This window comes from Canis lupus, chromosome 1 (genome assembly GCF_011100685.1).
Source record: "Canis lupus familiaris isolate Mischka breed German Shepherd chromosome 1, alternate assembly UU_Cfam_GSD_1.0, whole genome shotgun sequence".
In the NCBI taxonomy this organism is placed as follows: domain Eukaryota; kingdom Metazoa; phylum Chordata; class Mammalia; order Carnivora; family Canidae; genus Canis; species Canis lupus.
This window is the reverse complement of record NC_049222.1, coordinates 30,170,454-30,242,542: the sequence shown is the minus strand read 5'-3', so window position 1 is coordinate 30,242,542 and position 72,089 is coordinate 30,170,454. Positions and strand designations below refer to the sequence as shown.

Below are 72,089 nucleotides of genomic sequence, written 5' to 3'. Positions count from 1 at the left end.
CTGGGTGGCGCAGCGGTTTGGCGCCTGCCTTTGGCCCAGGGCGCGATCCTGGAGAGCCTGGATCAAATCCCACGTCGGGCTCCCAGTGCATGGAGCCTGCTTCTCCCTCTGCCTCTCTCTCTCTCTCTCTCTCTCTCTGACTATCATAAGTAAATAAAAAATTTAAAAAAAAGAAAGAAATCTCTTTGATTTTAACCGCAGTTAATTTAATTCTCAAAAACTTAGTGAGTTTGCTAGGAGTGTCCTCATTGTACAAATGAATGAGCCAGAGTTAAAGCTCTTTCTAACATGCAGCATGGCCAAGACAGTTCCAAGACTCCACAAACTTCACAGAAATGATTTAACAAAAAGATAATTATTTTATGCATTGTCCAAACTGAGAACAGGTTCAAAGGATGTGGGTCTTTTCTGCTTGTTTTGATATGGGTGCTGAGTTTAGGTTAAAAAAAAATATATATATATATACACACACACACATTTATATATTACCTGTACTTTTCTTCTTTGCAAAAGTGATACGAAGTTATCCAGTGCCAATCCATTTTTGATAATGCAAATAGCACACTATAAGCTCTAGAACATTGTGCATCATGGTTAAAAATCTAAGTTTAAGTGAGAAGCCTGGATATTGCTAGGCTTTTTCTGTTTTTTTATTTTTTTATAATTGCATAAAGGTCCTGGTATGTTAATGGGAAACAGGAAGCCATTACAATAAAAAGAAAGTGAAGAAATCAGGAACCAACTGATCCCATGTTTTTAGTTTTCTCAATCTGCTGGAGTCTTCATTTAAAAGTTTAGTGGAAAAATTAATTTCTCTTTCACAAGTTCCACTCACATTTTGTTGCTAATAAAACCAAGGATGTAAATACTATTAAGTACAAAACAGCCTGCTGCATAATTGTTTCAAAGCAATTACAGATTATATCGAGCCATTCGTGGAGCAGAAACAGTTTTTTCCAAGACACCAGCTCCCTGTACCTTGAAATTTTATTAGTCTAAGAATTTCATGCACCATATGTTAGAATATGAGACTAGCTGCAATTGAACAAACAACTTTCTGATATATAAGTGAATGATAACCTGATTTTAAATGTGTTTATCTAATGAGATAGTAACTGTAATTTACAACACATATAAAAACCCCCACTGTTACTCCTGGTGCACCTTTTGGCTAAAAAGGGTGATGTAGGGAGATATGCTAATGACGATCGTCTTGGTTTTTACCAAGTCAGTAATAAAATTTGCATTTGATATTGTGCACAGTAAACTGGGTTATTAGCCTTGAAAATGAGTCTCATAAAATTTAAATATAGGCTTAAATCATATTAACTGTCCTGTAGGTTTTCTGAGAGGCTTTAAAGCATTGTGTTGCCTCAGTAGTGTAGGGAATGCAGATGTTTGTGTGCCTTTGAGGGGGCCCCCAAAAGGATACAAATGAGAGCTTGAGAGACCCACTAGAAAAGCATCCACTGTTCTGCTTCCAGCTTTGAGAACCTGTTCCAGGTCAAGCACCTGTAGATCAATGAGGCTGAGGAAGGAGGGTCTTTCCAGAAAAGCCTTCTAAAGAGTTTCTTTTAGGCAAGCTGGCCATTCAATCCCTCCCCAAGGACTGCTCGGGCTGTCAATCCAGGACTTTGAAACTCCCGTGGCTTCACAAAGCAGGAAGGTTGACAGCTGTGAAGTGCCGTTTGTTGTTCCCAAGAGACTCTGAAATTGCAGACGAAATGCTGAAGGACCTAGTGGTTTCAATTTCTCCAGTAACTTCCCATTGCAGTGACCTGCTTCTCAGTCCACACTAAATCATAACTATTTACTATTATAAGGAAGAAATACATTTGAGGGTGCAGATGCTTCATTGGTGATCGGGTGGTTGAACTGGGCGTCCTGACCTGTCACCCTGGGCATACAGGGCTAATTGGGCCAACAGGGCCCATCAGCAACCCAGGGACAGTCCTTCACCTCACCCAAGCCTCAGCCCTGCCCATCCTGACTCCTCCTACCCAGCAGAGGTGAGAGGAGTCCCTTACATATATCACTCACCAGGCCAAGTCCGCTCCCAGGAGACATGGGTGGCCTTACACTTCCAACTCCAAGATTTTCATCAGGATACTGCCAACTATCTGAATTTTCTTCCCAAATTCACCATATGTGAATGTATCTCCATTTTCCTTAATCACCATCCACAATCTGAGTTCCTCAGATGTCAATCCCCTCCTGCATAAATCCCCTTCTCTTCTCCTGAACCAACTTCCTTTTCCACTCTTCTGGCCCCAAATCTTCCATTCTCCCTCGGGAGTCACAGGTTCATATTCATCATCAAGTTCTTGACTGGAAAGCTTGTTTCTCCTGTTACCCTCTCACAGAGAAGATGCACATTTCTCTCCATTTAATATGCTGCAGGGATGATGAGAAGTTGTCCATCTTTCTTACTCAGCACTGCCCATCAATCCATGAATCTTCCATCTTGATGGGAAAATCCTTGCTCAAAGGAGCTATCTAGACTACTCTTTCTTACCCAGCCTTTTTGCTAACATCTACTCTTCCTCTCCTTTTCATTAAAGACCTTATTTAGCACCTGGTTCATGCCTTTCTTCTCCACTGCTTTGTTTATGAAGAAGACTCACCCCAAACCTTAACCTCTTAGTATTTTGTCCTTCTAAGCTGTAGTGACTCACACCCTCCATTCACAAACTTCACACTCAACCTTCCTATGGGCACAACATAGACCTTGCACTCTCCCAGAGTTTCTCAATCTTTGAATTAGGAATGCCGAAAGTCCACTCTGACCACACCCTTCTAACCTAGTTCCTGGTTTCCACCTCATTAGGACCCCTAGTCATCTACCCCTTCTCATTTCTCCCATCTAACTGCACTTACCGTCTTCACTTTTTTCTTAACAGTCTTTAGTGCCCTATCCTAATCACCTTGAGTGAAATTTCTTTGCCTAGGGCCATTAGTAAACTGCATGTGGCTGACTCCTCACGTATTCCTAACTTACCTACTTAGCAGCATGTGTCTCTGCTTGACCTTCCCCCTTCTCCATATCCCTCTGTCATGGTGCCTGCAGTACCTACTGACTCTAGCTGGTCAGTCTTAGACTTGGGGTTCCACTTTCCCTTCTTTCCCCTGGGTGTTGGTGTTCCCCAAGACTTGGTCCCAGGACATCTCATCTTTTCTGACTCCCTACACTGCCCAAGTGTTCTCACTAACTCCCATAAGCTTTGAGCCAAATCTATATGCTGATATCTTTCAAATATCCCCTCAATTACAATTTTCCAACTTGGGTAAGTTACTTCCCTCTTTGTGCCTCAGTTCTCTCATCTATAAAATGAGGATAGTAGTAATTCCTACTTCTAGGTTTGTTGTGATGAAAAAATGAGTTAACTCAAGTAAGCAATTAAGAACAGTGCTTGCTACTTGATAAGCCCTTAGTAAATATTTCTTACCATTATAATGATTATTATCACTATTATAGGGCAGCTTTTCTTGAATGCTTCATAAAAACCTTAAACCTAGTACACTGAAAAAAAAAGGAAATTATCACTATTTGGCTTTTCCCTCTAAGCTTTGCCCTACTTGCTCTCCTAGCTCTGTGAGCATTGATATCATTTACTCAAACCAGAAGGAATTCAATTTCCTTTCCTCTTTAGCCTATATGTCTGATGAGTCACCAAATATTATGAATTATACTTCATTTCAAATCAATTCTCTATCTCCTAAACTAACTGCTAGTTCCCTAAATCAAGTCTTTATCATGCCTGGATCCTGGCAATAGTCTCCTGATCTCTTGACCTGTCCAAGACATTGTCCACAAGGCCCATTCCCTGAGTGATCTTCCAAAGCGCCTCTCTCTCATAAGTCCTCTAATGGTCCCCCATTGCCCTCAAGATAGAGTTTAAACTCTTTAGCTTTGTTTATAAAACAATGTGTGCCTACCTTATCCTCCCATATCCACTATAAGCCCAGAATCTCAAAACTCCTTTCACTTTGTACTAGAGGATCAAGAAATATGACCCAAAGACCAAAAACAAACAAATCAACAAAAGGCAAGATTATTAGCCCTTTAGCAAGAACAGTTGCTTAAAGAGTTTAGGACATTGCCTCTTGGCCCACAAACCCAAAATATTAACCATCTGGTCCTTAACAAAAAAAGTTTGTCAATGCTTGTTCTATGCTCTATTAACTAAATTTCTCTCAATTCCTTGACTATCTATGCTTTAGGATCTTTGTATATACTCCTTTCTCTACCCTCCTTCCCCAGACCTACCTCATTCATGCTTCAAATATTAGTTCACAGCCAGACTTCCAGATTCTATAAATCAAGATTAAGTACCCAGATCCCTAGTTAACTTTATTCCTAAGTATTTTACTTCTTTTTGGTGCTCTTGTAAATGGCATTTGTTTTCCTAATTTCTTTTTCAGAAAGTTTTTTGTTAGTATATAGATACACAACTGATTTTTGTATGTTGATTTTCTATCCTAAAACTTTACTTAATCTGTTTATCAGTTCTAGTAGATTTCTTATGGAGTCTTTAGGGTTTTCTACATATAAGGTCATGTCCTCTGCAAACAGGAGCCATTTTATTTATTTCTTTTCTAGTTGGATACCTTTTATTTCTTTTTTTCATGCCAAATTGTTCTGTCTAGGAATTTCAGTGGTATGTTAAATAGGAGTGGTGAGAGTAGGCATCCTTGCCTTGTTCCTGATCGTAAACAAAAAGTTTTCAGATTTTTTAGCACTTTATGTTGTCAGCTGTGAGCTTGTCACATATGGTTTTTATTATGTTAATAAAAATAAAATAAAAATAAAAAGTTATTTTCTCCTATTCCTATTTTGTTAAGAGTTATTATAATGAAAGGGTGTTGCATTTTATCAAAAATGTTTTTCTGCAGTATGAAAAACAGTACAGCATTGCCTCCAAGAATTGAAAGTAGAACTACCACATGATCCAATAATTTCACCTCTGGGTATTTATCTAAAAAAAAAAAAGAAAGAAAATCAAGATTTTGAAGAGATATTAGCACTTCTACATTCACTGTAGCACTTTTCACAATAGCCAACCTATGGAAACAATCTAAATATCCATCAACAGATGAATGGGTTAGAAAAAAATTAAAAACATGACATATGCAAAATGGAAGAAACCTGAGGATATTGTGCTAAGGGAAATAAACCTGGCATAGAGAGACAAGTGTTACATAACTCTATTTACATGACATGCTTAAAAGCCAAATTCATAGACTCAAAGAGTGGAAGGGTGGTTGTCTGGGGCTTAAGGGAGAGGGATATGGGGAGTTACTAATCAACATACATAAAGCTTCAGTTAAGCAAGATGAATAAGTTCTAGAAATCTGCTGTACCTGTTCTAAATGCTCACCATTAAGGTTTTCCTTTCCCAGGACTTATTACATATAAGAGCTCTTTGTTCATTCCACAGTTCCCAGAGTAGCACAAGGCACAAACAGGTGTTTAGTTAGCCTTTGCTCATTGAATCAATGTAAATAATCGGCTCATAACTTCATCATAATGAAGAACACACTGCTGTAATAGTGTATTTGTCTTCTGCCCCAGAGAATTAATTCCTTGATTGTGTGCTTTATCTCTACAACCCTGGCATCTAATACAGTCGTGGCGCACACTAAATACTAACAAATATTGAAAACCACCAGTTACATGTCTTTAATAACAACAGAGGCACTGCTCAGATAATATTGAATGCTGTGGAATGAAAAGAACTTACCATGGTTGTGCTCATTGAAGTGGATTAGAATTTGCAAGTCATGTCTTCCAGCAGTTCCTTTCTCTTAGCCTTTCTTTCTGCAATTCCAAAGACTACCAGCAGGTGTCAGTGGAGACTTTTCAGATCACTGTAGGTCCCGGTGTGATTGAGAGATCACACCAGACAAGTTATTTTCAACTTTGTTGACAAAATCATAGCCATTTACAGGGCAGTATAAATATTGACCAAATACTAGTTAACTTCGTTTAAATATTATCTGTACTTAAAGCATCTTAGAATAATATAAAGAAAAAGAATAGTTGCACAAAGATTTATGGCCTGTCCTCTATAATCAGTTCTTATCAATCAACATGTCCTTTATCTCTGGTTATTTTTCCCAACTATAAGAGACATCTGGTTTTTAGATCCTCTGAGCAGTTCTCTTTCCTAATTCTGTCAAATAACTTTTAGGTCTTTCCTCCTATATGTCAGAATAGAAAAGAAGCAAGATTATGACTGCAGTTTTTCTCCCTTTTATGCATAAATCTAATCAAAACTGTGTAACAGATTCTCCCATTCAGGCTACAGTCTCTATAAGATTGGGATGGAGAAGACAGGAGAAAAAAGAACTCAGGAAGCCTCCCAGGGGACCATAGCAAATGTGTTATTAGAGACTCCTACAATCCCTAAGGACAGCATAGTGTCTCCTTAATCTGAACTCCCTAAATTTATTCTAAGAAGGAATTGTCTTGTTTAAAATTATTGGCTCTTCTTACTGGGAGTTAATTTTTTGTGGGCCTCTGCTCTGCATAACCAGCAGTCAACTGTAATGGATAAAAGACTGAAGTCAGCCCCTGTCAGATATCAACTTTGCACACCTACACCAAGCAAGTACTGCCACTAGCCCCTGTTTGTGTGCTGTGTGCTGTGCATGTGTGTGTGTGTATGTAGAGTGGGGGTAGAAAGAAGCAGTTATTCATTTTTGGTGGTTTTTTTTTTTAAAGATTTTATTTATTTATTCATCAGAGACACAGAAACATAGGCAGAGGAGAAGCAAGCTCCCTTTGGGGAGCCCGATACAGGACTCGATCCCAGGACCCTGAGATCAGGTCCTGAGCTGAAGGCAGACATTCAACCACTAAGCCACTCAGGCATCCCTCATTTTTTAATTAATACAACATGAAGTATCCTAATTTTATTTTTTTTAAAAGAACAAAAATATGAGTGAAAAACATCAAAATTGTTCATAAGGTATCTTTCTGAGCTTTTGAAACAATGATTGTATATTACTTAATCAGGGAAAATTTTATTTCTATAAGGTAGAAAGAGGAGAATGCTTTCTAAAATTATAACCTAGAGGAAGTTTGCCCAGATGACTCAGTCGGTTAAGCATCTGCCTTCGGTTCAGGTCATGATCTCGGGGTCCTGGGGAGGAGCCCCATGTCCCAACTTAGCTTCTTCCTCTCTCCAGACTCATGTTCTCACTCTTTCGCTAGCTCTCTCTCTCTCAAATAAATAAATAAAATCTTTTTTAAAAATAAAAATAAAATTGTAACCTGGGAATCTGTTTCTATTCTTTCATCAAATTATCCCTACCAGAAAAAAAATGTAAAAATTATTAGGAGAAATCAAATAAAGACTGCAATTGGTCTTAGATAGCAAATGGTCTTACCCCCATCTTCTGCATCAGGGGACTCTACACAGTGGCAGCCAACATATACGAGCATTTATCATGTGCAATTTCCCCAGACACCTTAGTATTGGAGGTGTGCTGGGTGCAGTTTTCCACTCAGTGTAGCATTTTACTTAAGGGTATTTTAAAGAGTCCAATATGTATGTAACAGAAAGCAAACATTTTGTGTCAACATCTTCCTTGGCAGCTGCTCTGAAAAAGGCATTGCTACATATATTTATTTGGTTCTGATCTGACACTAATCGAGTACTATAAACATCAGTGCACTGAGAGGCTTCATTTAGTTAGGCTGCTTGCCAGACCGAGGGTAAAAAATCCATACCAAATACGCCCGTGATTGCCATCTTAAAAACTAGGAAAGCTGTTAAATGCTTTGTCCTGAAGTTACTGGAAGGTCCTTGGCTCCTGTGCCACACCTTTATACACACATTTTTTTTTTTCCATTCCCAGAACACACTCTGAGAAAATTGCTCCCTTTGGCACTGATTCTAGTTTCATTAACATATGCTAGGATAGAAGCCTGAGCTTTTGGAGTTTGTGGAATCTTTGCTGGTCAACATAAAAGGAAAGCTCATCTTCATCCACAATTTTTCCCTACTCTTAAAAAAAAAAAAAAAAAACCAACACAATAAAGGAGTTTTCAAAAGGCTATATATCAAAAAATCATAGTCCATTGCTCAATGAAAATGTCCTAACTACCAAATACAGCCATGGTTCCCATTTCAATGTTTTACTTATAGACTGATGACAGTTTGAAGATTTTCAAGCCAAAGCAATGAGTGGTTTTTTTCTACTTCTCTTGCTTCTGTCCTTATTGTATGACCTTTTATTTGGGAACATTGATTGCTTTCTGCCATTTGCTTAATGATTTTGACTTCATCCCTTTGGGCATCAGATTGGAGTCATAAAGGAACAAAAAGTCACATTGTCCTGTTTCTAGTGATATAAACAAAATTGCATGAAAACGAAGGCCAAAAATAAGTATTCAAAAATGCAAATGTATTTTCGGATGCATAATGAATTTCAGAAAAGCTGCTATGTTGCTTTCAATTTGTGTGGACATTAAATTTTGACTCTATAGGAAAAGAGTAGAAATTGAGGTTGACAACATCACACAACTGCTTTATGGTCTTAAATAGCCTCAGTACTTACAGGCTGAGTATCCTTGTTCCCAAAAACAGGCATTAATTAGCATAGGGTGTGTGGCAAATAGAAGGGATCCTTTGACAAAAGAATTAAATTTGGGTATAGAAGAGCCAAACCCCTTAATCATTACAAGACAGTTTCTCCAACTATCAATCTTATTCATCACATGACTCACAGGAGATTTTCTGTTGTTTATTCTGCCAATAATTTGGTGAGTGAAAATTTATTTAAACTATCACCATGTCCAAAGCTTTGGTGCCTGTTACCATATGGATTTGCTTGTTGTCATGTCCTGCTTCTTTTCTCTGAACTTCTAACCTTAAAGTAAAAGAGAGAGGGTGTGTAAAACGTTTCTTTACACATTCCAAATTGCGGTTATTATATGTGCAATGAAAATCACTCATAATGATAAATGATATTTTTGCATGACACCTTGGTCAAAGACATTGTTCCCCTATTTCCCACCATCCTGCCAAGGGCAGTAGGTCTTAGTATATGACATACAAAATACTATTGTCCTTGCCAGGAGTGTGGGGAACGAGAGATCAATTTCTTTGCCCAATTTGCCCATGGGATATTACAGTATTCCTTTTTGTTTTCTTAAACCTTACCCACACTTTTGCTCATTGCCCCTTTACTAAATGCCTTTCAAAATATTTTATTTGGGTGTGCTTCCTCTTTCCTGCCAGATTCCATTTGATGCAGCTAATGTAGAAGTCAATGTAAAGTTTTGCATTGATATACAAAACTATCATAAATCAGAAGCAGAAAAACTGCTCTGTAATAGAGTCCAATTCCACTTTTTCTGTATGTGGACAACTGTCAAGCCCTAATCCTCCCTCTTCCTCTCTTGACCCTTGACTAGACAAGCTGATGAGCAAGCCTGGGTGCTCTCTCCTTTGGCCCCAGGAAGTTCAAATTACACAAGCCCTGGCTGAGACCAAGAACCCTCACCCAGCCTCACCCCCTAACCACAGTAGGAGCCAAGTCAGTGTCACTTTCACTGCCCTCTTAAGCCATTTCTGGACCTGCTTGGAGGCATGCCCTCCCCAGAAAGCCTTACTATGTGAGTCATAAACCTTTGCAGACCCCCTTGGTACATGTGTGTCATTATCAATCTTGACATCTGAACCAAATTTGGATGTGTATGGGGGTCCATTCTGTTTCCATGGTGATTACAATAATCATCGACTATCACTGAATCCTCATTCAACTTACACAAATACCTCCAACACAAATTCAGCAATAGACAATTAGCTAATGGAAGGAGCAAGAATGAGAGCTGCTAGTCACCTGCCACTCTGGTCACAGAGCTCAAGCCCTGGGACCTGCAGGAGGAAAGCAGTGCCTTTCCTCTCTTGATCTGGCTCCCTCTTGAATGTTTCTTGATATAAGTCTTGGTGGGCAATCTAAGAGATTTTTTAAAGGAAACTTCAGCAGTATGAGATTTTCTCATCATAAATCAACTATATAACTATTCTACCCCACCCCCAAAAAAAGAAAGATCAGAATCTCCACTTAGGTTCACTCCTTTAGGATTTACTAAGTGTTTAGTTGTTTTAATTAAGCCTATTATTATAAATAATTAAAATGCATTCAAGCTAGCTTAAGTGAAAGGAGGAGATGTCTGGGAAAATAGGGTGATAATTCAGGAACCTGGGACTGGAAGTGCATCTGAGCCTCATGAGGAATTCTCCTCTCATTTCTCTCATATCTGAGTCTATGTGAATTACTAAATTATGCAGCAGTCTGACAAATTCTTCAAGCTGGTTTCTGCCTCCATCTTTTCCAACAGGCTGATCCCTCTGCCTGAAGCACTTTCCTAATCAGAGTACCTGCTGAGTTAAGTCCTCTTCATCCTTCACAACTCAATTTAGATGCCACTTTCTCTGGTCTACCTTTCTGCACCTGGACTTTCTCACAGCTTCCCCCACACTTGTGTGGTGATCATCTGAGGAACTCTTGACACTCTGTGAAAAACTATTTGAAAACGAGCACCATAACTGAGAGTTAGCAGATAAGAAGCAGAGCCCGAGTAGATTTGATTTTCAAATATATAACAAGTTATTTTTAAATACAATTATGTCCCATACAATATTTTTATGTGTCAAGTCTGGTAACCATCCCATGATTTCAGTACCTAACAGAGCCAGCACATAATGAGCACTCAGTAAATATTTACCAAATAAAGTAGATCTAGTGAGTCACATGCTAATACAGAAGGAATAAAATTCAAGCAGAGGATAAATATTATACCCGTAAAAGAACAGAGCACACACTATTCATATACTATATCTACTCAGAACACATCTGAGAGTTTCTAATTGAGTACCTATTTTACAAATGAACAAATTTTACAAACAATCTAAAATCAATTATGGAGTCAATTATGTAGATTTTCAAAGACAAAACCTAATCACTTAATGATAATGAGGGAAATCTTATCCAGAGAGAGCATGTGATGACCCAGAAAGTCGCATATTCCCTCCTCAAAAGAGATTGAATAAATGCACCCTTAAGAGAAGTCATAATCAGAAAAAGAGAAGTATTAATTCTGCACTTTTAGTTTCTACAATTTTCAAGACTTCATGCTGAGTCCTAGGTAGATAGCAATGAACCTAAAATTGGTGGAGTTTGGAACTGTGCTAAAATATGTGCATGTGCCAGTGTCTGAGTGGCTTAGTCGGTCAAGTGTCCCACTCTTGATTTCAGCTCAGGTCATGATCTCAGGGTCATGAGATGGAGCCCCATGTCAGGCTCTGTGCTCAATGAGGAGTCTGCTTGAGATTCTCTCTCTCTCTCTCCCCCTCTCCCCTTCCGTCTGCTCACACACACATGCTCTCTTCCTCTCTCTCTCAAAATAAATAAATAAAATCCTTTTTTAAATGTGCATTACCACTTGATCTAATTCTCTCAACACCCTATAGATTAGCAGCCAAAGTTGAGGTTTCAATGAATGGCATTGAATTCAATACATAGCAATATAACCATGAGCACATTGTTGGAAGCATCAAAGCAGATTAGCTGATCCTAGGACCTGTGCTCATAACAGCCAAATTATATGTCCTATCTGAATTCTTAACTTTTGAGGACATAAGAAATCAAACATAAATGAATGTTCATTCAAATTTTTTTTTATTCAAACGTCAGTAAGAAAACACTATTAGGGCCATACTGTCGAATACAATTTCACACGTTGAATGTAAATACTTTCTGCATGATTAATGAGAAAATGTATTTGGCTGGGAGAAATGGCTATTTGAATAGCCTGTTGAAGGTCTTCAGTTTGGTACAAAAATATATGAGACACAGAAAAATGATGTTGCTTCAGGAAAGGTGTTGTCAAACTCCTTCTGGATCTCATGCCTTGGTTATTCCAATTAAAATGGTTATTCTGAGACAAGACCAAGTCTCAGCCTACCTCGTCCATGCAACTACCTTCCCAACACCACAAGATTCATACTGCACACCAAGGGTTCTATTCTCCTGAACACTATTTTCTCAAGAACTGGGTCTCTCCATGAGGTTAGTCCAGGTGCAACACGTGGCTACTTGATCTGCCATTCATTCACCTGCTTTCTTCTGTATTTCTTAGACCTGATTTTTTCTCACAAGGAGTAGGGAAACCAGTTATCATTGGCTTAGCACTTGCAGTAAAAAACAATCCTGTATCAAACATTGCTCCAAGTCCTTACCAGGAGTCAGAGCCAGGGCTTCCCTCAATCCCACCACAAACTGGAGAGTAGAGGTGAACAGCAATTCTAAATGGAGAAATCTGGTGGAATGAAATCTGTAGAAGCAGGAAAATAATGCTTACTCAGTAAATAAATTTTATGCTTTTTTTTTTTTTTTACTTTAATAATCAGGTTGGGTGAGCATTCTGTGTTCTCTCAGAAGAGAAATTAAAAAAATTGTTTTTAACTTTTTTTTGTTTTTGTTTTTAACTTTTTATTACAAATGTTATATGTAGCTGCTTTTATGATGGATTAGTAGATCTCAAGTTTCCTGGGAGCAGGCTGAACAGGCTGAGTCCCAAGATCCATTCCCACAGAAGCTCATGAAGTAGAATAATTCTAGCAAAAGAGAAATATGAGCCAGTAAATATTATATTATAGTTTGAATTTTAAACCCCTTTCCCTGTTATTAGGAGCCTGACCTTCCAGTGTGGACCTTCCATGGGCCCTGAGCTTCCTCCCCAACTCACCCACCCAGCCACTTGTCCAGTGTGGGTTCTCTTTTTTGAACAGCTCCAGGGGAAGGAGTCAACAAAAGTGACGGATTTCCATGCTTAGTTTTGTTCTAAGTAACTTGGTAGCTTGCCAGGTAAGGGAGAGACAGTGATAAAGAGGGTGTACTTTTCCTACATTCCTCAGGTATAGTCTACAAGACATTGAGGAGAATGGCAGCCTGGAGCAGCAGAGGTTATCAGAAACCTGACAGGAATCTCTTCTGGTCACTTGCAAGGTTAAGATGTGCCTCACAGAACCTCAGTTTTCCTCATACAGGGATTGATTCTGGTAACACCTGCTATGGTCTGCATATTTGTGTCCCCCAAAGCCATCTGTTGAATTCTGAATTCCCAAAGTGATGGCATTCGGAGGTGGGGTCTTTGGGAGGTGATTAGGTCTTTAGGGTAGGACCCTCATGATTAGGATTAATACCTTTACATAAGAGACTTCAGAGGGCTAGCTTGCCCTTTCCCTCACATGAGGATACAGCTAGACAACCATGACCCAGAAGAAGACCCTCATCCAACCATGTTGGCACCCTGATCTCAGACTTCCAGCCTCCAGAACTGTGACCAATATATTTCTACTGTTCATAAGCCACTCGATCTGTAGTATTTTGTTACAGTAGCCTGAACAAACTAAGACAACTCCTAACAAGATCATCATAAGAAATTTAGAAAATGTATTTAATGCCAGAGCAGACTCTCACCAAGAGTTGCTGCTATTCCTGATTAATCCAGACCCTCCACTCCTTGGACCTCATGAGAGCTCCTCTAAGGCAAGTAGGATCCCAATCCTAATGTCTTGAGATCTCCTTGCATGGTACCTGGTCTCGTACCAAATCCCAGGAGACCTCCTGCAAGTAAAAAAACAAAAAACAAAACAAAACAAAACACCATCATAGTGGCCAGAAGTTGAACATTCACTCCTTTACTTAGCAACAACAACAACACCTTTAAAAAAAAAAAAAAAACAGTGCTGAGAGTGCTTACAGAGAACATAGTCTTAGACTCAAAGACGGTTCATAAGCAACCAACCAGGAAGCCATGTTGAACATAGGGTCAGAGTAGAGATTTTATATCAAATTAAAACCTGGATCAGATTCCAAGCTTTGCCAGTCAGTAATCATGCAACCTTGAGCAAGTTGTTCTTTCCAAGTTTGTTTCCTCTTTCACTAAATGAGAAGAGTGGTAGTTATTATATGAGTTGTTGTGAGGATTAAATAAGATGCTTTATTTAAAATTATTTCCAGGGGCACCTGGGTGGCTCAGTGATGGAGCATCTGCCTTCTGCTCAGGTCGTGATCCCAGTGTCCTGGGATCGAGTCCTGTATCAGCACGGGGAGCCTGCTTCTCCTTCTGCCTATGTCTCTGCCTCTCTCTCTGTGTCTCTCACGAATAAATAAATAAAATCTTTTTAAAAATTAAATAAAATGATTTCCATAGTGACAGATACCAATATCTAATGGAGGAGAACCATTACATGTGTTCTAGGTCCCCTCTGTTCCAGTTGTAGTCCCTTTCTTTCCAGTGTTGTCATTTACACACAAGGTTTTAGCTGTATCCTGATTGTGGATAATTCTAGTGTGTATCCACAGTTCCCTGGAAGTTGCAAAAATATCTCAAACTTCATGTGCCAAACATTGAATTTAGGATGCATTCACATCCAAACCTTCAGAACTGGCTTCCCCCAAATCCCAATCTCATTGAGTGACATTACCAAGAGAGAAGTCTCATCACGTGTCTCCCCAACTTGTCCCACTCCAAATTTCAAACCATCATTGGTCTTAACAGTCTTACCTCTTAAGCTTCTCTTAAATTGTTATATTTCTCTTTATCCCCACTGATACCACTGCCTGGATTACAGAAGAGCCGCCTTACTGGATTCCCTTCAAATCTGGCTCCAATTTATCCTCCACAAGGCAGGACATGAGTCTTTTCAAAACAAAATAGCTTCATGATAGCACCATCACTTCAATTTGTCAACCCCACTTAAACCACCACCTGGCTTTCCATGACTTTTTAATATAAAGAGAACACCCCTTAACAAGGTTTATAGCATTTTGTATAGTCAGCCCCCTGCCAACTGCTCTGTCTTCATCCCACTCCCACCCCCTACCAGCTCCAATCTGTTCCTCTGTTCTAGCCACACTGGTCTTCTTTCATGACCAGATACGTACTATGCTCATTCTGCCACAGGACCTTTGCTTATTCCATTTCCCATTGTCTGGATGTTCTCTGTTCCCTTCTTTCCTACTTGGTTCTAATTCTTCCTCCAGATCTCAGTAGAGCATTCTTTCCTCAGAGAAGTGTTGCTTCCTGTGATCTATTAAACCATTCCAATTATCACAAGCAACATTTTAAATGTATTTGATTCTTTGATTAACATTTTTCTCTTTGATTATGTGGTCATCTCCTTGAGGGCAGAGCCAATGTTTTGCTGCATCTCTAATAAGTAGCATAAGCCTGGCAACGTGAGTGGGCTCAGTAACTGTTTAGCGAATGGAACCATGTGACAGAATGACTAAAAACCTGGTCTATGAGATCAGGAAGATCTAGGTTCAAAACTGTCCCCGTACACTGGTGCACTGGACCTGATTTATACTGGCTTATGTGAACCAATTATTACATTTTCAGGAACTTGGAAGCCAGTTGCTAAACATGGACTCAATTACAAAATATATTCTATAAACTTGTTAGTAAATGCATTGTGTTAAGAACAAAGGCAACATGGGGCACCTGGGTGGCCCAGTCAGTTAAGCATCCAACTATTGATCTCAGCTCAGGTCTTGATCTTAGGGTTGTGAGTTTAAGCCCCACATTGGGCTTCATGCTGGATGTGGAGCTTTCTTTAAAATAAAATTAAAAAAAAAAAAAAACAGGTAGCCTGGGTGGCTCAGCAGTTTAGCGCCACCTTCAGCCCAGGGCCTGATCCTGGAGACCCAGGATCCAGTCCCATGTCAGGCTCCCTGCATGGAGCCTGCTTCTCCCTCTGCCTGTGTCTCTGCCTCTCTCTCTCTCTCTCTTTCTCTCTCTGTGTCTCTCATGAATAAATAAAATAAAATAAAATAAAATAAAATAAAATAAAATAAACCACAAAGGCAATATAAACTCAAAAGTTATCACTTCCCAGTTATAGTACTATTATCTGTGATATTGAGGTTGTTTACATCTTGTACTGCTGGAACAGAAATACTGTATCGTGGTATGTTATTGTGCATGTCTTTTCAACTCCACACTCTGAGTCAGTGGCTTGAAATCAGCCATGGAGGAAGTATTTACACTGTGGAAATATGGAAATAAGCAAACATTATGAACTGGGCGTTGATTTATATTGCCTATTAGTTGCTAGACTTCTAAAAATGTGATAAAGAAAACATTAATAGTGGAGATCATACCCAAAAGCATGCCATGTCTGTAGCCAATACATTATGTATAGCACAAAAAATTAAGAACACATACTGTCAGTATTCAAAAAATATCATCCACTTCAACAAAAAGATGGATGATGGGACTAATGTAACAAGTGAAGTTCCTACACTTGTCTATGATGTTTCACTTTTGTCTGGGTTTTTACTATAAACAAATATTAATCAACTGTCATGACGGAACTATACTCTGTTTTGGTTATAAAAAGTTTACTGGGATATCATGGCCTCCCTCTCATATTAGCTGTAGGTCCTTGAGAAATTCACTTAATCCCCGTCATGGTACTGTGTGTGGAATAAACATAATAATAACATACATGGAGCACTTAGCTCAGTATCTTCCACACAGTGAGCACTTTATATGTATACCTTATCTCCTCCTGCTTCCAGCACTAGTACTACCATTAATTCTTTTCAATAATCTTTACTTAATTTTTGGAGCAGATTATACATGTTCATGGTAAAAACTCAAAAAACAAAAAGTGGTATGGAATGAAAAATAAATCTCCCCACCAAATTGTCCTCATACATCCAGTTCCCTACCTGAGAGGAAAACACTGTTAGATTTTCTCATTTTCCAGAGACAATCTATCAATCTATTAATTTGCAAAACATATGTGCATATATGTATCATATGTTTCAGGGCTTTGCAGAATAACGCAGATTTAGTCTTCTAATGAATAGATGAACATAATCTATATTACCGGTCCCCTATTGATGGGCATTTAGGTATTTCTTTCTTTTTTTTTTAAAGATTTATTTATTTATTTGACAGAGAGAGAGCATTAGCAGGAGGAGGGTCAGAGGGAGAGAGAAAATCTCAAGTAGACTCTGTGCTGAGTATGGAGCCCCAATCAGGGCTCAATCTCATGACCCTAAGATCATGACCTGAGCTGAAACCAAGAGTCAGATGTTTAACCGACTAAGCCACCCAGGCATCCCCATTTAGGCTATTTCTAGCCTTTTGTTGTAACAATACTGCAATAAGTAACTGTGCATGTATAATTTTGTATACTTCTTCATTTTTGGTGCTTTGTTTAAAAATATATTTTTGAGGGGATTCATTCAGTGTGATGGTTGCTCATAATCATAGCTAGCTCAGCAAATGCACTAAAATACTTACGTTTACTACATGACCAGTAGCAACATTTTATTTAAAGATGTCAAATACTGGGGCACCTGGCTGGCTCAGTAGAAAGAGCATGCAGCTCTTGGTCTCAGGTTGTGAGTTAGAGCCCCACATAAGGTGTAGAGATACTTAAAAATAAAATCTTTAAAAAATAAAATTTAAAAAAATTAAAAAATAAAGATGTTAATTATTAACTATATATGTGGGGGAGGGAATGGAGTGTTGATTACATTTGAAAAGAGCATTAATAACCTGGAAAAAGTTTTTCTTTCCTCGCATGAAATAAGAACAGTTATGCTACATGACAAAAAAATTTAAGAAACAAAAATAAGGAACTTGAAACAATTCTGTGTTTTGACCATGTATGTGACAGAACTTCTAGTCTCTGAATAAAAACATCCCTAAAGCAATATTGCAATATGTAATTCTTACAATGGTAACAGCATAGCAATTATTTCATAAAGAATGTTTGCACTTTATTTTCCTTTCTTTTTTCTTTTTTTTTTTTTTAAAGATTTTATTTATTTATTTGACAGCAAGAGTGAGAGAGAGCATGAGAGAGCACAAGCAGGGGGAGGGGCAGAGGCAGAGGGAGAAGCAGGCTCCCTGCTCAGCAGGGCCTCAGTCCTAGGACCCAGAGATCACGACATGAGCCACCTGAGCCAAAAGCAGATGCCTAACTGACTGAGTGACCCAGGTCCCCCATTTTCCTTTCTTCCAGTGACTAATTTTCTCAATTGCTCTTACACATCTGTACAACATTCCATAGAAAACAATCTCACTTCTTCACACAAGGAATTTACTGTAACATTTATGTAGAAAATTTAGACCACCATAATCTATGGAAAGGCCCTTGTTGATAGATTGGGACAACCTTCCAGGTGCCCTCTTTTTTAAATTCTTGAAAAGAAAAGCAATGTCCTTGGTGGTTGCAGGCAATCACTTCTGCAAGGGTTATAAGAGGTTTTCTTGAAATAAGTTATCTTTAAAACTGAGATTGCCAAGTTTTGTTGTTGTTGTTGTTTGTTGTTTGTTTTGTTTAGGTTTTCTCAAGGGTGTTAAGCTGCCTCAGGTGTCAAAAGGGGGTGTCAACACCCCCTTTGTAAGGTTGCCACAGGTTGCCAGGTGAGAATACCCACTTCTGGCCAATGCAGCATCTTCTAGTTGGCAAAGCACTTCCTGAGAAAGGTGCTTCATTGGGTCTCAACAAGCCAAGAGGTAGGCAGGATAAGTGGATGAGTGTCATCACCCCTTCTTACTCCTGGGAAGCATGAGCCCCGGGGAATGTTCATGATTAGCCCAACCCTGCACACTAAGTAGCAGAACACCAGCTTTTCATTCTACAAATTACAAACAAGCCTTGAAATTTACTGTTTGCATCTTTCATTCTATCTCTGCTTTTTTTTTTTTAATTAGTGTTGAAAACTCTATCCAGTAAAGTTGAATATAAACTCAAAATACTTTACATTCTAAAAGAGGAAACAATCACATACTCAAAGACAGAAAATTGAAATTTCATGCAAAAACAGATGGGGTACAAGAGAGGGACAAATACAATGTCTGAGGCTTTAATGGAATCACGGAAGGCCTTGAGAAAAAAGTGGCATTAGAGGGCCAGTGAAGTTTTTAATGGAACAGAAAAATGTTCTCAGAGGTTGAATTTGTGTCAGTAGATTGCTTGGAAGGCACTAGGCAGGCTAGGAGAATGGTCTAACTTAGCAGCAGCAAGAGTTTCAAGCTGAAAAAAAAAAAAGATGAAAAATATCTTTGGCTAAGATAGACTGGGCTAGCTTCTTTAAAGGTACTGAATGCCAAACTCAGGAAGATAGAGTCAGTTCCCTGAGCAGTGGGGAGCCTTCGAAGGTTTCCGAGTAGCTAGCCTGTGCTCCCTCAATGCAGAGGACCAGTCAGCTGGACAGTCCATGAACACACATAAGCGTTTCCTGCCTATAGTTGAACACCGAGCTAGCAGTTGTAATTATGAACTCCATTATTTCCGATCATTATACCCTCTATCATTTGGTCAAAAAATGTAACAGAAGATTTTCAATGAACAAAATTTTGGCACAATAGGAGGTTTTGGCAGGAAGGTGGTGGTGATCAGTTTGGCAGTAATACCAAGGATAGAAAAAGAGGAAACAGGAAATTATGGGTTTATGGGATTAAAAACCCTTTGAAGTGAAGCAAGAGAAAATAAAATTTAGGGAGGTAGCTGTAGAGCTAGAGAAGCTGTAGGGCTAGATAGGGGAGGTGCTGCAAAGCAGACCAGTAAGAACCAGTAAGAATGGATAAGAGTTGGGAACATCAGATGACTCAGAGGATGGTGGGTCTAGAAAGATTCGTTTGGTAATTGATCCAACAAATGTTACTGAGCAACAACCAGGTGCCAGGTGCTGTGCTAGACTCTGTAGAGTCAGGCTTGTGGTTTCCCGTCCTGCCTCACCCATCCCCCAGCTTTCAGCCTCTGTACACCACCCTGCCCACATGACGCTGGCAGGAGACACCATTGGCTACATGTTGACAAATGCATGGGCCACCTGCAGGTTTTTCACTTAAATTCTGGAGAACACTTGACGTTGTTGGCTATTACTTGTCTCTTAAAATTCTCTGTGCCTTTGCCTCTAGGAAACTCTTTCTTCTGATCTTCCTGGGGTCACTCTTGCTGTTCTGTCTGATTCTCTCTGGTGATCTCTTCATTCGCCCCTTACTCCATCACCATGAGTATTCACTGTGGCGGCCAAGAAAAATTAAGGCCATTCCACCTCAAGTTTAGCATTAGCACAAGTACAGCCATCTTAGACCCCTGGGAATAAGGGCTGAACTTTACGGGAAAAACTGCAGAATGTCCTAGGCAGGGAATCCCATATCGGAAAGACAATAAAGTTCAGAATGCCCTCTGCAGAGAATCCCATATCAGATCTTAAGAAACTCTCCCACCCTCTCCCCCATATTGGAATGGAAAAAATTACCCCACCCCTTCTGAAAATCCCCTAGACCAGCCCATAAAAAACCCAGCTGTAACCCACTTCGGGGTCCAAGCCCCTGCTCTGCTGTGTGGAGTATACTTGGACCCAAGCTCGAGCTTGCTAATAAACGCTCGTGCGCTTGCATCGGTGTCGGCTCCTTGGTGGCTTCTCCCATACATAATCTTGGGCACAACATTCACCAGAGCTGTCTTTGGCCCACAGTGCACCTCAGGCCACACACAAGGCACACCCTGTTTGCAATGGCTTTGATCACCCCCATTCCAGGGAATTCCCAGGCCAGGCCACCCTGCTTACATGATAGTCATTTTTCTGAACAGATTCACACACACGTCATTCAGGCTCAGTGCTGGCCAAAGGGAACTAAATGCCTTTCCCTTAATATTTGCCCTGCCTCCTGTAGTCTGGAAACGCTAGCACCATCCACCCAGCGACTCAAGTCAGGAACACAGGGGTTGCCTTAGCCTCTTCCTTCCTTCTCTCCCCACTGTCCTGTCGCCAAAGCCTGGCAAGTGCACTACTGTATAGTGGTTTTCTTCTCTTCTCCTGCAGCCAAACTTTTCAAAACTTCTGGACACTGCAATGACTCATTCCCTAACTATAGCCTTGCTCCCTCGTCACCCTCCACATTGCTACCACTTTGTTTCCCTACTTAAAATTCTTCCATGACTCCATAGCATAAGGGGAAATTCAAATCCATTGATTTATTGCATGTGCCTCTTCCTGATTGGCCTTTGTAACCTCTCTTTATGTCTACTCTAATTCTGCTTCCCCTCCCTCACAGGCTTTCGTATCTGCCACCAAACCGCGGTGCTCTCAGATCCTGGCACAGGTAAAATCTTTTCATACATGCTATTTCATCTGTTTGAAATGTTCATCTCTCCTTTTTTTAAAAAAAATAATTTACCTCAAGTTGTTCAGGACTTAACCCAAATCTCACCTTCTTCAGGAACTCTTCCCTGACCCACAGTCTGATTATGCAATCATCTCCTGTGTTCCTCTGATGCTGGATGTGGCACATGTCAGACAACTCTAATTGCTAATGTACTTATGTTTTTTGTCAATTTTTGAGGAAACATGATTTATCAAACCCATATTTTCTCAAGTGTGCTTATATCCACCCTTGGGCTGACCTGTCTTGAGGTGGAAACCTACTTGTGCTTTTTATATGCATGGATGTGTGTGGGGGGGGGGGGGCAGGAGTAGGAGAAAGAAGAGAGGAAAAGGTGGGGGGGAAGAAAAGAAAGGCGAGATTGGGGAGAAGAAGAAGAAGAAGAAGAAGAAGAAGAAGAAGAAGAAGAAGAAGAAGAAGAAGAAGAAAAAGAAAAAGAAGAAGAAGAAGAAAGTGATTTTTTTTTTTTACTAAGATTGAAAGACTGACATACAAATCACTGTGGATGTAGATAAGCTGGTTGGTGTCACTTGGAGCCACAAGTTGGGAGAGTTTTACTCTGGTACCCTGTTTTCTCTGTAAAATTCGAAATGGAGTTGTCTTTTGAGTGGAGGAATGGTAGGAAAATGATAAAAACTTGTACAGCTCTGATGAGGAACAGGAAAAGGTATCAACTTGGGACATGCAGAAGGACTTCTGGGCAGCATCAATGCCTGGCTGAGATTGCAGACTCTGAGTTTATAGGGGCTCCCCCACTAAGATTTTCCATTTGTGTTGGGTCCCTACTGCGACCAAACCCCCCTTCTTCTTTATTGTTCTGGGAAACTCTGTGGCACGTTGCCAAATCCAGACTGAATGAAGGTCAGCCAGGAAACTGTACCCCCTTTACCTTTTGGGGCAGGGGCACTCATAAACCTCTGCAGCCTTCAGGGCCTGGTTTGCCCGGTTCCATGCAGGGCACTCCCAAAAGACAGCACAGCCTTATCCTGCTAAGTGACTCTGAGAGCACACATCCCAGAGACAAGTCACAGCTCAGGACACTTCACTTGCTACAGGGCCAGAACCATTACCTGCCTGACTTTGAGCCTCCTCCAAATGACTGTGACACCTAATTCTAAAATGTATGTTGATACAAGAATAGAGATAATCCAGTCTAAAATAATCATCAATTCACTAAAATTGGCCATTAAAAACTGTAAGCAGCCTGGCCCATGTGTTCCCCATCTCTCTAAGAGCAGTCAGTACTGGAGCATTTGGCGGTCAGCCCCAAATCCCTTTATGAGAGCTGCGTAAGGTCACAGAAAGCCATATACAAAAGGATCCCAAAGAAACTGAAACTGGTATTTCCTCCATCCTCGGGATCAGGAGCTGGGAAGAAATGGCTCTCAGTTTTACTGGCTTGCCTCATTGAGGGGATAGTCACCTCTCTCAAATTGCATCTAATAGTTTCCCACTAAAATATTCATCAACCTCTTCTCGAGGGCATTGATTCCTCAACTATGCCTGAGATTCAAACGATTTGTAAAAAGTGCTGCTGGATGAAGTACTGTCCAGAGTGCAATCGTTTATAGTCAGGAGTCAAGGCTGCTTTCCATAATTTAGACGACAGAATCGGAAACTGATTCCTCAGAGCTCTAAAACTGACCTTTGCCTTGGAAATGTGGGTAGAAACCTGCCAGTTTTCCTACGGATACAAACTGATTCAAAAGGGCAAATTAAAAAAAAAAAAAAAAGGCAAAAGAAGGTGATGAAAATGCTTATAGAAAAAGACCAAGTACAACAACGGAATGATATAAAGGCTGTTCTTAAAGGAGAAGTTGAATATGGAGCATTTCAGTTCCCATTCTCTCTCTCGCTCTCTCTCTTTCTCTCTCTCTCTCTTTCTCCTAATGTGGGGTGAATTGGCTCTACAGATGTTTATTCTCTAAAACACTGAAGCCCAAAAGCTGCCTCTCCCAGCATGTTCACCATGGACTCAGTCCTTGGCCCCAAGCAGCATTTACAGCATCCCCAGTTTTACTGCAAATCCAGTTTGGAGCCGCCAGTAGGGGGTTAATCTGAGTTCTAGCCGGCACAATACTAGCGGCATCCGCAGACAGGCCTACAGTTGCTGCATAGGCACATTTGGCCCACGTTTCCAAAGAGGCAGTAGCTGTGACTGCAGAGAGCACACTGCCTGCCACTGCTGGACCATTAGTATGGAAATGAGGCATGTGTGTGACAGGTGGCCTTACAACCAACACAATTAACTTTCTCCATTAGCTGACGCTCTGACAAAACAGATGCAGCATCAATAAGCAACCCCCCTCCCCTCCAGAAAAGGAACGACACATTGCAAACCCCTTATTTATAAGGAGGAGCAGTATAATTTCTTCTATACACACAAAGTGGGTGGCACTGGAATTTGCTTTTGTCTTATTGCTGCAGTTGTTTATTTTTTTACATTTGCCTCGCATTAATATTGCAATGCTCCCACGGGTTAATTAGGGCTCCTGAAGTTAAAAAAAAAAAATCATCACAGAAGAAGAGAGTTAAAGTTGGTAAAACCAAACTGGAATTCTTTGCTGTGGAAAAGAAATGCACACCGATGATGATCTGACCTAGCTGTGGAGGAAATGGGGCAGGTTCAGAGATCTGCCATAGGGCCTTCCCACAGCAACAAAATCTAGAACCTGGACTCTCGCTTTTAAGAACGTTGTAGCTCAATAGGACATATTCACAATAAAGTGGAATACAATAATCTGGGAAATTAAATTCACCTTCAGAAATTTGCTCTGTGTTTTTCACTAAGGACAAGGAGAAATCCAAGATTCTGGATTCTGAAGTCATGACAATAACTCCGCAGTGGACTGTATTTTTCTAATTGAGTTTACAACTTTCATCTTAACAGCTCACCTTATGCTTGTCTGGTGCTTTGGAATTCCTTCAGATCCAGAACTTCATTGCAGCAGAGCAATGCAGCTTTAACACAATAACTTTGCTATCATTGCTAAAATTAGAAATGTGGATATTTAACACATGTGGGCCATTGTTTAAGGGAGAAATCCCCCACAAACACAAAATTAGTCTGTTCCAGGCTTAAATTTCCTGTCATAAAATTCTTTTAGAATCTGAAATAGTTATTATACCCTCTGCTGTTCCTGATTTTACATGTGCTAAGCCGATCATCTAGAAAAAGTCTTCTTTCCCCACCTCAATGGAAATTCACTAATGTTTTTGCTGTGTGGCCTGAAGCTTCTTTGTAGAAGCTTGAATATGAGCAATTTAACAAATTTGTCTTCTAGTGAAGGAGGAGCTCAGTCCTGTTGACTTGTTCAGATGTTTGAGAAGTGGACCTTCCCTTCTGTTGTGAGGTGCCCTGGGCTACTGGAAGGAGAGGCACTAGTAGCTAGAGGCGAAGTAGTGGGAACCAGACCCAGGCTCTTATCCTTATTGTACCCTCTTCAAGACTCAGTGTCATCACTTGTAAATGGAAGTAAAATTGTACCTTTTAAGATGGTTAAAAGGAGACATTCAATGAGATCACATGTGTAAAACTGATTTGCTCCTTTTGTGTTAAATACTAGATTGTTTTGGAGGAGGGTGGCAGAGTCTCAGATACCAGATGTTACAGAGAGTCAGCACTTTCCATCATTTACTCTTCCAGAACCAGCTCGAATTCCCCTCACTTTCTCTGAAACTGTAGGCATTCCTTCAGGATTAAAGTGTCTACAACAAAATGTGTAATTGAGTCTTTCAAGAAGAAAAACATCCTATGAACACCCAATAAACCACCCTGGAACATTTAAATCATTGGGTTCCAATCCTTGCTGCACAAAAGTCACTTGGGGGCTTGTTAAAATATCCCTATCTGAGCCCCCACAAGCTGGTGAAATCGTGATCTCAGGGAGGGGTATCAGTCAGCAGTTCCTCCCTCTTTCCTACACTCAGCCCAAAGGCAACCAGTTCCTACTCTTTTTTCCCCAAATCTTTTATCTTTATCCCCTCAGCCCTACCCACTGGATGGTTTTCTTGACCTCAGGCATTCTCATAATAATCATCCTCATTGGGGTACCTGGGTGGTTCAGTGGTTGAGCATCTGCTTTTGGCTCAGGGCATGATCCCAGGGTCCTGGGATCAAGTCCCACAGCACATTCCCCTCAGAGAGCCTGCCTCCCTCTGCCTTGTCTCTGCCTCTCCCTCTGTGTCTCTCACGAATGGATGGATAAAAACCTTTTTAAAAAAATCATCATCTTCATTACCCCAAGATAAATATTCCTAAAAGATATCTTTGATCTTGTTACAACCCTGCTAACAAATGGCAGGGCTCTCTGTGCCTAACAACTATGGTTCTAAACTGGAGATCCAAAATTATAATGGAAAATCACAATAATACATTAGAAATTGTACATTGATCAGAGATCATGTGGTATGGGTTAATACAGAGTTTAATGTCCTTCTTTTGTGCTCCCTCCCTGACTTTGGAAAACAAATCCATCCTTCGGAGCTTATTTCTACCACAATACCTACCAGGGCAGCATTGTGTTTGGCTGGAATAGAGTGACCAGCCACTCCATTTATCCCTGGGCTCAGGGGTTCTCCAGGACATGGAACTTCCAGTACTAAGAGAGAAAAGTCTCCAGCATGAGTTAGTTACTCCAGGCTGGAATGATATCAATCTAGTGCAGTAACTTTTGAGTTATGAGCTCCCTCTCACAGAAAGCATACAAGCATCTACTCAATGATCAAATGTCACTATTTTTTTTAAAGATTTTATTTATTTATTCATGAGACACACACACAGAGAGAGAGAGAGAGAGAGAGAGGCAGAGACACAGGCAGAGAGAGAAGCAGGCTCCATGCAGGGAACCCGATGTGGGACTCGATCCCAAGTCTCCAGGATCCCACCCTGGGCCAAAGGCAGGCGCTAAACTGCTGAGCCACCCAGGGATCCCCAAATGTCACTATTACAGCAAACTCCTATACTAGTAATTAAAGGTCAGCCTGGAAGACTTCTAAAATGTGTTTCCACTCCAGTCTTCTAGGTATTAAAAAGGTCTACAATTGGAATTGAGGACTTATTCTGGAATCCCTATTTAAATGATGGCATGGAGCGAAAGCTGTTATGATTTTTTTTCAGCATTGTTCCCCAGGACTTCCACAGTTCCTTATCTATGACAACAATCTCCTTATCTGAGCCCCCAGTGGTTTGCTAGGAGGGATCCATGTAGCAATGGTATTTTCCTGATGTACTATAGTCTGTATAAGGTGATGGAATCAAGAACTACCACTGGTACCAAGGGAAATAGGGTCCTTTGGCTTATGGGCAGACTTCCACAAGCTACTGAGGTTCACAATAAAGTAATAGGAGTTTATTGCTCTAGACAAATATCTGCAAGTTAATGACAAAGATCACTCAAGGCAATACTGAATTCTCCAAATAAGGCCCCCCAGTGTTATGGTATGTGATAATCAGAGAGGGCTCAGATTAGGAAACATGATGGGATATTGCAGGAAAGAGTATTTTTCCTCTTTCTTCATAAATCTTGGTCAGAATATCCATTTCTGATTTAGGCTGAAGATCTTCTTTACTTTAGTTCCCAAGGTTGCAGGAAGAAAACAGTTTTATTTTTAATTTTGTAGTTTTTGAGTATATAATACCTCAACAAATTTCACATTGCAAAAATGCAAAAAAAAAGAAAAAGAAAAAAGTAACCTCGAAAACATTCTGCTAAGTAAAAGGAGCCAGATGCAAAGGGCACAGAGTATATGATTCATCAATATAAAATATCCAGAATAGATAAATCCATAGAGACAGAAGGAAGATGTGGTTGGCAGGAGCTGAGGGAGGGGTTGTGGGGAGAAGTTGGTTGATGGATAAGGGGCTTTACTTCGGAGAGATGGACAGGTCTTGGAGCTGGATAGAAGTAGGAGTTACATCACATTGTGAACACACAAATGCCATTGAATTGCACACTTTAAAATGGTTAGTTCTATATTATGTGACTTTCACCTCAATAAAGTACTATTTTTACATTAAGAGAGTAAATGTGTTCCCCTTTCCCTATTTATCAATCACCCAGTTCTCTCCAGAGGTAATCAATGCACCCAATTTCCTGTGTTTTTTTTTCTCATGTGTCAGTACTTTTAATGTTGTATACATCAAATTATAGTAAAAAGACGACTATAAACAACATGCAGCCCCTCTATTTTCATGAACAGCACAACAGATTACAGTAAACCGAGTTTATATTCCACCAAGTGTGGTTCTCCCATTAGTTCACTTTGCGACGGGTCATTAAGAATATCTTCAAATCCAATACTCTCATCATTACCCCTTAAAATATCCAATGAAAGGTTTGAGCTTGGAAGAAATGCACTGCCTTGAATTCCATTTGTAATTTAGTGGAGCGAACAGACCCTGGATGTTTCTTAGTGTAGAAAAATTCATTTTATCTTGGTTGAGCTGGAAATTTTTTTCTGATAATTCAGGAGGATGACTGGGCAAAAGTTCATTTTTCACACAAGGGAGACCTTTTCAAAGAAGATCATGCTGTTCTAAAGGTCCACTTGCTGAAAGTTCAGTAACTGGAATACTGTCCTTCATCTGAGATCCAAGTCCTCTGGCATTCATCCTCACTTGCTCTGTGAACAGCCGCTCGGCCCTATTACTGTCAGCCGGCCCCGCCGCTCACGTCCGTTTCCGGGGTTCCAATTTCCTGTGTTTTCTTTCAGAAATACTGTATGCATGTTCGAAAAGATTCATATATATCTTTTCTGTCCTTCTTTTTACACAAATGATAACATTCAATGTATATTATTCTGTATTCAGTGATTTTACTTGTTTACTTAAAAACAAACCTTGGAAATCACGCATGTCAATATTTAATAATGTCAATAAATTAATTTAGCGGCTGCATAGTATTCCTGTGTGTGTGTGTGTGTGTGTGTGTGTGTATAAAATAATTTATAATCAATATCCTACTGATAGACTTTTGGATTATTTTTTAACTTCTGCTACGAGAAACAGCAAAACAATGAGGAATTTCGTGCATATGCCAATCTGCACCTAAGTGAGTATATCTGTAGGATAAATTCTTAAAACAAAAGCACTGGGTTGAAAGGTATGTGCACTTGTAATCTTGATGGGTAAAATCAAATTCCCTGGCTTAAAGATTGTACCATTTATTTTCCCACCAGTAATGTGTAAGAATGCGTGTTTTCCCGCAATCACTGACGAACAGATCTTTTTTTTTTTTTTTTGCCAGAAATTTACTGTAGCAATATAAAAGGTAGTACATTCTTTAGTTTTTACAAATCTAGGCTTAGTTTAGTTTTGCTATGCTTTGTCTTGCTGTGCTATGCTATGTTAGTAAACATACCCCAAACTGGACTTTTCCTCTCTTTTCTCAAATTTACTCTCTAAACATTTATTGCTTTGAATGGTTTGGCCAATCTTCCTGAATAATAAATTCAGAACAGTTTTTGAATGACTTTGTTTTCTGGAAAGAAAATCTTTAAGTAAGTGTCAATAAAAATGATTACAGATGTGTTAGGTTTCAGTCTAGCAACAAACAGAGCAAACACTTGATAAAACCTTTCAGACCAACACCCAAACATAATCCAATAAATAGATATCAAGCATTTTCTACATGGAATAAGGAATTATGGAAGGAATTATGGAATTATGTCAAGTCTATGATGATACAATAAGGAACGAAATAAGGACAGACATATGAAGCAACATGGCAAATACTCTAAAAGGAAAAAGTGCCTTAAGAGGAAACATGATCTATATGTTCATGAGAGGGAAAGATACCTGAAGGGAAGCACCAGGAGTGTCATGGTGAGTGTTCCAATGGGTGTAGATGGGACTAACCGAATGAATGAGTGAGTGAATGAATGAATAACATCCTAAGAAAACATTTTAGCACATTTTTCTTGGTTTTATTTGTAGCAATGTATTTCATATTTTTTTGTTTTTGATATTCTAGGGTTTTTTAAAGATTATTTATTTATTTACTTGAAAAAGATAGAGAGCAAAGAGAGAGAGAGCTCTGCACATGAGTTGGGGGCAGGGCAGAGGGAAAGAGATACACAGACTCTTCATGAGCAGGTAGCCCTGGCACAACACAAGGCTTGATCCCAGGTCTCTGAGATCATGACCTGAGCTGAAAGCTGATGGTTAACTGACTGAGCCACCCAGGTGCCCCAACATTCTAGCTTTTATCTATACTTTTAAACATTAGTTACATGTATTTGCTTCCTTCTCCTAACTGAGGGATTCTCAGCATGTGGGTATTAATGAACCAACTCTGAGCCTGGAGAAACTGATCTATTCCTGAGAGAATAGCTTTCCTTTTATTAGCCCATGATTGGTACCCTAATTGCAACCTTATGGTCTGCTGTGAAATAAGAACAGTTCCATAGAGCATAGCATGGAGGGCCACATCTTAAAACAGCCTTTAAAATTATTTCACTATTTTTTTTAAATAAAATATGTTGTATAGACATGCAATATATCTCTTTGTATTTTTCATGGAAACATTTCATGTTTTCAGAAAATGTTCTAATAAGCCTAGTAAGTTACTTATTGTTCAAACTTTTGAGTGTTCTAGAAATGAGCACAAAAATCAATGTTACTGGTGTTCTATATAGTGGCAATATATAGTGGCAATGTTACTGGTGTTCTATATAAATTAATTTGAAATACAAATTCATGGCAAAAATTCAGTTAAAAATAAATATGATTCTGGTTGGATAAAGTCGAATTTATTTGTTGTTAAAGCATAATGCCAGTGTGCTAGGACCTATGGCTGAAAAAAGTAATTCAAAATCACTCATTTAGGAAGATGCCTGTTATTCCTAACTTCAAGAAAAACCCACTGGAACTAAAGACTTAATCTCTAAAGTCATCAAGCAATGCCTTGTATATGCAGCAAAATTGAGGTAAGATGATTTTACATTTAAAATCGACAGATTATTCAAACCTCTTAACAGAGAAATGGCTTTTATGAGCCTCAGAAGTAGAAGCCAGATAGAAAGAAAATGCAGGAGAGCCCCAGTGGCTCAGTGGTTTAGCGTCGCCTTCAGCCCAGTGCGTGATCCTGGAGACCCGGGATGGAGTCCCACATTCGGCTCCCTGCACGGAGCCTGCTTCTCCCTCTGCCTGTGTCTCTGCCTCTCTCTCTCTCTGTGTGTCTCTCATGAATAAATAAGTAAAAGCTAAAAAAAAAAAAAAAAAAAGAAAATTACTCAAACAGTAGTATTTTTTTGTTCAGTTTAATGAAAAGATAAACCATTTGATTTGATCAAAACTTTTTAAGAAACCATTATTAACTAGATTAATTCTATCTGCCTCCAGAATACGTGCAAGATTATATTTAAAATGTTCATTTCCTTAGACGCACAGGTGCTGTGGCTAGGGCAGTGATCATGGAGATTCCAGGTTGTCACTTCCGTCAACGTGGTGCCCCTTCTGTCCAACAACAGGGAAACCAGTACCTTTGCGGTCCTCCTCTGCCTTCTTTTACATGAAAGAATCAGATCTTTCTCTCTAAGAGTGAGCACCTTCCTTAGTTCAAATTGCTAAAACAAATACCATAGACTGAGTGTCTTATAAGCAGCAGAAAACTATTTCTTATGGTTTTGGAGGCTGGGAATTCCAAGATTAAAGTGCTGGCAGATTCAGTGTCTGGTAGACGGCCAGTTTCTCACTGTGTCTCTATGCAGTGAAAGAGTGAGTGATCTCTCTGGTGTCTTTTTTTTATATGACTAGTAATGCCAGTCATGAGCTCCACACCTCATAACCTACTTACTTCCCAAAGATTTCACCTCTAAATACCATCTCACTGAGAATTAGGTTTCAAAATATGAACTTGGGGTGAGGGTATACAAACATTCAGACTGTAGCATCTAGATATGTCATATAAGTAGACTCATGCAGTATTTGTCCATTCATGACTGGCCTATTTTCCATAGCATGATGTCCTCATGATCCATCCACATTGTAGGATGTGTCAGAATGTCCTCCCTTTTCAAGGCTGAATAAGATTTTAGTGTATGTGTTTATTTAGTTGGTTTGTCCATTCGTCCATCAATGGACACTTGGATTGCTTCCACCTTTTTCTTATAGCAAATGCTGCATTGAACATGAGTGTGATGAATCTGCTCTTATCACAGCCTTGGTCATTGTCTTGGGACATATTTTTGTTCTGTCCTTTGGCTGCAATAAATTCATGGGCTCCCCTACTTTGATAGGATTAGTTGGGTCAGGAATCGAGATGAACCAAATCCATCTCTCCTCCTTATGTCCCCATTCCTAACTCTCAAATGTGCGAGCAGCATAGAACGGCAGCTCTAAATGCAGTCAGCAACTTCTGGGATTCAGGACAAGTTTTTCAGGAGCCCCCATTCCCTTCTCTTTGGCCTCTGTCTTTGCACCACAAGGGGGCTTCCCTTTTCTTCCTATACTGTGGGAACACCATGTTGAAACCTTTGAAAAGAAGCTGCTTTTCTGGGAGAACTATTCATTTTCATATTACTATACACATTGCCCAAGTCTGCAAAATGTTTTGCATTTCAGCAACATTGTCTTCTTAGACTTCAGGACAAATCGAAGGAGGGATTCCTTTCAGTGGGTTGGTTGGCATAATCAGCTCTACTAGTCTAACATGCATGACTCAATTACACAAGAGTTAGCTAATGAGCAATAGAGAAGAAGTTACAGGTGAAAGCAAATGTGCCTAAATGAATCAAGTGTTGCTTTTCAGATGCCCACCGTTCAACAAAGACCTGGCAAGACATTTTCTTCACTGGGTATGAATCATCCAGATAAAAGGGGAAAACTAGGGCCACCTACGTTCAGAGCTTGTACAGTATGACCTCAAGGTCCAACATCTACCAGGAGCTTCCTAGCAAAAGGCCAAGCTCCCAAGAATAAAAGGGCTTACACATCAGCATTAAATAATTCTCTTAGAGATGCAAATTTCTAATTAGTTACTGTGGCAACTGTAGAAGCCTAGAAGTAAGCCCCTCACACAATGAACCTGAGAGTTTACTTTTTTGATTTACTATAGGTCCCAAAAGACGCAGGGAGGAAGAAAATAAATATTGCTTTAACTGTGACAAGACAATAAAGTGCAACAAATAAAGAGATTTCATCCTTTTGTTCATATTTCTGCAGGTTGAAGAGGAACATTATATGTGACACAGTCCTGCTGCAAAAAGAACCAATTTCTTAAAGGCTTCAGAAAATCATAACTGCTGACTGTTATAAACATGACCCAGACATAAACACACTATTTCTTAACCTACGTTGACATTTTTACTTCTTTAAAGTGAATTTGGTCTAAGATTTCAAAACAGTGTGTTTTGGTGGAGTGACTTTACTGTTTGTTTATTTTGAATGTTGCTTTTTTTGTTCTTTTAAAATGATGTATAGTTCTCCAAACCTTGTATTTAGTATGGGGAAAACAAAACCTTTATGTTTTGTGGAGATTTTCTCTCCAAAATCTACTTATTGGAGAATGATCTATTCCCAACTTTGAATAATACGTGAAAAAAAAAATAGGATAAAAGGGCTACAAGAAAGTTTGTGGCATCAAGAATAGAATATTAATTTTAAGGAGACATGAAATGACAAGAAAATTTTTTTCCAATTGAGTTTTTTTTTAATTTTTAGGGCTAATTATTTAAATTAAAGTTTAGGAGACAAAAGCAAAACTGTGTTCCCCCTTATCTTTCAGAGGCAGGGCAAAGAATGATTCTTGTCAACAAACTGGGCAGTATTTTCTCTGTGAAATATATTACATTTATCTATCTTCTTTCCTAAGTGTGGCAGGTCAAATTTAGAGTGCTAATACATGCTCAGTGTAATTCAGATCAAACCCTGGAATCTTATCACTACACTTTGTTTAGATTGTGAACTCCTATATTATGTAAATAAATAACAGCTGAAAACTAAATGCATTGGAACAAAGCTAGATATGGCTACTATTTGAAATAAAGGAAAAATCACCTTGCATGCTTTTTCTAAAATTTCTTTCACACTCACTACCCCCTCCTCTCTTCCCTCCACAGAAACGTCTCTCCCCTGCAGCTCTTCCCAAGTTCAGACACACTCTAGCCTTCTTTCTCATCGAATTGCAGTTACTCAGTGTCTCAATCTCTACTCTACTCTGTGGGAGAGTATATAACTTAACATACATTTTCCTATTCAGGGGAAGGGAATTAGCTTAAGGAGTCCTCAGGTTGGATACTTAGTTTTTAATGGGAGTTTCCATAGACACAATAACTTAATCCAAAGAAGTCACTTTGTTTTATGTAGAACTGGAGCAATCACACTTTTTGGTTCATACCATACTCTCATTGACCCATGCAAGGATCTCTTTTATTTGTAGATGTATTTGTATTTAATAATGTAATAAATATCATAAATTTACTACCCAAATTGGGGAACCTCTATTGCCCGTGTAGTTCTTCATTTATCCTTCTATCTTCCTCAAGTCATGATAACCCCAAGTGATTTTAATAATCATACCACATTTTGGGATGCCTGGGTGGCTTAGTCAGTTAAGCATCCCACTCTTGGTCTCAGCTCAGGTCATGATCTCAGGATCCTGAGGTAGAGCCCAGCATGCGTTTGAGCTCAGTTGACTTCTGCTTGAGATTCCCTCCCTCCCTTTCAGCCCCTCCCCCCACACTCGTGCACATGCTCTCTCTTTCAAATAAACAAATCTTAAAAAAATCATACCACATTTCTATCATCATCATTATCACCACCATCAGCATCATTACCATCATCTCCATTCCCATTTTCATAATCATATCATGCCTCTATGTATTTTTAAAAGTGTACTTTTTAACTTTAACACACTGTGTATCATCTCAGGGGAAATGTACCTTTTCATTCAATGTTATGTTCCTTCAATTAATCCATTGTCCTGCAATGCTGTAATTCAGTCATTTGACTTATATATTATTTTTTTTCCGATGCAAACACATGACTTATATATTATTATATTGTATAAATATGCCACAGTTAATTTGTATAATCTCTTTGATTTGACTTATGAATACTAAGAACATTTTCTACATATTTTCAGGTATCATGACAACTTACTAGAAGAGAAAATGCTAAGTCAAAGGATATGTGAATTTCAACTTTGTAAAATAATGGCAAATAGCTTTCAAATAACCTATTGATTTATGTTCTGATCAGAGAAATTTAAGAGATTAATATCCTACATTGTCCACCATTAAATATTATTAGGTTATATTTTTGCAGGAAGCAACTTTAATATGAGGAAATTTAACATGAGTTAACTATATTCCGAAAATGGGATTTATTGCCTCTAAATTCAAAGATTTACATCAAGTAAGTACAATTCTCTTTCTTAGTGGTAGGAGATCTGAGGTACAATAGCTAATCTTTTATCTTAGAGGAATTGTCCTAGCATGTCTAAGGCCCCTGGACTACTAAACATACTATGTGTCAGGTCCCTGAATCTTCATAAGATTTATCTTCTATTTTGTAGCACTTTACTAATATATCCATGGCATTAGCCACTTTCTTCTTAACTAGTCCAATTTTATCTCATTAGTATAATGTACCAGCATGATATTATGTAGACTATGAAGAATTAGGGTCCCTGAAGACAAAGTCATAACAGCAAGCAGGAGAATTAACATAGTGCTGGGGAAAGAGTGAACATATACTACTGACATTGCCAAGAAAAAGCCAACTTGTTTTTGTCTTCCCTACTGATAGAATAAACAATTATGCATTCAGAAGATCAATAAGCTGTGTTGATCTACTGCTGTAAATCATTACATTTGAAATGGCAGCTCAGCTGCAATTGGGGCTACCACACAAAGTGATCCACTGTTATTTGCTATGATCTATTTGAGTTTTGAAGGGGATGAGGTGATTGCAAATTCTTTGATCGAGCTACATCATTCCATTCTAATCATATTGCCTCCTTTTCTGAATGTAATCTCCTTCTACTTTCTCTTATGATTGGATTTAGGGGCTATCCAAATAATCTAGGATAATATTCCTATGTCAACATATTTAACTTAATCACATCTGCTAATAGTCCATTTTCTTTTCTTTTTTTCCCTCCATTTTCTTATAACACAACAGGTACACATTCCAGGGATCAGGACCAAATAGGATTAGCTCACGCCTTTAAAAAAAAAATTGAAAAGTTTCAATTTTTCAATTGAAATTGAAAAATTGAAACTTGAGTTATGGGTTAATGACTTCATGTTAATAAATTTTCATGCTCTAGCCTTATATGGTGTCCTCCCCCATCTTCATGGTCCAACACCCTCAGGACCCTTTCTCACTTGTAATCCCCCAGTGCTTACAGGTATTAATAGCCAAATCTTGTGATTCTTTTGATATATAAGTTATTTTCTTTTTGAATAAGTACTGACCTACTCTATGCAGGCTGTGTGGAGACCTGGCCCTGGTTATGGCCCTGAGGGCAATGAGTGGTGTGGCAGGTGAAGATCTTGAGAAGATTAAGCATTATTTTATGGGTGCCTATAAGGTATCAAGTCTATTGCTTTGCACCTAAGCAAGAGGCAGTTTTGAAGTTACAAAGGAAACTGGGGATTTATTATTCTCAGGCTTGTCCAATTAAATGTCCCTATTCAAGATTTCAAGGTCCCATTCTTTTCTTATAAAGACTCCAACTTTGACAGAGGAAATCTGCCAAGGCTGCCCATTTGTCTTCTCTACAGATGTCCCACACTTACAATGATATCCTTGGCTTCATTTTCACCACAGCTGTCTCTGTCACCACAGAAAATGAGAGTCTTCTTAAATGCTTTTGTAGAAGTCCCCTGGATCTCATGTCAAGCTTTGAGTTGACAGTAGCTGCTCTGAGCCCATCATTTCCTTTTTCCAAGACTTTTGTTAACAAAAGTCGGCTCATTCCACAATTCATATAATTAGCATTAGCCCATGTAATCAAATTCTAAAGCCACTGCATATCTCAACCCATCACCTTCCATCCTTACTTCATCCTAATTAATTCTAGAGGAAAGCTTTAATTATTGCCAGGTGTTGTCACCACCCAACAAGGGGTCCTTACTGATGTCAGCCTGATAAACAATCCAGCTAAATATCTCACTCTGAGCATGTTTTCTAGGGTCACTCCTGATACCAAGTCTTTTACCTTGGGTTCCTCCAGACATATGAGGTTGAAGAAAGATGTCTGTGTCATAACTTTATTAGAGAATTCAGTCACAGGGAAACAGAATACAAGGCTGCACTATTGAGTTGTCCATTGCTAAATGGGACTAACTATTCCATCTCATGGGATCATCCTTTGAGGAGCAATATAACCTACATTTGGACAGTCTGCCCTGGGGGAAAAAAGGGGTAGTTAACTTTATGGCTTTCATCTCCCATTACTTAAAGAATGCCTCATGGGTGGTACATGCATGAGCACCAAGCAAGGTATTTGGGTGACTCACAATTTGGACCAGGAGAGGACCCCTGGGCTGGGAAGCAAAAGGTACATGAGATCAGACGTGAGGTGAGGCACTGTTAGGTTCCACAAGTATAAAGCCAGAGCCCACATGTATGTAGGACTGCTATAGCAACAGGAACAACAGGCAAATTAGAATTGGAGAATCCAAAGTGGTGCTTAAAGTGATTGGTAAACTGGTCAATATTAAGTGCTATATAAATTGATGTTCATTATTATGAATATTTGAGGCTAAGGATACAGCAGTGAGGCAGACAGCCAAAAATTCTGCCCCTCAGGCTGATATTTTAGTAGGGAAGATGGTTATAAACCAGATAAATAAGGAAATGTTTACTCTACAGGATTGTCCTAAGTGTAAAGGAGGGAAAAAAAATCAGAGAAGAATACAAAACATCAGGAATGAAAGTGTCTTAGTCCATTTGTACTGCTATCACAGAATACCATAGACTAGGGAGCATATAAATAACAGAAATTTATTTCTCACAGGTCTGAAGGCTGGAATGCCCAAGATGAAGGTGCTAGCAGATCTGGTAACTGGTGAGAACCCCTTCCTAGTTCTTAGACAGCTGGCTTTGCACTGAGTCTTCACATGGTAGAAGGGATAAGGGAGCTCTTTGGAGTCTCTTTTATAAGGGCACCAATTCAGGTCATGAGGGTTCCAGCCTTATGACCTAGCCTCTTCCCTGAGGTCCTACCTCCAAATTCCATCACATTGTGAATTAAGTTTCAACATATGAATTTGGGGAGACACAAACATTCCGTCAATAGCAATGTTGAAATGATAGACTGGATAACCACAGTAGGTCTTATTGACAAGATGAGTTTTGAATAAAGATCTGAAGAAAGATGACACTAAATTCATTTCTTTCAATAGTTACTCTGAATGTGAATGGGCCAAATGATCACATCAAAAGACACAGGGTTTCAGACTGGATAAAAAAGCAAGACCAATCCATTGCTATCGTAAAGAGACTCATTTTATTTTTTGTTTATTTTTTTAAATGTTTCTTTTAAAAAAAAATGATTTTATTTATTTATTCAGGAGAAACGGAGAGAGAGAGAGAGAGAGAGAGGTAGAGACACAGGCAGTGGGAGAAGCAGGCTCCGAGCAGGGAGTCCGATGTGAGACTTGATCCCAGGTCTCCAGGATCATGCTCTGGGATGAAGGTGGCACTAAACCGCTGAGCCTCCCAGGCTGCCCAAGAGACTCATTTTAGACCTAAGGACACCTCCAACCTGAAAATGAAAGGTTGGAGAACCATTTACCATTCAAATGGTCCTCAAAAGAAAGCTAGGGTAGCAATCCTCATATCAGATAAATTAAAGTTTATCTCAAAGACTGTAGTAAGAGATGAAGAGGGACACTATATCATACATAAAGGGTCTATCCAACAAGAAGACCTAACAATCATGAATTTTTATGCCCCTAATGTGGGAGTTGCCAAGTACATCAATCAATTAATAACCAAAATGAAGAGATATTTAGATAATAATACAGTAATAGTAGGAGAATTCCACACAGCACTTTCTGCAAATGACAGATTTTCTAAGCACAACATTACCACAGAAACAAGGGCTTTAAATGATACACTGGACCAGATGGATTTCACAGATATATACAGAACTTCCCATCTGAATGCAACTGAACACACATTCTTCTCAAGTGCACATGGAACTTTCTGAAGAATAGACCACATAGTGGGTCACAAATCAGGTCTCAACCAATATCAAAAGATTGGGATTGTCCCCTGCATATTTTCAGACCATAATGCTTTGAAACTAGAACTCAATCACAAGAAGAAATTTGGAAGAAACTTAAACACGTGGAGATTAAAGAGCATCCTACTAAAAGATGAACAGGTCAACCAAGAAATTAGAGAAGCATTAAAAAGATTCATGGAAACTAATGAAAATGAAGATACAACTGTTCAAAATCTTTGGGATACAACAAAAGCAGTCCTAAGAGGGAAATACATCGCAATAGGAAATATATCACAATACCAGCATCCCTCAAAAAAATGGAAAAGACTCAAATACACAAGCTAACCTCATACCTAAAGGAACTAGAGAAAGAACAGCAAATAAAATCTACACCTAGAAAATAAAACCTATCCAGAAGAAGAGAGATAATAAAGATTCAAGCAGAACTCAATGAAATAGAGACCAGAAGATGTGTGGAACAGATCAACAAAACCAGGAGTTGGTTCTTTGAAAGAATTAATAAGAAAAATAAACCATTAGCCAGCCTTATTATAAAGAAGAGAGAAAAGACTCAAATTAATAAAATCATGAATGAAAGAGGAGAGATCACAACCAATACCAACGAAATACAAATGATTTTAAAAACATGTTATGAGCAGCTATACACCAATAAATTAGGCAATCTAGAAGAAATAGATGCATTTCTGGAAAACCACAAATTACCCAAACTGTGAACAGGAAGAAATAGAAAACCTGAACACGCCAATAACCAGGGAGGAAATTGAAGCAGTCATCAAAAACCACCCAAGACACAAAAGTCCAGGGCCAGATGGCTTCCCAAGGGAATTCTATCAAATGTTTAAAGAAGAAATAATACCTATTCTACTAACACTGTTCTGAAGGATAAAAAGGGACAGAATATGTCCAAACTTGTTTTATGAGGCCAGCATCACCTAAATTCCAAAGTCAGACAACCCCACCAAAAAGGAGAATTATAGGACCGGGGGATCCCTGGGTGGCTCACCAGTTTAGCGCCTGCCTTTGGACCAGGGTGTGCTCCTAGAGTCCCTGGATCAGTCCCGCATCAGGCTCCTGCATGGAGCCTGCTTCTCCCTCTGCCTATGTCTTTGCCTCTCTCAATCTCTCTCTCTCTCTCTCTCTCTCTCTCTCTCTCTCATTCTCGAATAAATAAATAAAATCTTAAAAAAAAAAGAATTATAGACCAGTATCCCTGATGAACACAGATGCAAAAATTTTCAACAAGATACTAGCCAATAGGATCCAACAGTACAGTAAGATTATTCACCATGACCAAGTGGGATTTATCCCTGGGATGCAAGGCTGGTTCAACACTCACAAAACAATCAATGGGACAGATCATATCAACAAGAGAAAAAACAAGAACCATATGATCCTCTCATTAGATGCAGAGAAAGCATTTGACAAAATACAGCATCCATTCCTGATCAAAACTCTTCAGAGTGTAGGGATAGAGGGAACATTCCTTAGCATCTTAAAAGCCATCTACGAAAAGCCCACAGCAAATATAATTCTCAATGGGGAAACACTGGGAGCCTTTCCCCCAAGATCAGGAACAAGACAGGGATGTCCACTCTCACCACTGCTATTCAACATAGTACTGGAAGTCTTAGCCTCAGTAATCAGACAACAAAAAGACATTAAAGGATTTGAATTGGCAAAGAAGAAGTCAAACTCTCCCTCTTCGCCGATGACATGATACTGCACATAGAAAACTCAAAAGACTCCACCCCAAGATTGCTAGAACTCATACAGCAATTCGGGAGTGTGGCAGGATACAAAATCAATGCCCAGAAGTCAGTGGCATTTCTATACACTAACAATGAGACTGAAGGAAGAGAAATTAAGGAGTCAATCCCATTTACAATTGCACCCAAAAGCATAAGATACCTAGGAATAAACCTAACCAAAGAGGTAAAGGATCTATACCCTAAAAACTACAGAACACTTCTGAAAGAAATTGAGGAAGACACAAAGAGATGGAAAAATATTCCATGCTCATGGATTGGAAGAATTAACATTGTGAAAATGTCTATGCTACCCAGGGCAATTTACACATTTAATGCCATCCCTATCAAAATACCATGGACTTTCTTCAGAGAGTTGGAACAAATCATCTTAAGCTGATTTCTGTGGAATCAGAAAAGACCCCGAATAGCCAGCCAGGGGAGTACTGAAAAAGAACACCAGAGCTGGGGGCATCACAATGTCAGATTTCAGGTTGTATAAAGATCACTATAAAGCTGTGATCTTCAAGACAGTGTGGTACTGGCACAGAAACAGACACAGACACATAGATCAATGGAACAGAAGAGAGAATCCAGAAATGGACCCTCAACTCTATGGTCAACTAATATTCGACAAAGTAGGAAAGACTATCCACTGGAAGAAAGACAGTGTCTTCAGTAAGTGGTGCTGGGAAAATTGGACATCCACGTGCAGAAGAATGAAACTGGACCATTCTCTTACACCATACACAAAGATAAACTCAAAATGGATGAAAGATCTAAAGTGAGACAAGATTCCATCAAAATCCTAGAGGAAAACACGGGCAACACCTTTTTGACCTTGGCCACAGTAACTTCTTGCAAGACATATCTATGAAGGCAAGAGAAACAAAAGCAAAAATGAACTATTGGGACTTCATCAAGATAAGAAGCTTCTGCACAGCAAAAGAAATAGTCAACAAAACTCAAAGACAACCTACAGAATGGGAGAAGATATTTGCAAATGACTTATCAGATAAAGGGCTAGTTTCCAAGATCTATAAAGAACTTATTAAGCTCAACAACAAAGAAACAAACAATCCAATCATGAAATGGGCAAAAGACATGAAGAGAAATCTCACAGAGGAAGACATAGACATGGCCAACAAGCACATGAGAAAATGCTCCGCACCACTTGCCATCAGGGAAATACAAATCAAAACCACAATGAGATACCACCTCACACCAGTGAGAATGGGGAAAATTAACAAGGCAGGAAACAACAAATGTTGGAGAGGATGTGGAGAAAGGGTAACCCCTCTTGCTCTGTTGGTGGGAATGAGAACTGGTGCAGCCACTCTGGAAAACTGTGTGGAGGTTCCTCAAAGAGTTAAAAATAGATCTGCCCTAAAACCCAGCAATTGCACTGCTGGGGATTTACCCCAAAGATACAGATGCAGTGAAAAACCAAGATACCTGCACCCCGATGTTTCTAGCAGCAATGTCCACAATAGCCAAACTGTGGAAGGAGCCTCGGTGTCCATCAAGAGATGAATGGATAAAGAAGATGTTGTCTGTATATACAATGGAATATTACTCAGCCATCAGAAAGGACGAATACCCATCATTTGTTTCGACGTGGATGGAACTGGAGGGTATTATGCTGAGTGAAATAAGTCAATCGGAGAAGGACAAACATTATATGGTTTCACTTATACAGGGAATATAAAAAATAGTGAAAGGGATTATAGGGGAAAGGAGAGAAAATGAGTGGGAAAAATCAGAGAGGGAAACAGGACATGAGAGACTCCTAACTTTGGGAAACGAAGAAGGGGTAGTGGAACCAGGGGAGGTGGGCCGGGAAATGAGGTGACTGGGTTAGGGGCACTGAGGGGGGCACTTGACAGGGTGAGTACTGGGTGTTATACTAAATGCTGTTAAACTCCAATAAAAAAATATACAAAAATTTTAAAAAAAGATCTGAAGAAAGCTTGAAAACCAACAATGCAGATATCTGGGAGAAAAGCACTATCAAGCAGAGAGAACTGCAAGATTAAAGGCCCTGTGGCAAAACTGCACCTGGTACAATCTAGGAACAGCAAGGAGGCCAATGTGTAAATGAGGACAAGCATAGTAGATGCCTTCAGAGATGTCATGTGACAGAGCAGAACTACATTGTGTTGTAGAGAAACCGTTTTTAATATGAATCTATTAATTAATCAATTAATTCAGTTGGATTAGGGGAACCACTAAAAGATTTTATAAATCTCCTTAATTAAAAGATAGTCTACATAAAGAGAAACACACAGGTAATGGTATATGTTTTGGATGGGGAAAGCTCCTTACTTACACTACCAAAATCACTGTGACTAGTGTGTTGAGATTGCATAATCCAGGAGAGAAATGGTGGCTTGCTCCAGAGTAGTGAGTAGAGAGTGACACAAAGTGGTCACATTCTGGCTGATATTGGAGTGGAGCTTATGTGACTTGCTAATGAATTGAATATACGTCCCATAAGGAACTTAGAAATCAATAATGACTCCAAGTTTATAGGCTAAGTAACTAAAGGAATAAAGTTTCTATCATTTGAGGAAATAGCCATTTCTCTTAATTGAGAAATGCATACCTGAAAAAGGATTGAGCAGATTTGATGTTGAATTTAAAAAGTGTGTTTGGTGCAGAGTGCTTAGGTGGCTCAGCTGGTTTTCAGTGTCTGACTCCTGGTTTGGGCTCAGGCTCAGGTCATGATCTCAGGGTCCTGGGATCATGCCCCACATGGAGCTCCACACTCAGCTTTCAATCTCTCTCTATATATAAAATAAATAAATAAATATAAAAACAATTATACTTGGTGCATATTAAATTAGCAATGTCTATTATACATCCAGGGGGACATGTCAAATGGGCAGTTGGATGTGCAGCTCTATAGTTAAAAGGCCATGAAACAAGCTAAGCTCACTGAGGGCATGATAGTCTCATAGACTACAGGAGTAGTCCCAGGAATGAGGCCAGGGTGCTCCAAATTTCAGATGGAGTGATGGTAAACAGGAACCAGGAGAATGCTCTGAGGAGTAAACAGTAAGGTGGGAGAAAAACCAAGAGAGTGTGGTGTCCTAGAAGCCCCATGCAGAAGGTTCAATGAAGGGAGGGTGATGAGCTTGGTCAAAGGCTGCTTATAAGGCCAGATAAGGTAAAATTAAGGATGTACCATTGGATCTATCCATGTAAATGTAGTTTTAGTGAAGTTCTAATAGCTTGACTGGAGTGTGTTCAAGAGAGATATCAATGTAAGAGGATAGAAAGTATACAGGTCACTCAAGTATTTTTGCTATCCAAAGAAACAAACAAACAAAAAATCTGGCACTAAACAAAGGATGGGGTGTGAATCAAGAGAAAATTCTTTTTTTTAAAGAAAGGAGAAATAATAACATGTTTGCATGTTCATAGAGTGATTCAGAAGAGGGGAAAACACAGGTTAAGGGAGAGGGCAGAGGACCAAAGAGCAACTTCCTACGTAGGCAAGATGAGATGGGGGCCATGTCCCTGTAGGGGGGGTTTTCTGAGGTAGGAGCAGAGAGGGTTTACTCTTAATAACAAGAGGTAGGAGCAGAGAGGGTTTACTCTTAATAACAAGAGGGATAACAATTGTGGGCCCAGAGGCAAGTGAATGGGTAGATTTTATGGTGGGAGCTTGTGGAACTTCCTTTCTGAATGCTATACTTTATGTCAGTGACATAAGCCAGGAGTGAGGAAGAGAAGAAAATGATGGGGATCTGAGAGTAGTAGAGAAAGAATGTTAATAGTGGTCAAGAAAATCTGAGTAGTGAATCACCTCAAAAAGCAAAGAATTGCTGGGACACCTGAAAGGCTCGTCTGAGGTAAGTCATCAGTAGCTCAAAGAAAGGTCTGGCCGTGTGAAGGGGTGCTTTGTCCAGGTAGGCGGAGCTGGGCTGGGCTGGGCTGGTGCCTGGTGATATCATAGAGTAGATGATACAGTTTAGTCATTGTAGAATGTTTCTGATGTTTATTTTCAACTTCTTCCCACTGAAGGCAAGGTGAAAACTTTAAATCCAAATGGTTAACCAAATTCTATAAACTTTAGTTGGTTAGAATTTCTCTCCTATTCTCATTTCTCACTTTCTCCTGACTTCTACTTATGTGAAGTACCTGAAGTCATCAAATTCATGGAGCTAGAACGTAGAATAGTGGTTGCTGGGGGCTGCGGGAAGAGGGGAATGGGGAGTTGGTGTTTCATGGGCACACAGTTTCAATTGGGGAAGATGCAAAAGAAAAACAACTGTATTAGAAGATCTAGTGTTTGTCTCGATAGAAAACTATAGCAGAAAAAAACAGTGGAACTTCAAAGTCATAGGAAATGTTCAAGAAAAAAAAAATAGTAGTGAGTCAATCATGATGAGGTCAGCCAAAATGCAGGTTCCTTTCCAGAAATGGAGATAGAGGCAGTGTCTTCATAAATCTCATCTCCTGGCTCAGACCAGACAGTTTGATTAATCTCAGGAGAGGGGGCAATGCAATTCTCTCCTCCTGGTCATGCTAATGGCTCCACCACAGCTGTAGAAAAGTGATTAAGAATAAAATGCCATTTCCAGGGCACCTGGGTAGCTCAGTCAGTTAAGCATCCAACTCTTGGTTTTGGCTCAAGTCATGATCTCAGGGTCCTTAAATTGAGTTCCGCTTTGGGCTTCTTGCTGAGTGTGGACCTGCTTAAGATTCTCTTTCTCCCTCTCCTTCAGCCCTTCCCCTGCCTCTAAAAAAAAAAAAAAAAAAAAAAAAGGAATAAAATGCTATTTCCAATCAACATTCCTAAGTAATCTTTACTTAGAGAACAGTAAAAACTAAACCAATCCAGTAAAACTGTGTGTGGAAACAAAAGAGGGGAACAGACCATCTGTAAAATAGTAATGTTCATTGTTCAAGGCGTGTTCAGCTTGTAAGAGCGTGTTGCCAGGAAAATAAACTGAACAAACAAACCTGGACAGCCTTCTCTCTCTTTTCAATGTACTGCTGCTATTACCTTATAAATGCCACAGGGCTGCCTGCCCATCCCCTTCTTTTAGTGCCCTCTCCCATAGCAAAGTCCTTCTTTTTCTCTAAGTTGGATGACCTTATTGGTGTGGCCACGACAATGGAGGTTCATTTTACCACTATGAAAAGGTTTAATGATTAAAAGGCCACATCATAGCACTCAATCACAAAACTCTTTTGCTTCCATGAAGCCCCTTTGATTCAAAATGTTCTTTTGACAGGATCAAGAGTGGTTCTCATTCTACTGGGCTGCAGGAACATCTGCTTTTTTAAATCTACTTTCCCCTCAGTGAACATAGTTAATGTGTAATCACTGAAATACCCTTTCTTGTAGGGGCATACTCCCACACCTGGTCTCCCATCAACCTTGCTCTGGCTCGAATAAAGCAGGGCTGCCTTTAGATCCTGTACCTTCATTCAGAGTAATAAAACCAGCCACAGGCTTATCTATCCAGCTTCATCTTAATCCTTCTCTCTCTCTCTCTTCTCCTTCTTCCATGTCCTTGGAGAAAAGGAATGACACAAAAGGAAGGGAGTGGGAGGAAAAAAGTCCACACAACCACCACTGGTCCCTTCTCTTTCACATAATTGAAGCTCACTGAGAGGGGTACACCAAACACAAATATATCAAAGCTGGATGGAGACAGAACTGAAAGAGCCCAGATTCAGGAAATCTAGAAAATAGCCACAAAGGAAAAAAAAGACTCCAGCATCCATATGACTTAAAAAGATTGAGCAGGGTGGAATTTAAGGCTGATATGGGCAGATTCCTAGTATAGACCAGTAGCTGGTGTTATGTTACTATTCTATTGCTGTATTCTCATTGTGATATCAATGTTCTATTGTGAGTCGACATGTCCCCAACATCCCTCCTAGCAGCTTGGTCCTGCATAATTATTTTTTCTGAATTTACTCTGACCAGAGCAGGAGTTCCAACAGTAACTGGTAAACTCCAGAGGTTAGATGACAAAATCATTTTAGAGCCTCTTGATATACCCTGTAGAGACTCAACAGCAGGCAGAATTAGAAAAAAGGTGAATACCTGGAATGCATTTAGTTAGCACTTTCTTCAACTAAGTGAGAAGGTTTGTTGTCGCAGCTCTTGAGTACCATGTTTCTTTTAAACAAGCTCGAAATCAGAACATTCACAATTCTTTCAAAGCATTCACAGGGATCTCCTAAAACGTTCTTCAATAACAATCTTTGAAAGTTAGACAATTTTCCAGGCTAAATCCTGTAACTGTTTTGTGACAGGTCAAATGAAGCCTTTTTCATTTGGAAAATACTGGGGGAACCACTAGGCAAAAGAATTCACCTGTTACTTCTAGAACACTAGTAATTAAAAAGATCTGGCAACTGTGATCATTAAGAGCTATCTTTTTTACTCTATTGACCTGGACAGAGAGAATCTCAATAAGCATTAGATGCTGGGAATTTTAAATGTTGTGGGAAGAACTATAATGTCTTATAGTCCATTCAATATTCAACATATTTTCCTGAGTTTAAATATTTTTATTTTGAAGTAGTGAACCCATAATCAAGAAATAATAGTAAATGAGCCAATGTATCTATTTGATTATTCAGTAGTGCCTAAGGACTACTCATGCTTTCATTTCTATAACTGGACTGAGACCACTCATTTGAGTGCCATTTAATATTCCAAAGCCTGAGAAGCTTCCAGAAATCCCTATTCAAAGTGGCAGCTGGGAATCCCTTCAATTCTACCATCTTTTTTCCTCAACAGTCTTAAATGGCTTTATCCTATCAGCAAATGCCTGCACTTGAAACTGAAAATCTAATGAAAATCAGCAACCTCCCTATACCCATAACTAAATATGGTGGTGATGTTGTCTGTCCTCTCTACCAGCTGTGAAAACATCAGTGAACAACTTTCTTTGAATTTCTGCTGTTTCAACTATGAAGATTAATAGCACTCATAAAGGATACAGTAATATTATACATATGCAAAATATTGTTTTGTTTATTCTTTAAGTAAAGAAAAGCTTTGAAGTATACTCTAGAAAAATCGAGTGATGTTTGCTATTGGTTCAGAATATTTTTTCACACCAGGGTTCAGCAGGGGTTTTAAGGGTCAGAATTTAAGGATCAGTTCTCTCCTTGACTTGTGAATAGTTTAGGCTAAATTTCATTTGTGACAAGATGGGTGCTTTTTATTGTCTGCTCTAAGTACCCTGCCTTAATCCTGTGGGCTACAGTTTCCTCATCTGAAACTGAGTTGATGAAAAGCTGTTGACATCTCTCATAATGGATTCACTATGTATTTGTTTTCACTACGTATTTTTAAAGATCTATTTATTTTAGAGAGACAGGTACAAGCAGGAGGAGGGGTAGACAGAGGAGGGAGAGAAACTCAAACAGACTCCCTGCTGATCATGGAGCCTGACTTGGGGCTCAATCTTATGATCCTGAGATCATGACTTGAGCCAAGAGTTGGGCGCTTAACCAACTGCACCACCCAGGCACCCCTAGATTCTCTATGTTTTAAGTGTACTTAGATGGCTACAATGGCACATGTTGACATTAAAATCTAAATAAATTTATATTATAGTTTAAACAATATTAGTATCTCCTAATTCTGTACATATATTTCACATACCCAGTGCCACAGAAGTTGCTGCCAACAGCCTATTTATGGTTTTCAAACTATAAATGAATTGCTACAGAGTTTACATTAAACAAATGCTTGAACAACATCACAAATAAATTGTACTAATATGGTAAAAAGCAAATGGATTTAAAGATAAAGAACCTCTCTTTGTCACTTTAAAGCATTGTGATCAAGTTTTGGAAAATGAGTAGCCGGCAGAATTTACTGGATCTGCTTTGGAATAATTGATGATAGTCATTCTGCTAGTAATGAGATTTATTAAACTCAAAATGTTTTGAGGTTTCACTCCATTGTCTCAATCAAAGCCACTATCTGTGATAAAATGAAAAAAACATTCAATAATTTAATATGATAATATACTTGATTGGGAGATACTATCTCTACAAGTTACCTGTCAAACCATTATATATTTATTTACTCTTTTAATTAATATAGTTTAATATTATTTAGGCCAGATATCAGTCTTGGGTTTTTTTAAAGATTTTTTTTGAGAGAGAGAGCGATAAAGCATTAGCAGGAGAGAGGCAGAGGGAGAGGAAGAGGGAAAAGCAGACTTCTGGCTAAGCAGGGAGCTCAGTGGGGCTCAATTGCAGGACCCCAGGATCATGACCTGAGCTGGAGGCAGACATCTAACTCACTGAGCTACCCAGGCACCCCAAAGTCTTATTTTTTTAAAGTTTTATTTATTTATTTATTTTTAGTGGGTACATGCCCACATAGGATGAGGGGTAGAGAGAGAGAGAGAGAATCTCAAGCAGACTCCAGGTCCAGTGTGGATTCCAAGGTGGTGGGGCTTGCTCTCACAACCCTGAGCTCATGGCCTGAGCCAAAAGCAAGAGTTAAACACTCAACAGAGTGAGCCACACAGGTGCCTTGGTATCAGTCTTATTTAAACCAGTCTTTAAAAGAGAGAGAGAAATGGAAGATTAACAATCCCAGACCTCGAGCTCTTATAAACCCATACATAACTGATTCTCCCTTATTGCCTGGGGGGTAGAATTGGTACTGAAATCCGCTAGAATCACTCAGTATCTTTCCTATCTGCCGAACTGGAACCCCTCATCACTAAGCAGAGGGTAGCCTACTTTCTGAGTTACACAAATAAAGAAAGAAAGGAATGTTTCAACTGAAACTTCTTACCCTCGATGCACATATGGGTCAGGAGAGGATATGTTTGTAGAGGGGATTAATCCCCTGCTCATCCCTCTACATCTGGGAACACTGAGCTCTCCACCCCCACCTCCACCATGGGATTGAGTGGTGGCTAGGATTAGCTGACCTTCCAGAGCTATCATTTTCCCAGAATAATTCCTGGCAACAAATGACCAAAGCACGAAAGTGCTATTTAGATATAATGTCTATAAGTTCCATATCCCTTAAAGATTTCTTCTCAGACAGAAAAATAAGAAAAGCATGCAATAGAGTGGAGGGGCATAGAGATGTTGCTCTAAGAAAGTAAAAAGGTCAGGACAACACAGCTCTTCCTGCAAAACTAATAATAGAACAACTTCATCCTTATATAAACTTGTATAGTTATTGACTTCTGGGTTTTTCTAGATGTAACTTGTCTCCTGGACTATATTCCCTGGAATTAATGAAATACAATTGATAATGTTCCAATGTTCCATCTAGAAAACTGAGGGAAGGGAGAATTATGCTTGCTTTTTATCTTTCTCCTGAAAAGAAAAAAGTCAGAAACAGAAACTGTTTTCAGGTGCTCGATTAATGTTAAGTGTTTCTCCTGCGCCTCTATCTGGTGAGCACTAGGAAAAGAGTGAGCACAGAATATTTGCTTTTAATCATTTATATATTTATCTCTATTGCCCCCACACTTTTAGGTTATAACACCTCAGAAGGTCAAGGACTATGTCTGTTTACCTTGCCTGGTAATGTATTTAACACAGTGTTCCCATACAATGAATGCCTGGTAAATATTTGCATGCCACCACAATGGCGACCCTGATGAACATGGCCAGACTTTATTTTGTTCCATTTAGTCTTGTGTTGAGTAGGTAGTGTCTAAGCAGGCCCCAGTTTAAACCTCAAGCTTACAAGTTTCACCTATGATAAGCTAGTTACTTGCTTTTCAGCCCTGCCCCCTGAAAAACGTGGTGGGTTGGACTCCAACACATAAAAGCCAAAGAGAGTCAATCATTAGCAAGTGTGAATAACAGCCAAATAACACTACCAGATTGTGTTTTTCTAAAGTGCCAAATTGAATTGTTCATTAGCATTCTCAGAAATACCTAAATAATACCAACAAGGGGTGTTAAACCATTTCAGATTATTGATGAGTTTTGCTTGGGGGATAAAAAAACAACAAAGCTTCTTGGGTGAGGGCCAGTTCTTTCCCATTCTTACAAGGATAACCAAAAGAAAATTAAGAAAGGAAGCAATGGGATGAACTGCCCCAAGAGCTATTTTCCTGTCTACATGTAAGGAGTGTGGATAAGAGAAATCAAATGCCCATTGGCTTTTAATTCCATTTCATTCATTAAATGTCATATTTTTTCTTCTGTTAACCCCATTTTTCTACCATTTTGCATGGGCAATGATGGCCTGCATTTTCTGCTTTAGATGATTTGTAATGTTAAAAAATTCAAATGAGTAAATATCAAAGATTGTATCGGCTTTTTTTCAGTGACTCATGAATTGGGCTGCATTCTATAGAGCAGATAAAAAGAGGCATAGAAAAGCTGTACAAAAAGACTTTTACAGGCAGAAAAGAGTGAGGGGACAAGTGAGTCATACTAACAAAAAGTGGATTAGTTGTGGCAAGGGTATTTTTCTTTAGGAGAGCAAGAGTCTATCATGTATCAGGTTAGTATTACCTCATTAATACTAACCAGGTGATTCCTGGTTTAAGATTCCATTTCTTGGAGAAGACAAACTGTAATTAAGGTAAATCTAGGTTTGGTGATGTGGGGCTTAGCATAAGTGACTCTATTTGGGGACTTTTCTTCTTTTTACCTATTCTCCCCTTTTTGATCACACTCTGAGTCTTGAGAGATGTGATCAAAATTTAAGGTATTAATGTTACTCCAGGCTACCCCTTTGAAGTTCTCTAGTTTCTGCTAATCAGGTGTTACATCTTTTTGCTGAATCTTTCTATGGTATTCACGGGTCACAACTTCAAGTTCAAATTCTTTAAGTCCTTCATTCTCTTCATTCTCTTTCTGATATTCTGGTCTTAAGATGATCATTTGCTTGATGGCTGTCACATGTGAACATACTATTTAAAGGTTTTGAGAGAACTCAGCACAGCAAAAAGACTACTATGATTATCATAAGCAGAAAAATTCCCAATGTCTGAAATGTACTTCAGAGCCACGGCTTCCAAGACCCAAGCCAATCAGAATCAAATAAATCAAAGAAAGACCTCATTGTAAGGTCACTTTCTTAAGACAAGTGATCTTTTGAATTTCTTTTTTTTTTTTTTAATTTTTATTTATTTATGATAGTCACAGAGAGAGAGAGAGAGAGAGGCAGAGACACAGGCAGAGGGAGAAGCAGGCTCCATGCACAGGAAGCCTGACGTGGGATTTGATCCCGGATCTCCAGGATCACGCCCTGGGCCAAAGGCAGGCGCTAAACCGCTGTGCCACCCAGGGATCCCAGAATTTCGACTTCCCCAGAAATGTCAATCCAAGTGCAGCAAGTGGTATTGGCCATAGGACAAACACATCCTTGCTCTCCTAAAAAGATAATCAAGAGCTATCTTATTCCCCAAAACAACTTGGGCCATAGCATCTAGGAATTTTTGAAGGGCAGCTATTGCTTTAGCAACAGATTCTGCAATATCTCCAAGGGTTAAGGTGAGGTTCCTGGTCATAGCCTCATTTGTACTTACTCCTAGCCAACAGAGCAGTGATCTACCAGAGGATGCTAACTTGGAGTCAAGAATACTTTCCAGTAATTCCTGTTTGATGTGCAAAAGCTTCTTATCTTGATGAAGTCCCAATAGTTCATTTTTGCTTTTGTTTCTTTTGCCTTCGTGGATGTATCTTGCAAGAAGTTACTATGGCCGAGTTCAAAAAGGGTGTTGCCTGTGTTCTTCTCTAGGATTTTGATGGAATCTTGTCTCACATTTAGATCTTTCATCCATTTTGAGTTTATCTTTGTGTATGGTGAAAGAGAGTGGTCTAGTTTCATTCTTCTGCATGTGGATGTCCAATTTTCCCAGCACCATTTATTGAAGAGACTGTCTTTCTTCCAATGGATAGTCTTTCCTCCTTTATCGAATATTAGTTGCCCATAAAGTTCAGGGTCCACTTCTGGATTCTCTATTCTGTTCCACTGATCTATGTGTCTGTTTTTGTGCCAGTACCACACTGTCTTGATGACCACAGCTTTGTAGTACAACCTGAAATCTGGCATTGTGATGCCCCCAGATATGGTTTTCTTTTTTAAAATTCCCCTGGCTATTCGGGGTCTTTTCTGATTCCACACAAATCTTAAAATAATTTGTTCTAACTCTCTGAAGAAAGTCCATGGTATTTTGATAGGGATTGCATTAAACGTGTATATTGCCCTGGGTAACATTGACATTTTCACAATATTAATTCTGCCAATCCATGAGCATGGAATATTTTTCCATCTCTTTGTGTCTTCCTCAATTTCTTTCAGAAGTGTTCTATAGTTTTGAGGGTATAGATCCTTTACATCTTTGGTGAGGTTTATTCCTAGGTATCTTATGCTTTTGGGTGCAATTGTAAATGGGATTGACTCCTTAATTTCTCTTTCTTCAGTCTCATTGTTAGTGTATAGAAATGCCACTGACTTCTGGGCATTGATTTTGTATCCTGCCACGCTACCGAATTGCTGTATGAGTTCTAGCAATCTTGGGGTGGAGACTTTTGGGTTTTCTATGTAGAGTATCATGTCATCGGCGAAGAGGGAGAGTTTGACTTCTTCTTTGCCAATTTGAATGCCTTTAATGTCTTTTTGTTGTCTGATTGCTGAGGCTAGGACTTCCAGTACTATGTTGAATAGCAGTGGTGAGAGTGGACATCCCTGTCTTGTTCCTGATCTTAGGGGAAAGGCTCCCAGTGCTTCCCCATTGAGAATGATATTTGCTGTGGGCTTTTCGTAGATGGCTTTTAAGATGTCGAGGAATGTTCCCTCTATCCCTACACTCTGAAGAGTTTTGATCAGGAATGGATGCTGTATTTTGTCAAATGCTTTCTCTGCATCCAATGAGAGGATCATATGGTTCTTGGTTTTTCTCTTGCTGATATGATGAATCACATTGATTGTTTTACGGGTGTTGAACCAGCCTTGTGTCCCAGGGATAAATCCTACTTGGTCATGGTGAATAATTTTCTTAATGTACTGTTGGATCCTATTGGCCAGTATCTTGTTGAGAATTTTTGCATCCATGTTCATCAGGGATATTGGTCTGTAATTCTCCTTTTTGGCGGGGTCTTTGTCTGGCTTTGGAATTAAGGTGATGCTGGCTTCATAGAACGAATTTGGAAGTACTCCATCTCTTTCTATCTTTCCAAACAGCTTTAGGAGAATAGGTATGATTTCTTCTTTAAACGTCAAGATAAGAAGCTTTTGCACAGCAAAGGATACAGTCAACAAAACTCAAAGACAACCTACAGAATGGGAGAATATATTTGCAAATGACATATCAGATAAAGGGCTAGTTTCCAAGATCTATAAAGAACTTATTAAACTCAACACCAAAGAAACAAACAATCCAATCATGAAATGGGCAAAAGACATGAACAGAAATCTCACAGAGGAAGACATAGACATGGCCAACATGCATATGAGAAAATGCTCTGCATCACTTGCCATCAGGGAAATACAAATCAAAACTACAATGAGATACCACCTCACACCAGTGAGAATGGGGAAAATTAACAAGGCAGGAAACAACAAATGTTGGAGAGGATGCGGAGAAAAGGGAACCCTCTTACACTGTTGGTGGGAATGTGAACTGGTGCAGCCACTCTGGAAAACTGTGTGGAGGTTCCTCAAACAGTTAAAAATATACCTGCCCTACGACCCAGCAATTGCACTGTTGGGGATTTACCCCAAAGATACAAATGCAATGAAACGCCGGGACACCTGCACCCCGATGTTTATAGCAGCAATGGCCACGATAGCCAAACTGTGGAAGGAGCCTCGGTGTCCAACGAAAGAAGAATGGATAAAGAAGATGTGGTTTATGTATACAATGGAATATTACTCAGCTATTAGAAATGACAAATACCCACCATTTGCTTCAACGTGGATGGAACTGGAGGGTATTATGCTGAGTGAAGTAAGCCAGTCGGAGAAGGACAAACATTATTATGTTCTCATTCATTTGGGGAATATAAATAATAGTGAAAGGGAATATAAGGGAAGGGGGAAGAAATGTGTGGGAAATATCAGAAAGGGAGACAGAACGTAAAGACTGCTAACTCTGGGAAACGAACCAGGGGTGGTGGAAGGGGAGGAGGGCGGGGGGTGGGAGTGAATGGGTGACGGGCACTGGGGGTTATTCTGTATGATAGTAAATTGAACACCAATAAAAAAATAAATTAAAAAAATAATAATAATAATAAAATTTCCTAATGAGTAAAAATAAAAATAAAAAAAAAATTCCTGTTTGAATCTATGGCTCAAGACTGGAAATGTGACAGCCAGAGAGGCCAGTAAAATTTCAGGAACTGTAGACCACTAACAGTTTAATTTTGATGACTCTTGTCTTGTGTTCCAATCTTTGTGCAGAGAATCAAGAATCCAGAATCAAGGTTCCCCAGGTTAGGGGTTGTTAGGGATAGGTAAATAGATCCCAGAGTTAGGGAGTCTGACACAATAAAGTAGGGACCTGAGTTGGACTAGATGTTAAATGGAGCTTTCTTTAGTTGTAAGCTATGCATCCAAGGTTCAACACTTTGTACCTTGACAGCAGTGTCAATAATTGAGAGTTATTGGTAGGGTCCTTTTCACATAAGTCTCACTTTTGCAAAATCATCAGAGTAGAACAATAACTGTCCATAAATGACAACTTACAAATGCCCATTGTTAAAGATCTGATGAGAGCTAAGTATAATGGGATTGATAAGGAAATTTGGTTATTTCAGTAACATACAATGTTTTAAGATAATAATTTTAAGATAATGTTTTAAGATAATGACTGATAACATTATACCAGTACACATCAGACTTTAAAAATTGCATATAATTTCTAGAACACTTATAACATATACCTATACAAATACAACATAAAGAAGTGTTACTTCTTATTTGACAATGCTTACCACATAATTAACATACCAAATAAGCATAATTCATTTAATATCTCCCTTTTTATAAAGAGAAAGAACAAATTGTTTGAGATTTTTCAAGAACCCTCTAGAAAATCCCAAAGTTAACTTCAGGTCTAAAAGGTTTTATTTAGAATTTGATATATGGGGAGTTTGTAAAAAAAAATATTCACTTAACCAAAATGACTATAGAAAACATCAAAGGCAAATACAGAAGTTTACAGAGTGGTGAGAAAAAGTTAGCTCCTTTAATATTGAGAAGTTTTTTGATTTTTGTTTTTTGGGGTTTTTTTTTGCTTATTTTGTTCTTTGTTTTAAGTAATCAAAGACTTGATAAAGATAACATGAAGCACACTAAATTATCTTGGTAAGACACAAAATCTTTGTTACTTAGGCAGATTACTTAAAAGGTAAAGAAACTTTTCATAATTTGTTATCAAAAGCATACAGAAAGCCCAAGAAAACTGTCCTTTTAATAGAAAATCAAATTCTAATTTTTTACTAATATACTTTGAAAATGAAACTTATTTTTTCAAAAAAGCTTGAAGAAATTAATTTCAATCTTTGCAGTTTATCCAAATTCCTTTTCCAAGATTCCTTTTCCATAAAACTTCTACAGTTTTGTCCTAGTTTTTCTTTTTCTCTATTTTGAACATTCAACTTTCATTTTTTTAAAAGGATTTTATTGATTTATTCATGAGAGACACAAAGAGAGAGAGAGGCAGAGACACAGGAGAGGGAGAATCAGGCTCCATGCAGGGAGCCCGAAGTGGGACTCGATCCCGAGACTCTGAGATCATGCCCTGAACCAAAGGCAGATGCTCAACCGCTGAGCCACCCAAGCATCCCTCACTCAACTTTCCTTCTCTACCTTTCATATAGAGTTGTTTCCTTTTACCCTTATTATTTCTAAGTACTTTTAACTATATATATTGATTAAAATCCTCACTTTGTAGTGAAAAGTAAGAAATAAGCAATTGTAACCTGTCTCTTACACTAGCATTCTGCAGACTGGCGGATTTATAAATATATTTTCTCATTTCTAGAAGTACATTCTCCTTCACAGTAAATTTTTCAAAGGGGCACAAAATGTTTACTTAGAGACCCACATATCTTAAGTTTATTGTTAATAAGAAGCCAAAAATAGATAAACCTTTGTTAAGTAATGTTTCAGGATTTGATCTTATTTGGAAGTGAATTAGATAGTCAATGACTATCCATCATTTAACTTAACTTAGCAAAACTCTGAAGTTTCAAGTAACTGAAAACATTTTTAGAATCTTTTTCAAGCAAACATACCGTAAAACATAATCATTGCTGCAAAATTCACCTAAAAACTCTTACCCCACTTATATCTATTTAAGTCATGTTTCTTAGCAGTTATATTTAGACTACCTATGAAAACTCCATGAGACATTAGACAAAGTAAGCCATCATCCAAAGTTATTTTTCTTGCTAACAAATCTTTTAAGAAAAATAAAGAACTTACTTGACCTTTAATAAGCCTAGGTAGAATAAAAGTATTATATTTAATGTTGATAATTCTAAAGACATGCCTGTTTTAATTAAACCAACAAACTTAAGCTAGTTTTTATTTACTAAAGATTAATTTTAGATCACGTGAACTTGAAAAACATTTGGGTTAATTTCTATGTTTCTGAGAATGTTGGAATACTCAATCCATACAAGCACTTGTCTTCAAATCAACCAAACAGAGCTCTTACAAATTAAGTTTGGTAATACCATCCAGAGGTAGAAACATATCACATATATACAATATACATTTGTAGACACATATAAACATACAGACAGACACGGAAAGAGAACTTAGAGTTTCTGTTCTAAAATTTTAGCTGTGAATTAATTGTAACAATACAAACCTTTTTATTTACATAAATTGGATTCAAATTGGAAGGATCCCAGTCACAAATGGAGTACAATCCACCTTTCTGTCTAGCCACAATTTTGCACCCCAACCCAATGGTTGAAATGCCTGAATATATAAGAACCAACAACCTGCATTGCCCAGGCGCAGAAAGCCAAGCCAGATTCTCAGAATGGAAAAGGGTTCGAGTGAGAAGGCGATAGCTATCCTCAGAAGAGAAGGAACCAATAACCAATGGGCCTGAATTTGTAAAAGAAAGCAACAGTATGAAACTTTATCTTCCTCTCCTTACCAGGTACTGTAGATAAGATACCCAGACAAGTTGACTCTGGTAAGAATTCTCAACCTTAGCTAGCTTCTGACATTTTTCCCAGAATCGTATCTACAAGCTCTTAATGAGATCCAAAGTAGAGTGTAGCTCCAGTATCTACCAGAATTTGACAATGATTTTTATTACATTTAATTTTAGTTTTCCCTTGGCTGTTTAAAGGAATGACTGGTAGTTTTACCAGAAAATCTCTCAGAGTCCCATCAACCTGGAAGGGGCACATCTGGGGGCCTCCCTTCAAAGGAAGATATGGGGGAACTTGAGTTGATAGAGAAGGATTTAAACAAAACCTTTGAGGGCAATCTTTTTCCCAGTGTTTTAGTTGATTACAAATGAGACACTTATTTCTGGGACAGCATTTTGATAATGGATCCCATTAGAGGGTGCAGTGGGGAAGGCACAGGTTGTTGTTTTGGTTTCTGGGCCTGGGGCTGTTGCAGCTATAAGGCTAAGAACTTGGAGGACTTTCATTTACAGTCTTGTTCCAAAGTCCTTTCAAAGTGCTCAGTGACAGTCATCAGTTAAATCAGACCAGTGCCATTACATACTATTTTCTGCCCTTTAACGAGTCCACTGATCTTTGGAGATAATTTATTTACAAATAAGGCAGATAGAGAGGGGATGGGGGGAGGGGACTTCATTTATTGTATGAAACCCAAAATGCCATGGAAAAAGAGCTTCCAGAGAGGCTTTAAAGTCTGCCCAGATTCATCTTTTTGTTGTTTACTTGTTTGAAAAACAGACCAGTCAGTGTGGGCAGGGAAGACTCTAGGAATAACTGCCAAAAGATTAGTTGCTGTTTTGCAGTATTTTCTGGTCCATAGGGGACCACATTGAAGAGCAAAGATCTTGCTTATTATCCTCGGGGTTATGCCATTCTGCTTCTTGCGTCCATTTGGGGGCTTCACCACATCCTACCACCCTGTACACAACCAGCTCCAACTCATAGGCCCTAATAAGGCTTCTAAATTCTTCAGGAAACTTTTAGGGATCCTCCTTAGGTTTAAGAAATTCTTTAACTATGGCTCTTGGTTTTGACTTTGGCCAAGATGTGAAAGCTATCTGAAGATTGCCTGCAGCCTTGGGTGATGTATTTTATTTATTTATTTATTTATTTTAAGATTTTATTTATTTATTCATGAGAGACAGAGAGAGAGTGAGAGAGAGGCAGAGACACAGGCAGAGGGAGAAGCTGGCTCCAAGCAGGGAACCCGACGTGGGACTCAATTCTGGGTCTCCAGGATCATGCCCTGGGCTAAAGGCGGTGCTAAACCACTGAGCCACCCAGGCTTCCTGGGTGATGTATTTTAAAAGGCAATTATTTAATAGTCTCTTCAGAACAGAAAGGTAATTCAGATAGAGGATTAGTAGGACATGAATACTGAGGCAAAGGAGGATAGAGGAAAGCAAGAGGCATCACATCAGTCTTATTGTCTCTTGTTTAAGTACCTCTTGTGTCCTTAAATTTTCATTAGCCTTTTGCAATAGATCTTTCAATGAAGCTATTGGAGGCTTGTGGGTACCAATTAAAATAGGCATCCCATTCTGTTGTTTGTTTGATTTGGGAACCCTTGCTTTCAAGTGCACTTTTTTATTTTTTTGACAGGGCCGATGAGCGTAGTAGAGGGGGAGGGAGAGAGAATCTTAAGCAGGCTTCATACCTTATGATCCTGAGATCACAACCTTAGCTGAAATCAAGAGTTGAGCACTTAACTGACTGAGCCACCCACACACCCTCAAGTGCACTTCTTAAATCAACAATTTTGCCTAACTGACCATTCCCCATAATGGCTATTGTAATTCTACGTTGTCTAAGTAAAATTTTGTCACGTTTCAAGTTCTTACTTTATTAATTTGCCAGATATTCTTTTAATGAGAATTATAAAAGACCAGAAACATTTTTTGCAAACTGCCTTTTCTCAAACAAATGTTTTTCTTTTGATTGCAAATACTGTGTAAGACAACACCTTCTTTTGCAAAACCAATAAATACAAGAACAAATTTTAAACATGTGATTTGCCCAAGGTGTTTGGAGGGAAAAAAAGCCTTATTTTTTCCCCAGTATTAAAAAAAAATCAGTATTCCCTAAACTTCCAAAGAATAAGTTCAAAGGTATGACTCAATTGGAGAAAAAGAGAGACAGAGACAGAGACCATCTTATAGCTACTTTAAATAGCTTCTGATAATACTTCTGAGGTTAACTTTCCTTTCTGGAACTCATCTTCACAAGAGTTGAATTTAAAATATTTCTAATGAACTGAATAATGGGAGAAAATAAAATACCTATTGAACACATCTGTATAAACTTTACCATAAATAATTATGCAATCAAAAAGACACTCACTTTATAAAGGTACCAAAAAAATAGTTTCCAGGACCACAGTTCTTAGACATAAAATAAGCAGATGTGCTGTGCCAGAAGATGGCTCACAATTTTTGGAACTTGAGGACCCCATTCTTTGACTAAGCATTGGGTCTCTCATAGCCGGATTAATACGTAACAGGGATGTGCCACTGGGTTGGAGATTATGTGGTGTTTTATGATGTACCTCGCCACATGGAAATTTTCTCAAGGATGGCAAGTGACCTAGTGTCATTCTAACTCATTTTGTGTCCAACTTATCCTGACACTGGAGTCTTAGAGATAAGTAGTGAGTATTCTAACAGCTTTAAGTACCCACATCCACCAACTTTGCAGCTTTTGACTTCTGAGACAGTAATTAGCAATAGCCTTTTCTTCCTATGTACATTAAAAGAATAAAAGAATGCAAAAATAACAGAAATTGGACTGTGGACCAAGAAATGCTATTGAGGACTAACCAAGAGACGGCCTTAGGAGCACACCTTTAGTAGCTCCCAATGTGGAACCAGGGTCTGAACCAACAGCTCCGGCTTGCATTCCAGAAGAAAGCGTGTGCTAGCTCCAGCTGACTCACCGTGGACTGAAAAACCAATTGGTTCAGGAACTTGACGAAATGTGAGCAGGGTGCAGGACCAAAAGGAACTTGCCCGCGGTCCTTAGACATGATAAGAAAGACAACTCAAAAGGGTTTTATGGATACCCGTGCACATGTTCCTGCTTAAATTTCACATTTTTTAATAGTGCGCATTGCACAAAATGTCCTCCCTTGGTGTATTCTAAGAGAGGCCAAGTATACTGGATTAGAGCCAAAATTAGAATCTTAATGGGCCAACCGGATGGCTCCTAGGTTTAGCGCTGCCTTCAGCCCAGGGCCTGATCCTGGAGACCCGGGATCAATCGGGCTCCCTGCAGGGAGCCTGCTTCTCCCTCTGCCTGTGTCTCTGCCTCTCTCTGTGTGTCTCTCATGAATAAATAAATAAAATCTTTTTTTATAAATCTTATTTTGTTTCAGGATGCTTTGAAATGTGTACTTATGAACATAACTCTGCTTGTGAGCTTGTACTCATTACCCTAGTAATTAGGAAGATCTTGTTTGATCTTGGAATTCAGTATTGAAGCTGGAAGACTGCTCCAACAGGAATCAACAATTAAGGTAGTAATAAGAAAATCGATATCACTTTCCTGCTTAGACATTTTTCCAAGGCTGCACTACACCCAACTAATCAGTAGTTTATATTAGAAATATTTTTAAAATAGCATTATCACATTTCTCTTAACATACAGAATAAATCTCAGCTTAGTAAAAGGTCATCCATCATCAATTAGGTTATAGGTAGAGTTCTCCACCCAAGTCCTTTTCTTCATCTGCAAACCACACAGGTTCCTGCGCATGGGAAAAAGTTGGCAAGGTGGATTTCAGAAAGTTTCTTCCCGCCCTTTAATTCTCAAAGAGTCTCCTCCATATACTAGAATTCTAGTCAAAAATTCCATGCAATGCAATCAGCTGAGTCTCAGTTATAGTCTGATACTTGACAAATAGCTTAACTTCTTCATTAATTCTCTTAATGAATTGAGATTAACCATTTTTGCCACATTTGGCATATGTTGCAAGTGTGAATTTAGTTAATCAGAAATCAATCTCATTTTTCTTGTTTTGTTTTATGGTCAGAATTTCCTGCAATGTTACAAATTTCACATAAGTTCCATGAAACAATGTTAGAACCCAGCACAGATTTACATTTGCCAAGTCAGATTTCAAATGAAAGCTACATGTACTTTATCTGAGAGTTCAGCTAGCCCCTTCTCCTTCTTGCCAAGAGCCATTCAATTCATTCTGATTGGGACATATGCTATATGACAAAGCAATTCACCCTCTTTTCAAGTTTCTAATTGTTAAAAATTTATTTTAAAATTGTCTTTCTTTGGCTTCCACCCATTGACCAAAGAAAAATTCTTCTAACATTTAATAATATAAATTATGCTCTCTGATGAATACTATTCTCCAGACTCAACCTGTTGAGTTCTCTGACACAGCTTTTAGTTCTTTCTGTATTCTTGCTAAATCCTCCTGAGCCAATGCTCCCTGTCCATGTTTTTATTAGATGTAGTGGCAAATACATGGGGATTGATGAGTTTATGTAGGAATATAGTAACATCTCCCGAATTCCAAACACCGTACACCTTTTAATATAGTCCGATTGCATTTGTTTCGGTGACCAGTGTGGGTAATTGGGGTTCTGTCCATTCAAGACCCTCTGAAGAGCTGAATAAAAGCACCTCAGAATCATCTGCCAGGGGACAGAATAAAAGTACATCTATCCACTATTTCCCCTCCCTCATTGACCCAGGGTCATGGGATGTCATTGATGGGCTGTGAACTCCCTTGCCCTTCCAGGTCTAATGCATGTACAAGACCAACTCTGGCATCAGAAGCCATGGTGCAAAAGATGAGACTTGAGAAGTGTCAAGTGCCCATGTGTGAAGCTGTTTACCAATAGCAAAGGCTTTAGGAAAACATGGGCTAAAGATGTGAGCAGGGGACAAGAGGTCTCTGACATAGGTAACTGAATCCCAAGGCCAAGTCCTATTTAACTTGTAGTCCCCTAACCCTGTAACTCCTTACAGAACCATAAGTATTTTAGAGATAGATCAGACCTTCAAGTTTGTTTTACAGATAAAGAAACTAAGTCACACATGGGGGAAATTGTTCTCCGACGGTCACAGATCTGGTCTAAATAAATGCCTCAGTGTTCTACTTTGTGGAGATCTTTGAAACTACGCATTTGAGAAATATTTCTTAGGATTTCAGGATATATGGAAGAATTCAATGGGATTTGAATGCCATCACTTTCACTGAGAACTTTCTTAGAGCTCATTTCTGACAATCTCACAAACACTTATTAGCTCCCTGAGATTCACATTTGTACTGGAATTTGTTACCAGGAGATGCAGACTATCGTGGCCTTCATTCTGCTTTTCTTTATCTTATCATTAATGCTCTTAAAGTGTTTATGTTAGTTTTTTTTTTAACTATTGTACATTTTAGATCTAGACAATAATATGTTCAGAACAGGTATGTCAGAAGCAAAGGCAGCTGAGGAGAGGCCAGGAGCTGGTTGGCTCAGGAGCTACAGGCCTGGACCAGGTTATACTGCCTCTCTGACCCCCTCATTTCCCTCATCTGTAAAATGGGGATAATTACAAAACCATTCCATGGGGCTGTTAATGATGCTGCAGTGTGTTATCATTTGTTCAGTCCGTTAGAATAGTGCCTGACACATAGTAAGTTTTGTTAAAGTAACAAGACCTTTAAAAAAGGTCTCTTTCGGGGGAAGGTTTTGTTTGTTTGTGTTTTGCTCTTGGCTTCAGCTCCACAACATCTCCCAGCCTACTATTTTTATTCAAAACTATCTCAACTTTTCTTTCTGGTGTGGAAGAAGCTGGCCATTTCTGCAGTTGTTTATTTATATATATTTGGCTTCTATTACATTAAACATTCTATACTCTATTTTGGTTACTTATGGTACAAATTTCTCTTTCAGTATTACATACAGTAAGACTTGGGCAGCCCGGGTGGCTCAGCGATTTAACGTCACCTTCAGCCCAGGGTGTGATCCTGGAGACCCGGGATCAAGTCCCCCATCAGGATCCCTGCATGGAGCCTGCTTCTCCCGCTGCCTGTGTCTCTGCCTCTCTCTCTCTGTGTTTCTCATGAATAAATAAATAAAATCTTAAAAATAATAATAATAATAAATTAATTAATTAATTAAGACCATTTCCCTACCAGGTCCTGGGCTTTGAAAATATCGTCTGCCTAGAATTTTCCACATAGTTTCCAAAAGCAATTAATACTTTTTAAAAATGACAAATGAACAACAACAGAAACAGATCTAAGAAGTAGAAGAAATAAAGATGTTTCAATTGTGTGTCCTGAGACAACTTTAAATTACAACAACCACCTGGATGGAGTGTTGTGTCCATGCATCTTTTTGTTGTGTTTGTTCATGGATCTTCTAAAATACTTCAGGCTCACTTGAGCTGAAAAAACTGTATCCATTCAGATAAACGAACTGTATTTAGTATAACTATAATACCTTTTCAAAAACTTCACGTGGAAATGGCAATATCTACATTATCTTTCTCACAAGTCTTGTACAACTGAAATTTTCTATTCTTTAAAAAAAAAAAAAAACACTCAACACTTTCTGCTAATCAGCGGGCTGCCCGCATAACTGGATTCAAAAATCAGTAAGCAAATATGCCACAAACTTTAAAATGGTCTGTTTGCAGAAGTTATTATTTGTGAATGGATGGATTCACGCATTCTTCACGAGGATGGGAAAAGCAGCCACTATTCCTTTAGAAAGTTCAAAAGCTGCCGTCCCTCCTCACTGACAATCGCAGTCAGGACCGAGCCAGGGTTGTCTGGGCAAAACAGTCATTTAGAAACTGGCCGTCTGTCTCCTGCTTCTGTTTGAAAAGTCCTGACAAGGTTGCGTCTGTAGGATTATTTTATTTCTTGGGTTTTCAACAGAGTGTTCCGCCCCTCCCCCCTCTGTTTGCAGCAGGAGCCCCGGCTCAGAAATCTGTAAACACGCCGGCTCCTTGTAAAGGAAACTCTGGGGCATAATGAAGTCCGCACGTCCCTGCGGCCTGGCCTGCTGGGTTCAAGCCACTGAAAGCAGCCGCCGGGTGAATTTCTCAGCCTTTACTAAGTCTCGGGTCTGTGAGTTTGCTCAAGTGCACCAAGGCTGTTTGCAAGGGAGGTGTCCTGCTGCGTGGGGTTTGCTCTCCTCCCAGGAGCTCAGGAAAGGTGAGAGGGCTCCTTCATATTTTCTCTTTTCCTTGAACTACACAATAGTTTCTTCGGCAGGTCCCTCTGCATCTCTCACACTGGGACATTTTTCCACATTTCCAGGATTATGGCCACTTTTACTTAGATCTATGTGTGCTGCCTCCACATACAAAGAAGCACTTGGGGACAGGATTAGTAGGATTAGAAGAGATTCACATATGTCCAGTTCAAGCAATTGGTATTCAAAGCTTTACACTTTCAAATGCCACCAAGAGAGAGAAAAGGAGCAAGGAGCTTGCTTTGCATTTCAGCACCTTCAAGAGAGGGACAGTGCTTTTGATTGGTGTTAAAAGCGGAGGGATAAACAGATTCCTCCTCGGTTTAATCCAGTCCAGCATACCACGGCCTCTAATCTGGGGGACGAAAGAGTGAGCCCAACTCTAAAATCACACGTTTCTGCATTTTGGAGGTTGCTAGTGTTCTGAGTAACGTGCCATAGTGCAGATGTTTATGGCAACTCATTTGCCAGTTATGATTTGCTGTTTTATATAGGGGCATCCCTTCGGGATCTCCCTTTCAAAATATCCCTAACTCTGTTTGCTTGAGTGTAACAATGAAACTCAGTTTCCCAGCAACGACAAAGCAGAAGTTTGATTTGTTTTCAGTGATCGGGGATGGAGGCAGAATCGGTGAACGAAAATGTAGACGAATTAAAATCGGAAACGCAGTTGTGGAAATTGTGAAGTTTCTTGTACTTTGTATGGAGACAGAAACAGATACCCCTCTCTGCCCATGCAAGAGACATATTTTTCTTATCAATTACTTCTGTTTTCAAGTCCTGAAGCAACCCATTGTTTTCCCCCTCAACCTTTCATTCCTTATAAAGGCCTGTTTTCCTTGATGAAGAAGCAAAATATCCATGGAAAGCAATTAGCACTGTTTTAAGCTATCTCTTATCACCACTGATTCCATAATTCCCGTTAGCCGATATGCAAGAAAAGTTTTGCTCTAGATAAGTTTGTATTTTGCTCAGCAACAGGGTATCTTGATTATAAGGTTCTCCTTAGGCATGTTTTGATAGTATTTTGACATCTTTCACAATGCTGTGTGTTTTTAAAAAATTAATTTCTCATGAACTCTGGAATATGACTTCCAATGAACAGATGGTACTAAAATTCATATCTCTTTTCTTATGGATAAGGTTCTCTTTCTAAATTTATTTTATTAACTAGTTATTTATTAACTAGTTGCTGTTGGACCTAGGATCCAGTGCCAAGTCTGTCATTAATTAGGTGTTCGCCTTAAGGGAGTCCCTTATTTTCTTTTGTCCTCACATTCATCCCACATAAAAGAAAGGGGTTGGACTAAAATATTAACAGCTTGTATTCTTCACATAGTACAATTTATAAACTGCTTTTACACATTTCTAAAAAGTATTTTAAGCTTAAATATTCTGTTTCTCTTCATAATTATTTTGAAAGAAAGCCCTTTATGTTATCTCTGCCATAGAGCAGTCATATCTTCCCAAGACAAGAAAAGTTACCTCCAAATAAATTAATTGCCACAGCTCTAAAGCAGGAATTATTTGAAATAGATATTTTATAATGAGGTACCATCTCTATAAGACACAATCTCAGATACCAAAAAACTTGTGTGGTGTCAAATTACATCTCAGGGTGCAATCTTTCTTTTCTTTCTTTCTTTCTTTCTTTCTTTCTTTCTTTCTTTCTTTCTTTCTTTCTTTCTTTCCTCTTTCTCTTTCTTTCCTCTTTTCTTCCTTTCTTCCAGCCTAGTTTCCTTCTAGTGTTCAGATGGGGCAAATTCTCAATTGTTCTATCTTTAGATTCACTGCTCCTTCACTCTGTTATTTCCTTTCTTCTATTATTCCCATCGAGTGAGATTGTTATGTTGGTTATTGTATTTTCCAGTTATAAAATTTCTATTTCATTCTTCTGTATGCCTCTGTTTCTTTGCTGAGTCCTTCCAGTTTTTTCATTTGTTTCAAGTGTATTTGTAATTGCTCTTTGAAGCATTTTTACTATGCCTGCTTTAAAATGCTTATGAGGGAGATTGCTGGGTGGTGCAGTGGTTTAGCACTTGCCTTTGGCCCAGGGCACAATCCTGGAGACCTGGGACTGAGTCCCAAGTTGGGCTCTTGGCATGGAGCCTGCTTCTGCTTCTTCCTCTGCCTGTGTCTCTGCCTCTTTCTCTGTGTGTGTGTCTATCATGAACAAATAAATAAAATATTTTTTAAAAAGTAAAAATAAAATGCTTGTGAGGTAATTCCAACATCAGTGTCATTTGGTATTGGTGTCTTTTGATTCTTTTTTGGTTCCGGTTGATTTCCTGGTTTTTGGTCTAATGAGTCATTTTCAGTGTGTCCAGGACATTTTGGATATTATGATATTCTGGATCTTATTTCAATTTCCTGTATTAGCAGGTCTCCGTGGAAACCTCTCTAGCAGGAGCAAAAGAGACATTGACTGTTTACCACTGCATGGAGATATAAATCCAGACTCCATATTCTCTGTAATCAGACTTTGATAATGATCATTTAGAATGGTAGAGTAGATAAAGTACAGATTTTGGAACTAGACAACGCTAAGTGGACTCCTGGATTCCCATGTTCTTACTATGTGTCCCCTAGGATATGCCACATAACCTTACTGAGCCTTAGTTTCTCCTCTCTAAATAGAAATGATAATATGAGCTTTGGAAGCTGTTTCCAGGATTAGAAATACTATGTATGAAAAACCTAGCACATAATAGGTATTCGGCAAATATCAAGTAGCTCCAGTTATGAAGTAAAAAATGAGTATATCCCAAAGGACATGATGTTGAGTACAGCACCCAAAAGATTCCTAATGAATAAAAATTTCACAACTCTACTTTCCATATTTTTTCCTAAACAGTTCTGTTTTCTAAAATTAATTTTGGGGCACCTGGGTAGCTCAGTGGTTGAGTATCTGCCTTTGGTTCAGATCATGATCCTGGGGTCCTGGGATTGAGTCTCGCATCAGGCTCCCCAAAGGGAGGCTGTTTCTTCTCTGCCTGTATCTCTGCTTCTCTCTTTGTGTCTCTCATGAATAACTAAGTAAAATCTTTAAAAAATAAAAATGAAAAATAGCATAAAAATTAATTTGTATATCATACAAATGTGAAATATTTGTAAAAAACCTCTACTGGTGTCAGTGGCACAACTTGCAGGCCAGGGCCTTCTGGTTGACTTATTCATAGTTGCTTCTTGTAGTACTCCAATTATTTCACACAATTAAAAGATTAAAAAAAAAAGCTAGTGAAATCTAATAGTGATAAAAAATCTTTTTATATTGTGTTTGATTTTCTTGGATACTATATGTCTTAATAAGCTTTATGGTTTTATTTGTCAGTTATCCTTATTTTTTTTTCAGTACTATTTTTATGTTTTATTTTTTATTGTGGTAAGATACACATGACATAAAACTTACCATCTTTATCATTTTTAAATATACAATTCAGCAGTGGTAAGCATATTCACATCGTTGTGCAACCAGTCTCCAGAACTTTTTCATTTTACATAACTGAAACTCTATACCCATTAAACAACTCCCCATTTCTCCATCTCCCCAATGCCTGGCAACCACCATTCTGCTTTGTTTCTATGAATTTGACAGCTCTACATATCTTGTATAAGTGGAATCATACAGTATTTGTCTTATTCTACTTACCATGGTGTTCTCAAGGTTCACCCCCATTGTAGTATGTGTCAGAATTTCCTTCCTTTTTAAGGTGAATAATATTTCATTGTGTATATATATGTATATCACATTTTGCTTATTTATTCATCTGTCAGTGGCATTTTGTTTGCTTCCACTCTGGCCAAAATTTATGAATTCTACAATCATGGGTGGACAAATATATCTTTGAGACTATTCTTCCAATTTTGGGGATATGTACCCAAAGTGGAGTCTTCATATTTTTTAATTTGCATGCCTTAGTTTTGAAGAAAAGAGGAACTAAATTTTCCTTGTATATGGCCACATACCACATGTATTATAATGTTATCTTTTAAAATGTTGGTTATCATTTTGGAATTTAGGAATGGTAGTTAAAAGCATATGCCTGCAAATAACTTAATACTCAAATAAGTGGCTTTAACAATATAAGACATTAGGTGGCTGAATGGCTCAGTGGGTTGATTGGTTTCAGCTTAGGTCATGATCTCAGTGTTCTGAGGTCAGTCTCCACACCCAGCAGGGATCTACTTGAGATTCTTTCCCTCTGCCCCTCACCCTATTCTCTCTCTAAAATAAGTAAATAAATCTTTAGAAGAAAGAATATAAGACATTTATTAGACTCAAGAAAAAGATTGTTAGAAAGTTGGTCCAGGTCTGATCTAGTGGATCAATCAATGCTTATTCTTTTCTTTCTTCTGCTCTGCCAATGGATTGGCTTCAACATTTCGTTATTCCATGTATTTTCCATTCTCCTAAAACACTAGATCATATCTTCTGTCTCCAAGTCCTCAGTTCCCCAATTCCCACTTTCAGCTGTGACCTTGCTTCTTATTTCACTGAGAAAATAGGATTAAAAAAAGAAATCTTCCAGAATCACCTACCTTTTTATGTCTGGGTCCATTTATTCTGTCTTCCTTCTTGTTATCATTTCTGTGGTCCTATTTAAATCCTGTCTTCTCCATTCCTGTATGGTGTACATCTCTTCTCACCTATTCAGGGGCATGGATACAGCAATTGTCCCCTCTCTTGTCTGCATCATCAGTTTCTTCTCACCACTAGATCATTCTCAGAAACACAAGTTTGCTGTAATTTTTCCCATCTTAAAAGGAAAAAAATCCTTTTCCAGGACCATTTTTCTTCTTCCCTTTTCAGCAAAACTATTTGACAGGTTCTTTGTACTTGCATTCCCCGTTTTCTCCCTTTCCATTTTTTCTCAAACTCCATTCTGACCACTGCTCATACTGTACCATCAAAACTACTCTAGTCTAGGCTGTCAGTGACTTCCATGTTGATAAATCTCCACAGGTAAATCTCATCCTTCCTTTTATCAGACAGGTCAAAAGAATTTGACACTGCAGATAACTGCCTTCTCCTTAAAAGCCTGTTTTCCCTTAGCTTCCAGGATACCACTGTCCCCTGGGTTTCCTCCGCTTCTGGTGGCTGCCCCTTCTGCCTCCTTTGTTGCTTCTTCCTCTCCTTCCCTCTTTCCAGGAAGTGTAGCAAGTTTTAATCCTTGGAACATTTTAGTCTTTATCTGCATTCAATCCCATGGTGATTTTATCTTATCTGTTTTTCTCTGATTGGCAGACATGTTTACGCAACTTGCTACTTATTATTTTCATATGGATAGGCATCGCAGACTTAACATATCCCAGATATCTTTTTCCTCAATCTCTCCCATCTCAGTCATTAAGAGAAAATTGCCAAAAAATGATATAAAACCATGACTCCCATATAGATATAAAATGAACTCATGTCAAAGATTTTATATAACTCCTTAATTTATGAGGGAAATAAGATGTTACAACTGGTTCAAAAACACATTCAAAGAGCAAAGACATATATAGGGAATGAGAAATTCTGAAATGAATTACAAATACATGCAGAATGGGTCTTTCTACAGAAAACAGTCAACTGCATTCTACTAAATACAATCCATGTGCTTTTTATGGACAAGAATAACTTATATTATTATCAGTTTTCTACAACTAGTGTCTCTGTAAAACATCTGAAAGACAATGGAAGGCAGAAATGACCTGAATGAGTGCATTAGACAGAACACTCATTAATCTTGTATCCTTTTTTTGCCATTTCAAAGCCCTTCGCAATTTTTCCTGACACAGTGGATTGAATCTATATATTTCTGGAGGATCAAGCCAGAATCTACATATTTCTGGAGGTTCATCTTTAATCTGTCTCTTTTTCCCATACTCTGACTCCAATCACTCAGCAAATCCTATTGGCTCATCTTGCAAATTACATCTAGAATATGACGGCCCCTCATGGCCCCCACCACACAGGTGGTGCAGGCTACCATAATTTCTTGCCTAGATTCTTACAATAGCCTTTTTTACTGGTCTCCTTGCTTTCAGCCTGGCTCCTTTCCATCTTTTCTTAATAGGACAAAGTGAGTCTTCCAAAAATAAAAGTAGGTTTAAGTAATTCCTCTGCTCAAAATCTCCTCTGTTCATGGCTTCATATGTGGAGTAAGAGCCAAAGTTCTCATTTAAGAGTAGAATTTAGAATTTCCTACAAAGCTCTGTACATTCTACATCCTCAACTGTTGCCCCAACCGTAGAAATGATTCTCCTTGACATTGTTTTTAACTCTTTCCACTTACTTTGCTGCAACCACATTGGCCCTCTTGCTGTTTCTCCAATGTGCAGGCTTGCTCCTCCCTCACAATCACTTTGCATATGTTCATCCCTCTGCCAGGAACACTTTTTCCCCAGGTGTCTGAATTACTTGGTCTTTCATCTCCTTCAGATTTTGCTTAAGTATTAACTTCTCAGAAATTTTCCTTGACATTATTTATTATTGCAACCACCCAGTCTCCTATCCCTTCCCCCTTAGGATTCCCTACTTCCTTCCCTGTTTTATTTATTCCCATAGCTACTGTCACCATCTGACATAATGTATATTTTACTCATTTATGTGTTCTCCTTATAATTTAAGGCAATTGAGGGAAGGGTTATGAGGTTATTTAGTTCATTTTTAAATTCCCTGTGCCTAGAATAGCACCTGGCATTTTGTAGTGGCTTAATAAATATTTTTTAATGAATGAGTTATTTCTAGCTTTTATGAAACAACTTGGGGACATTGTGATACTAGCAGTACAATAAAAAACTAGATACAAAACACAGATATTAGGTATAGATGATACAATGCACAGCAGGTAAATATTGTGGAGTTTCAGGTGCTCTGGTTGAAAGTACAAGTATTAGTAAACCTTATTAGAGGCTTTTCGAGCTATGGCAAGGCTGAGAAATGTATTGTATATGTGTATGTATATGCTAACATTTTGTCAGGGTGCTTACTCTTGCCAAGTCTTTCCCCTTACCCTGATAGTGGTTATTGATCTTGTGAATGTTGTTGTTGTTGTTTTCCTATTCAACTAATCAAGGAACAGAGTTTATTGCATGATAAGCTGTAAGTAATCAGGTCCTTGAGGACATTTTGAAGCAGAGCCACCATTCTAGCCCTGGACTGCCTCCTTTCAGGTTTTACATAGAAGAAAAAGTTTGTATCTTGAAGGGGATGCTATTTGGGTCTCTGTTAGTCTCAGCTAAATCTAACTTTACTGACATAAACTATAAGAGACTCAGCACAGTCCTAGCACATAGTAAATATGCAGTTAATTATTATTTGTATCCAGAATGTCCCTCTCCCGCCATTTTTTGCCTTTAGAGATGCCCCCTATCTTTCAAAATCCAGGTGTGATGCCTCTTGTTCTGAGGCACCTTTTATTTCTCCATTCAGAAGGTCTAGCAAACATGGCTAGAATTATCCAGTACTATAGTGATTTGTTCGTATGGCTGTATTCTCTCTAGAGTCTTTGTAAATGGGAATCAGAGATAAATCAAATTTCTGTCCCTTCATAATGAAAAGTACTATACCATGCAATATATGTACTTC

At 38.8% G+C, this 72,089-nt stretch overlaps 1 long non-coding RNA gene and 1 pseudogene across 1 annotated transcript; one reads left to right on the top strand and one right to left on the bottom strand.

Moving 5' to 3' along the window:
• Nucleotides 1-27,430: 27,430 nt before the first annotated feature.
• LOC100685756 lies at nucleotides 27,431-27,833 on the bottom strand (annotated as a pseudogene).
• An 18,210-nt stretch (nucleotides 27,834-46,043) lies between these two features.
• On the top strand, nucleotides 46,044-61,180 carry LOC111090650. The gene is made up of 4 exons (XR_005353057.1): nucleotides 46,044-46,152; nucleotides 46,939-47,142; nucleotides 49,662-49,709; nucleotides 60,676-61,180. It is a non-coding gene; the product is annotated as an uncharacterized LOC111090650 (long non-coding RNA).
• Nucleotides 61,181-72,089: the final 10,909 nt, after the last annotated feature.